Raw genomic sequence first — 72089 nt, 5'->3', positions numbered from 1 at the left:
AAAAATGGAAAATTTAGCTTGTTCCTAATTTTTTTTTCAAAAGTTAATCTGGAGTATTTAATACTTAAACATTTCCTGCTAAAGAAATAGTTTATAAAAAATCTAAAATGTCCTGATATTTTACAGCCTTCCTAGCCTCGCGCTCAACAAATATTTCTTGATTTCCTTTTATTTCTTCTTATAACAGATTGATAATAAGGTAGACTATTCTGTGCAGTTTTCAAGTGATCTAAGATTAAAATCACTGGAAAAGAGACCCACAGGTTAGAACTCAATAACATGCAATTACCCTTTAAACAAATGGAATAATCCGTTAGCCCAAGACGATTGTCTTACCAATCAACCAAGTAAATCAGAGATATAAATGAACAAAAATTATAGAATAATTAGAAAAAATATTAACAAAATGACAGAAGAATATTCATACCTATCAGTAATAATCTTGAATGTAGACTAAGATTAGCAAGCAAGATACATAGACATAGATATATCCAAATGGATAATATACAAGACCAAACTATATGCTGCCTAAAGATAAATTTACACTGAAATATTGTAGATATATTATGCCAAAGGAAATCAAAAGCAAGCAGGAGTAGCGATACTCAGATACAGCAGACTTTAAATCAAAAAGTGTAATAAAAAAGACAAGGTCATTTTTCATTCATAAAAGGATGAATTTAGCAAGAGGATATAACAATTATAGGTGTATATGTACCTAACATGGAACCAAACAGATTTATAAAGCACATGTTATTAGATCTAAAGGGACAGATAGACTCTAATATAATGATAGATGGGAACTTGAACACCCTACTTTTCTCAATGGACAGATCATCCATATATGAAATTTTAAAAAATCAGAGTTGAACCATAATATGTAGCAGAACAATCTCACAGAAATTTCTAGAACATCTGGAAAATAGCAGCAAAATATTCATTCTTCTCATCACTATGTAGAACATATTACGAGCACAATGATACTAGATCCTTTCTTCTCACTGTGTACCAAAAATCAATGCAAAATATGTCAAGTACCTAAATTTAAAATCTGAAACTATGGAATTACTACAAAAATGCAGGAGGAATGGTGTGGGGATTTTTTTAGATAGAATCTTAAAGGCAACACAAGTAAAAATAGACAAGTAGGGTTATGCCAAACTAAGAAGCTTCTTCACAGCAAAAGAAAAATCAACAGGAAATTAAGAGATAACCTACAGAATGAGAGAAAACGTTGCAAATTATTCATCTGACAAGGGATTAATATCCAGAATATTTAAGGAACTCAAAAAGTGTAACTCTGAAAAGAAATGAAATTAAAAATGGGCTGAAGAACTAAACAGACATTTCTCAAAAACATACCAATGATGAACAAGTATATGAAAAAATGCTCAGCATCACTTATCATCATGGAAGTACAAATCAAAACAATGATACAATGTCATCTCCCCCAGTCAGAATAGACATCATCATAAAGAAAATATAAAGAAAAATGCTTACAAGGATACAGATAAAGGGGAACTCAACTGTGGGTGGAAATGCAAATTAGTAAGTCATTATAAAAAAAATAGTATGGAGGTTCCTAAAAATAAATAATAGTTTAAAAATTAATTAAACTGAAAGTGGAATTACTATATGATCTAACACTACTGGGTGTATACCCAAAGGAGAATAATCACATACCAAGAAAATACTTATACCTATTTATTTATTTATTTATTTGATTTTGTAGTGCTGGGGCCTCATGCAGACTAGGCATAGCATTCTACCACTCAGCCACATCCCAAGCCAAACTCCTGTACTAATGTGGCACCATTCATAAGAGTTAAAATGTGGAATTAACCTAGAAGCCTGCCATTAGATGGATTAATTCCAGGGCAGATGTACACCATGGAATATTATTCAGCCAAGCAAATAATGATATCCTATCATTTGCAAAAACAGATGAAACTGGTGGTCATTATATTAGGCAAAATGAGCCAGATGCAGAAGTACAAGTAGTATATATTCTCTTTCATTTGTAGAGACTAAGGCAGTCTTGTGGAACAATACAATGATCACTAGAGCCTGGAAAAATGCAGGATTGGGGAAAGGAGGATGGAAAGAATTTCAGTAAGGGGTACCAACACACAGTTAAAGAAGAGGAATTAGTTCTGATTAGCAATCTATATTTTAAAATGACTGGAAGAGTACAAAACTCCCAGCACATAAAAATCATTAATGCTTAAAAAGATATAAATGCTTATAACCCTTATTTGATTAATTACCATTGTGTACATGTATCAAATTAACATAATGTGTCCCATAAATATGTACAAATATTATGTCTCAATAAAGAAATTTTAAAATAATAAATAAAATTTGACATGATTTTTTAAAAAGTAGGTAACATATTTAATTTGTTCATAGATGATCAACAATAAATTTGGTATGAAATACATGAAAAAAACTATGTTCAAAAGAGGAATTTATTTTCTCCTCAGTATTTTACCTTTTTTTCTGAGATGCTGGGAATCAAATCTAGGGCCTCACACATACTAAGCAAACACGTTACCACTGTACTATATCACTAGCTGTCAGTATTTTATTAGGAAGTGTTATTGACAGAAAAAATTGAAAGAACTTTTAGGAATACCATATACCCACCACTTAAATTTAAAAACTTATCATTAGCTTTCAGATGGCATTTGTGATAACAATGAATATAGTTGTACTTTCATCCTGTAAATTGTGGCTATATTATGTAATCATTTCTTTCTTACATTCCCCACATAACTCAGAAAAGAATATATGAAGGCTATGGGCTGAAGCATCACTGCAAAATACATTCTTTATTGAGATTTTTAAAGAGAAATTTAAATTATAAAAATAAATTGGGCAACTAAACCTCATATATGTGAGATGAGCAAGTATATAGTTGGGAAAAAATGGTTTCTTTCACTGTCCTTGGTATAGTTAAAAGAAATGTTCAGGGCTGGGGTTGTGGCTCAGCGGTAGAGCACTCGCCTCTCACGTGTGAGACCCTGGGTTTGATCCTCAGCACCACATAAAAATAAATAAAGAAAATAAAGATTTTCAAAGAGGCTTAACAAAAAAAGAAATGTCCAAATAAACAAACCTAGAGATAATAATTTTCATGTGGGGGAGAGAAGATCCTCTTTCATGAAGTTTAACTAGGCTACGCCTGTTAGCTCTGACCTTCTCCCTAAACTTAGCATTTCAGTCTTGGACTGAAATTTAGGGGTACTATGATGAAGGGAAAGAAGTGACTTACATTTCAGAACTTACCATTCCATTTAATACACATTATCTAATAATAATGACCCATGTATATAAGGCAAAGTAATGAGTTTGTGAAGTTGGGGCTGTACAATTGGGCTGAACCTCGCAGTATGCTATGCATCTCTTCCATGCTATGTATATTTGTCCTACATTATAGTATTGGAGTACAACAAACATGCATTTAACTTTAACTCATACTCTAATATATGCACTCAGGACAACTGGGAAGAATGGAGCAATGAGAAAGAAAACAATTAAGATAGTGATAATGATTCTGTTATTTACTCCATTCTGCTAACTGAATCACAAAATGAGGGCCAAATAGGAACTATAAATCTGTTCTTCCTTTAAAATACCTAATTTCTGAATTCTAATACTTATATAAGCTTTTTGTTGTTATGAAAGCAATTCCAATGTTTAATTATACATGTTTTCACACAGTATGATCTTTAAATATAAGCTAACTATTTAATCTGTTGAACTGAAGAAAGCAAACTCTTCTAAAACTTGAAGCAAAGCTGTGAGATGGGATGTCCAGAGAATACCCACCTGCACAATCTAAGAATTATCAAAAGTAATTTTTACTTCAAATGATAAACTGTACACTGACTTTAAGATCTAACTCTCATGTAAAATTGATTTCAGTCCCCTGAGATGAGAATGAAATGTCCATGTCCCAAATGAATTATGAAATCTCTAGCTTGTCATGAAGAAATAAGGTTTTCTAAATTTTTGAATGAATTAATATTTACCAAATGCTATTGCTAATACATGAATCATAGCTTTACTGTTTGCCATCTGCAAAATAATTTTCAGTGCTTATTTGCCTAATTTTCTTATCTCCCTTACTAGATAGTAAGATGCTGGATATTTTGCTCATTTTGCATCCCTCAGAATTAGCAGATCTCACAATACAATCTTGCAAATTAATAAAGTATAATAAATGTAAACAGATACTTGCATATTTGGGGATATGCATATTATGCATTTAAATTATTCCAATTTAAAATCGTCAGACAAATTATCTTACTTTAAAAATAAAAGAAGAAAAGCAGTGTGATCTGATAGCCATAGCACATAGGAAGATGTAATCTAATGACAAATAAACATTTTCTTATTTCACACACTGAGTATTTAGGGAGAAGGCTATTACTGGGGATTGAACCCAGCGCACTTTGCCACTGAGCTATATCCCCAACCCTTTTTACTTTTTGAGACAGGGTCTCGCTAATTTGCTAAAGTTGGCCTCAAACTTGTGATCCTCCTGCCTCAGCCCCACAAAATCAGTGAGGTTACAGACCTGCTCCACTGCCTGTCTGATGCATTGAATTTTAGGGATTGACTTGGAAAAATGTAGAACTAAAGTACTACATTATTCTATATTACTGACATTTATTGACTACTCAAAATATCTGATGATGCAGATGATATTCTTCTGTTTTATATATAAAAAATTTCACTATGTGAATCTCCTAATGTCACACACAGCTAGAATCAGTGCTGGAATTTGAACCCAGGGAGGGTGACTCCAGAGTATGTACATATTACAGTACTTGGTGAAGGTATATGACACTAAAAACATGTATCTACACAAACGTTTTCCCATTTTGCTCTGTTGGGAGTGAGAATTCTTGTATGCACAAATTGGATTCTGAATATCAACTATCAAGAAATGTATTCCCAAAGCAATGTAATTGAATGTGAAATAATAATAGAAAAAAGAAAAATCTTGGGAATCATTTTTGAATCTAACACTACCTGAGAAAATAATGCAGTAATCAGCAAAATATGTCCCTTGGATCAATTCTAGGTTGCAGAAGCAGCTTATAAGAAAAGGAATAATTCCCCAGTACTAAAAATTCTTCAATAAAAGTTTATGAGTAAAAAGCAAAAGCATTATTTGTAAATGTTTTCATTGAAGTCCAAATAAAGATCTAAGCATGATGATAATCTAAAATTTATCATTAATATTTTAATTATGGAATTTCTTCTTGAGTTCATATTCTAACTACAGTTTATCTTGACACATCATTATTGTGGTTTAGAATCCTTTGGACTGGCAAAGACAGAATGGATACAGGGTGTATCTTGCCAATTACTTATGAAAGGTCGGATCATTGTGTTTCCCTTACATCTGGAAATAGGTGTGTTTTTTCATTTTTCTATGTGTTTATTTGAATTCACATTTTCTAGTGCCCATTTTAATTCAAAACAGTCATGTCTATTTCCTGTTTGCTCCCTTTTTTGGACCTGTTTTTTCCTCTTCTCTGCTGTCATTCCTTTCCTATGACTAAGAACTTACAACTACTCAATAAGTATTTGTGAATAAATACAAACAAAAATCTCCAATTCCCAAACCACTTAGCCTGTAGATTTTATAGCTTTCAAACATGATACATACGTATTTTTCTAATGAATCATATTGACATAGAAAGGAAAAATTCAATACAGTGAATCTTCTGGTTTTAGTTGAGGCAATTTTAATATAACCCAGAACTTTCAGTGAGTGACACATGACCTTTATTATTTTTTTAGCTTTAAAATTAACAGACTTAGCTGGGATCTGGTTCATATTAACTCTGCCAAAACATTCTAAGTCAATTAATTAGGATATGGTTTATTTTCCATAAACTTAAGTTGAATAAAGCATATATTTTTACTTTACTCCTATACTTTCCATCCATTCAGACACCTGACATTTGGTAACTCTGATTTAAACTTTATAAAATTTAAAATTATAACACCATAATTACAATATAAACTTAAAGTTTATTAAATGCAATCTGAATATTAGGTACCATTAAAGGTATCATTTTAATAGGTTGACTGTTACTTCCACCTCTTGTTGTACAAATTTTGTGTGCCTGAAATAACCAATCACCTATTATCAGCAAAGACACACACTTTAAACAGGAGCATTCACCATTAAAATATTCAAGCTTCAAAACTTTCAGATGAATGGTTTCCAATTAGGAAAAAGAACACAAGGCTTTCATAGGTAGTAAGAAAATCGCCTAACAAAGGATTTTAGTTAATCCTATGTGGGTGGAAATCTGTCAAGAAAAAGAAAAAACACGAGAAAGATGTTAAAGAGAAATTAGGAGACTTTCTAGTGCTACAGGAAAGAGAAATACAGTAGCTTTCCAAAATACAATACAAACAAATTTGTATCACCAGATTATAGAGAAAATAGGCTATATGCTGTCATCAAAAAGCTAATTTAAAAACACTTTTTTAACACTTTCTATGTGATTTGGTTAGTAAAATTTAAGACCCAGGAACTGGAGTATAACTTTTTTTTCAGATGCAAATGGGAAAAATACTTTGCAATAACATTGAAGCCATTACTCAAAAAGTGATCTGGAACAGATATTACTAATATAGCATATTGGCTGAGATGAGAGTCTTGGGTAGGACTGTCTGGATTTGATCTTGGTTTGTTTACATTTGCCTGCATAATCATGCTACCTTTTAGTTCTCAGTGTTCATCTTTAAGTAATACCAAATTAATAGATTTCTCTATAATGAATAAATAATATTCTATGTGAAGTTCAGGGAGAGTGTATATGCTATGGCACAACTGTAATGTGAGTTTGAAATAGCAGCAATACTCTTAAGACAGAAACAGAATCCAATCTGATGCTATATTTACAAAGTCTTATAGAGTAATTCAAAGCAGGAGATAAAATACATAGATCATCAGCATTTCATTGGGGAGTCCAGCACCTGTCCCAGTACACAGATTCTCTTCCTCTGTCACTTTTCCAAGGTATGAGCACCAAGGTGCTAATGGGATTCTTTGACAAATAGAAGCCACAATTTTTCACACTGTCCTAGTCACACAGGGCAGTCTTGCATGCCAAGACAAAGTCCCATCAACACTAGCACAGATTCACATAACAAAATAGGATGACCTAACAGTTTCTGTTTATCTTTGGTGTTTCCAAGGAAACATCAGGTCTGCATCAGCCCAAGCCTGATGGTAAACATTTATTCAGTCTGTTACATACAAAATGCTCTAAAAAATTACCTGTTAATTGTTCCAATTAGCAAACGAATTGATATGTGATATAAGTTAGTGTGTACTTTCACTATAATGAAGGGTACTGACAATAAAACATGGAAGTGAAGACTACCAGAATTTAAATTGTCCATCAAATATTGAGATATAGGTCGAATGTAGTCAGTGTTGCTGTTTGCCTTATCAATATCCATTTTCCCTTTACTCTAGTAAGAATACTCCAATTTTTAATTAGAAGGTCCATTCTCTCCTCAATTTCACTTTTTTATTTTTTAGTTGTAGATGGACACAACACCTTATTTTATTTATTTATTTAGTTTTAGCTTGTTATAGTTAAAGCTTCATCCCGGGGTTTCATAAGCTGACTTCCAGACCACTCACATATAATCAAACCAAGCCTTTATTGAAACACACCGGTGGCAACTGACCAGAACATAAAGCAGTTCCCCTGATCAGCCCCGAACAAATGCAAGGGTGTTCCTTATAAGCCTAAAAACTGCAAAAGGGATGTTCGGGGGGTCTAGCCAATGCAAGCAAGCCAGGTTACAGAATCAGGAGAGTGCAGTCAAGCGATGGGAAGCCTAACCATTCACAGTTAGCCCAATCACCCCAGTTACAGAAACAGAGCCCCGTTACCCTAGTTACAGAAACAATGCCCATGTTCTTAAAGATTTCTATAGCAAAGGGAAAAGGACATCTTGCCCCAGTCATGACCCTTCTACTTGTCATGGTTGTTTTATAGAATGGAGTCACAAAACAAAATGGAGTCTCATTTGCTTTTACTATCATAGCTATTGCTGAGTATTGAACCTAGTGCCTCACATGTCTAGGCAAGTGCTCTACCACTGAGCTACAGCCCTAGCCTTAGTTTCACTTTTGATGGGAATGTAAATAGTGTAGCCAGTATGGAAAACAATATGAAGCTTCCTCCAAAAATTAGAACTAGAAATGAGATATGTATCCAGCAACCTCACTTCTGGATATTAATACAAAAAATTGAAATCAGGATCTCAAAGAGATATTAGAACTTTCATATTATTGCAGTGCTATCAACAGTAGTCAAAATATGAACAACATAAATGTTCATCAGGGGATGAAAAGATCAAAAAATATGGCACACACATACAATAGAATATTATCCAAAATATAAAGAAGGAAATCCTTCTGTATGCAACAACATGGATGATCCTCGAGGGCATTTTATTAGGTGAAATAAAATAGTCACAGAAAAGCAAATACTGCATGATTCTACTTATAGAGGTATCTATTGAAGCAGATAATAAATTCTGTTTGATTGGGAGTTTGAGAAAGGGGGCAATGGGGAATTTTTAATCAATGGATATAAAATTATATTATACAAGATAAGTTCTAGAGTTCTGCTATACAATATTGTGCCTATAGAAAAAAATATTGTTCACTTTAAAAATCTTTTAGATGCTAGAGTAGATCTCACGTTGTGTCTTATCACAATAAATTTTTATAAAAACAGTAACAGTATAATAAAAGCAGTGCTTATACTTTAAAAACTAGCAGAAAATGGGACAATTTCTCTTATTGTTAATGACAGTATTATTAGTTGGCCTTTCTTTTGTAGCATTAGCTATTCACTTGGAAAAGTACCAAAATTCAAAAAACAACATAATACATAGCAAAAAAATGCATCTTATATCATTGATTAATAGAAAAATATGAGACACAAATACTGGAGAGAAATTCAAATTTGATTTAAAGGGATGAGATATAGCTCAGTGGTAGAGTTCTTGCCCAGCATATATGAGTCTCTGAGTTCCATGATCCATGGCTATTACCACACAACCAAATATCAAAATTAAAAAAAAAAAAAAACTTGATTTAATACATGTAAACATTATAGAGTTACATGATATATTCTGGTCAGAGCTTTCTTATAATTTAGGTAATATGAAGACTTTAATATTCAAAGTGTCAATATATAAAATATCCTTAATAATGAAGAACATTAAAAGTTGAATATATTAATAATTTCCTTTCTTAAGCTATTCTTTAATAGTCTATTTGAATTTATTCACAATTTTCTGTATGTTAACAAGCTTATAGTATTTAATGAATGCTTACTATAAATATATTGAGTAGTTTCACATTTTCTGATTTATTACCAGAGTTCCCTCACACTCCAGCATCAAATAGCATCATATTAAAGGTTAAAAAATCTAGATTTCCATGTATCTTAATCCAATACACTTATAAAGGACCTCCACTTAACAGCAAAAATCAATTTCATTTAGGAATGTGTGGTGTTAACTTATGTGTTGACAGAAGTGCCTATGGTTGCTAGGTACCATCATATCCATAGGCAATGGGTATATGATTGGAAACTATTTCTAGTTAATACTATTACTCCTCCAGATATCCAGAGACATATCAGTTTCTTCTGATCATCCTCTGGGTGCCAGAATTTCCTGCTTCTATTAGGGCAGACATTTAGAATTGTTATTGAGCACTGAAAGTGAAGCATTGATACATTTATGTTGGCAGAACTGTTCAGGGTGGTGCAGTAAAGTGATGTAGTAAACACTAAAATCTGTGGGTGGGCCTACTATGGCATGGGCTTATTCACTGTTATTGGCATACTCTATAAAGTTGAAACATCTGATAAAACATTGCCTTTCCTCTTGCATTGATGGGTTCCATTTAACTGGTTGTTTTTATCTTTGTTCATGCAGATTTTCACAAAGAGATCTGAGAGCCATAAATCATCAATGAATTAGAGCACCATCAGGTTAATGCTGTTTTGGTGTACTGCCAAAGCAATGGCTCTACTTCCCTATATTTGATCCTACATTTTAACCAGAAAACATTTATGAAATATATCAGAGATGTTCTGTTTGCCTGGAGCCAAACTTAGCACTGTTTTCACCACAGAGATAATACAACACAGAAGCAATATGTCATTAGCTCTAACCTGGCCACTTCTAAAAGTCACCATATTAGAGAAGAATCTCAGCTTACCTTTTTAACTAAGCGTAAAGTTAAAGATAAAAGAAAAAGAAGGGGTCATTTGTCTTGTTAAGAAAATTAAAGCTTTAAATATTTTAAATGCCTATATTTTTTAGAAAACTGAAGCTTGCAAGGGTAACAAAATGAACATCATGGATCTAGAGTGCTTGCCCAAGGATCTTCATCTTTAATATTTATGCGCATTAAGATTTGATAAAAAGAACTATTTGACACAATTGTCATTGACCTTTGCATTATATTAGAATTATCTAGGGGAGAAGGATAAACAAACATTGTTTCCTGGATCACAGCCTCGAAGAGTCTGATGTAGTTGGTTTGGTATATGGTCTTAATGCTCCATAGGTGATTCTAATGTGCAGTTAAGACTGAGAACCACTGTGGCCAGGGTAATATTAAGTTGATTAGTGAAAGACATTTATAAAAGCATTTTAATGGCCATTTCTCTTTTTAAGTAAAAATGTGAAGAAAGTGTTTGTTGGTATAGCAAAAGCAACTGGGGAAGCTTTAAGAGAAATAATAGCAAATATGAAAACTTGAATGCAAGCCTAAGATAGAAGCTCTTCAAAATTAGGTTTGGAAAAACAGAGCATTGTGACCATGGCAGGACAAGAAAATAGGAACTTTTAGGTAAAGGTGAATGAAGAATGGGAAATTGAATTCAGTGTGAGAGTCAATTGAGAGTGACCACAGGAGTCACAAATGGTAGTGGCATGATGAAAACCCTTCTTGAAAATAAAAACATCACTAATAGCATAGCAAGGTAGTCAATTAAAGGTGTCTTTAAAAGAACTATCTCCAGGAGCTATATTTCCTTGTTTCTCTCTATCAGGAATTTTAAGCCACAATAATGAAGTAATTGTACTCACCATAAAGAAACTGCATGTGGGATCATCAAACTATCTAATATCTGACAGCACAAGTTTGCTATGTTTGTTGAGCTAGGCTAGATCACAATTTTTAGTCTATGATGAAAAGTTGGTGTAAATAAAGATTTAGATTTAAAGGTGTCTTCATTTCAGTTATTATTTGACCTGCAAACAAGCAGCACAAAGGATCAATGTGAGTGAACAAAATGGCTGGATGCCTCAGTTGTTGCTCAGAGAAGCAATGATGTCTGAAGTTGGGAGATTGCTAGAGTCAGCATAGAGTGAGCTAAGAAGCATGGGCTCACTGCATTTTAAAATATTTTATTTAGGCTTTTTCTTAGATCAGCATTCAAGGATCCCCCTCAATATAAAAGAACATTGTTGTACCACCACAGTAACATATTTCCTTGATCTATTTCATATTCTGTTTTGGGATAGCAGAAGGCCTGAAGATCACTGACTATACCTGGCAACCACCAAATTAGGGATATCCTTGCTCAGCCACTGGCTTGTTTTGGTGGCCAAATAGATTCATTAAAAGCAGGCTCCACTTAAGAACTGGTAAGTGACAGGATAGTCAGTTGAGGCCATTAAATTTAAGTGCATATGCTTCAACTCTAAATATATTAAACTAAAAGAAATCAACTTGGAATCAATGAAACAAGTGATTTGAGGGGAACCCCAAAATTAATTTCAAAATTATGTGAAAGATGTGTTAAATTGCTAAATTTAGCACTTACATAATTTCTTATAGCAAATTTCCTATAATTGTTATCAGGCCCTGTCTTGTTTTTAATATTTATTTCCCCTTTTTACAACATATGGGAGAATTTGCTTCCTGTATGATGCTTCAGATTTCAAGACCTATTATGACCTTTTGGGGTCAGAGTTCCTCAATCCATGATCCTTAACAAGCTATATTTGGAGGTTCTTCTCCAAATATGTGATATTTTAGTCTTACCGGAGACATGTTGAATCAGAATAGCTTGGGAGTAGATCCTATGAATCTACATTTGTATATAGTACACTAGAATGAAAATTTGAAAACCACTGCTTTTGTAACTTGGAAACCCGTGCTTCCCCAAAATCAGGGAGCTGTATACTTAGCAGGTATAATATCCTGGCAGCCTGAAACCAGATGGGGTACCAGCATTTGGATATTGATTTCTGAGGACTACAGGAATCACTCTTTCACTTGACACAAATAACTTCTGGTCCTAATAGCCACTTTTGTTCCCTTCCAAGTTTTAGGGTCACTTTCTCAGACTATCACATATTTTAGTTGTCAATAACTCTTTTGCCTAATCCTACAGCCAAATCTCAGTGATTCCTATGACCTCTGTTTGTACATTATAAGATGCTATCAATTCTTCCTCTGTAGTCTGGGTTAGGAAAATGATGAAATAGTTCTAGGCATTGTGATGATGGTCTCATAAACATTAATGAGACAGAGAAAATTAAGAAGGGCCACAACATCAAATAAGACATATTCATTTGGACAGGTGTGTTCAAAAGGGTGTACTCAATTAGTACCTTGCATGAGAAATCCAAACTTGGATGGATATGAGGAACCAAAATTTAGGAATAGTACTCCAAAGAGTAATGTAAAATGAAACTGTGTTTATAGTAGCATGTTAAATAAAACTGTATTTATTTCTTAATTGTGAAGTCAATGGAAGAAACAAGTCAACATTGAATAATCAGGTTTGACAGATTTACAGATAATAAAATCCTAGATAGCAGATCTCCAAGTATTGGTCTTTGGTTTAAGGGCAAAATTTCACACAATTAGAGTGAATTTAAAAGAAGATAACTTTTTATTTTTTAGGGAAATCACCAAGTCCAAAACTTAAAACTGGGGAACCTCAATTTTGCATGTGATATGGGGACTTCTCTTAGAACTACTAGAAAAAATGATGAATTATGGGCTTTAGTCTCCTAACTTCCTCTTGTTTTGTTAGATTGGATCTACAGCGGCCTATCATAATTATCCTTGGAATGTTTTTGTTTTTATTTTGTTGTTTATAAATATATATCCAAGAGCTATGCAATCAGAATCCCCAGGCTATGTTTTGGCCCAGATATCTGTGTGTTTTAAAAGTGCACACATGATTTTTATGAACTACCAGGTTAAGGGCTATTGATGTAGGAATCAGAATTAGCCTGAACCTGGAAGGGAGGTAGAACAACAGGCAGTTGCCATGAATGTAGACAAGTGGAGAAAGCAACTAGGACAATCTTAACAAACCTTTTGGCAAAGTGCTAGTAAGATAAACCCTTAAATAACATAAAAAACATTTGATATTTACCCAGTTCCTGGAATTAGAAAATATCAATCAAAAGAGTTCCACTTTGTATTACAAAATTGTAGAAGGTTTAGAACCACTGGTATCTCAGGAAGGGAGAGCCTTTACAGCATTTTTGCCTTTTTTCTGTCCCACAAAATATAGGTCACTTTGACACACAGAAAATTTTATTTATAACCTATGGACCATTAAACATTTAGCTTGAGTATTCTAAAGAATTTCATACTATGAAAAAAATCTCTGAAACATCTGAAGAAAGTAATTTTGGCACTTTTCTATCATTCAAAAATTGATAACCAATTCGCTTCTCACCTCCCAGGTATATTATTTTAGATGAGGGAATTTTGGTGACAGCAATTCTTTCACATCTTTCCAGAAAACCCATTACAAACAACCACAGGAAGGAGACCATCATCTCTCTAAAAGTGAGAGTAAACACAAGGCTTAATTTGTTCATGTGAAGTAAACAGTTTAGATTTGAAGGCAGAATCTAAAGTAAAGATTTTATTTCTCCCTGGTCATTTTGATCTCCCCGGTTGAAAGATATTACTGAGATAAGGAAGCATCAAAACCTACCACCAAGTAATCAGAGTTGAAGGAATATAACTTTGTTTGAGAATTATTGCTTAAATCTTCTTTGGCTCAAAATAGTAAAACTTGTATCTCTGTGGGCTTTCTTCTGGGGTGGCTTGAGATAAGAATCATGCCTATAGGGAATTCAGGAGCCAAATGGTGAAAAGCAAAGATTTGGTTAGTAATTAAGGCAAAGTATATTATATTTCTCCTAAGTTTCAAATGTTAGGTCACTTTATGATTATGTTTATTAGAAACCCAAGATCATTATCACCATGGAAAAAGATAACCATCTCTGAAACTACTTTGAACAGCAGGAGTACCCACCATAACTGGGACTAGAGAGGACATTACATCCCTGAGACCAGGGTGGCTTAAAGTGGGAGCTCTGACTGGCTAATTGGTTCAGTATTTACTAAGAGATGTGTGGCTGCCTGCACTGAGATTAGTTGAGTTCTTAAATGCAGTGTCTTTAGAAAAATGAAATTTGTAATTCTGTGAAGTATGATTTCAGAACAGTTAGTTGCAATGCTTTACTGGTGCCAAGGAATCCTTACTGTTTGGTGTTTACATTGAAAGTCAATTCTCTTGTTACGGTACTGTGTTTGGTTATCTCTTCAAATGACTATGGCAAACATTATTTTTCTTCACTCAGCTTACTTTCAAAACTGAAAAGACAGCCTCCCTAAACAGAAGAGTGATAATTTTCTAAAAAATATTGGCTTTAAGTTGCAATATTCTGTCTTTGAAAACACTGAAAATATATACAATGAACAAGCACTTTTATAACAAGAGAACAAACTATTCTTTCCAATCTTCAGACTGACACTCACATTTTCTCTTTATACCAGATTATTCTACACATAGGTTAATATACAAAAGAAAAAAATGTAAAAGTCCCTTACAAACTTTTTTCTGGAAGGGGAAGATGATAATTGCTGGGTCAGGCATTGACCCAACTTGGGTCAACCAGGGACTCTTTCACGGGAATTTGGAAGTCAAACTGAGAGGAGTAATGGCTTAACTTGCTAAACACAGTCATGAGCTATGAGTTATTTCCAATAAACCACCCATCACAATTTTCCTTTAGGAAAAATAGGGCAACGTATTTGATTGGAAAAACAAACAAACAAAAATAAGCAGGTAAGCATAGGATGACAAGATTTGTAAAAGGAATGTGGAGTCCCAAAGGCTGGAATATAATCTTATTAGTTTTTGTCACAATTGGTTTGAGTGCTCTGAATGGATTTTACTTGATGAAAGAGGAAAACCATCAGGAGATTCTTCCAGATTATAGGTGAAGGTATATTGGAATGAAAAAGAAGATAGACAAAATTAACCAAATTTGGAGGTAGCATATAACTTTTTTAATTTGAGGGGAAAAAAGCATGAACAATATTTTCTAGATGTAGTTACTGGAACAACTGGGTAGATAGTTATGCCTCTGGCTGAATGATAAGAAGACTGTGGCAGGTATCAGATTGGTCTTTGGGTATGTTCTACTAATCAAGAATATATTAAGAGTCATTTAGAAAGAAAAACTGTTAAAATCAGTAAATATTAGATAGGCAGTTTTATATATAAATCTTTTACTAAGGTATAAGTAAGGGCAGAATAAATGGTGTTTGATGTCTTGGGACTGATCTCCATGACTAAGAAGAAAGCATAAATAGGGATGAGAAAAGGGGTTGCACCCATGCCAAAGAACAACCAACCCTACATTTAATGGCTAGCCAGAAGAGAGTCAAAGAAGTTGCCTCATAAGTGAAAAGAAAGTGTTTCAGAAATTTAAAAGATACAATGTTTGGGTGAATTGTTGCTAAGTGAGGAAGAACAGCATGTAAATTATTGTTTACTGTGAGAATAGCAGTTTCAGTAAAGCAGAGAGGCAGAAAGTATTTGATAGACTAGATTTAGGGAAGAATAAAAAGTGGGGAAGTTGAGACAGGGACTATAGATATCTGTTTTGGTAATTTTTTTCTAAAAAGTGAAAAAATGGGATTATAATGGAGGGAGATGAGTGGTTAATAGGGTAAGGAGATTTTTAACTTGAGTAACACCAGAGCATATCTGTATGTCAACAGAATGCTCTTTTAGGAAAGGACTAAGTTATGATTCTCAGAGTAGGTGGGGCTCAAGCTAAGAAGAATGTCTTTTAGAAAATAAAATGTGAATACAATAAAGAAATCATGTGGAGGGTGTAGAATGAGGGACAATTAAATTAATGATGATTAGGGATTTATTATAATGAAGGACTCTGGAATCTAAGCTGGGTAAAAAGGAATGTGAATATATGAGGGGTGCAATTATGGGTACAAAAATAATAGAATGAACTGGAAGGATTGGCTGGGGATGGTCATGGTCATAGTACCAAGTTTTCCTCTTTGGTAAGAAATGAGTGGAATAAATAGAAGGTGTCTCAGGATACAAAATCAGACAGACATATCCAAGTTTACAATGTCAGGAAGCCTTCCTAGAAAGTGGCATTGATGTTGAAGCTGAGCTCTATATGATGTGAAAGAGATGAGTGGAGAAAATTGGACAGTAATATATTTAGAAAGAAGGCCATACCTATTAAATGGAGCATTGGAGCACAAAATTAATTTAGTTGTTCATGTAATAGACGTTTCAATGTCTTTCCAGGCATTATTTTAGAGGTGAAGAAAACATAGAAATTGCTGATGGAGTACTTGCTTACATGGAGCTTGCAATCCAGTGGGAAAGGGTAATGCTTTTGCTAAAAGAATCAAGCATAGATTTAGAAAGAAGTAAAACCAAAGATGGAGAGATTGAAGGACCCACATCTTGGCAGTCTTTGAATAAATATTTGGGCCTTTGGTTTATAGGCAAAGAGAAACAACCAACTGAAAGCATTTGGACAGTAAAGGAACATATCTGTAATAGTCAATGATGAAAACTCTACACAATTCTTGTCAAAGACATGAAAGCAAAAATGGTAAAACATAAAGTAGTTATTTCCTCATGTTCTGGCTACTTACAGAAATGTTGCTGTTGATATTTCTGTTCATTACACGAACACATGCATATTAGTTTCTTTTACAGTTGTAAACACACAATGTATTACCTTCTGTAATTTGCTTTCTTGATATATTGGAATAAATTTTCACATCAACACATATAGGTCTGTCCCATTTATTAAAAGAGTATATGTTAGCTCCTTAAAATATTGTTTATTAACATATTTAATTTGTCATCTATTATACAACACACAGATTGCTTCTAGTTACTTGCTATGTTAATTTCCTAGGGCTTCCATAACAAAGTACCACAAACTAGGTACTTAAAACATCAGCAAAGAGAATTCAGGTTGATTACAAGTCTTAACTATTGTGCATAGTGCATCAAAAAACATGGACATGCTAGTGTCTCTTTTGATATGCTGATATAATTTCTTTTGGTTACATGGCCAGAAAGAAACTAGCTGTATTATATGGTAGATATATTTTAGTTTTTTCAGGAACTTTCATATTGTTCTTCATAGTGACTCTACTAATTTTTATTCCCGCCAACATTCTCCCATCAAGGAATAAATGGGTGAAAGAAATGTGGTGTGTGCATGCATATGTATATATACATACAGATATATGTGTATGTGTATATATATTATGTATAATATATATACACACATATATTTTATATTTATATATAAACACACATATACACATGCAGATACCATGGAATATTATTCATCCATAAAAAATTATATCCTATAATTTGCAGCAAAACACATGGAACAGGAGAACATTATGTTAAGTGAAATAAGCCAGGCACAGAAAGACAAGTAACATTAACATGATCTCATTCAGATGTGCAATCTAAAATGGTAGGTCACAGCCAGGTGCAGTAGTGCATGCCTGTAATCCCAATGGATTTGGAGGCTAAGGCAGGAGGATCACAAATTCAAAGCCAGACCCTATCTCAAAATAAAATTAAAAGGGGCTGGGAATGTGGTGGATCACCTAGATGTTGAGAGTAGAATGGTAGTTACCAGAGGCTGGGGAGATTAGGTGCAGAGGAGGGAGGAAGGAAAAGGGGCACGGTTGATCAATGGGTACTAAGTTACAGTCATAGAGAAGAATTTTTTACCTGCTTATTGCACAGTAATGTGATTAGATAACAATACTGTATGCTATATATTTCAAAATTGTAAAACCATTGGCTTTTAACACAAAGAATTGTTTAATTTTTACTTTAAATCCCCAAGAAATCAGTGATTCTTTTAATCACTGTAATTAGATTTTTCATGTCTAGAATTTCATGTGAATAGAACCATACAATACATAGGTTTTTGTACTGGAGCCATTTTCATTCAGCAAACTATTTCCGGATTGTCTTAATTTGTTCACTGCTGTGACTAAAATACCTGACAAGAACAATTTTAGAGGAGGAAAATCTTATTTGGAGGCTCACAGTTTCAGATCCTAGATAGGAGGCTCCATTCCTCAGGGCTCTGGGTGAGGCTGGACATAATGGTGGAAGAGTGTGGTGGAGGGGAGTAGCTCACATGATGACCAGGAAGTAGAGAGAGACTAAGCTAAGCTCACCAAACATATACTCCAAAGGCAGACCCCCAATGCCTACCTCCTCCAGCCACACCCTGCCACCCTAAAGTTAAAACTCAGTTAATCCCTGTCAGGGGATTAATACAGTGATTGGGTTAAGGCTCTCACAACCCAATAATTTCACCTCTAAACATTCTTAATTTGTCTCACACAAGAGCTTTTGGGAAATCTCATATCTAAACCATAATAAGATATATCCATGTTATTGCATGTTATCAGTTCTTTCTTTCTGTTAAGTATTATTATATGTTATAGATACACGAGAATTTGTATATTCATTCATATCTTAAAGGTCATTTGAGTTGTTTTCAGATTTTGGCTATTAGGGCTAAAGATTCTATGAAGAACACTTAGAGTTTGAATTAAACATTTATGATCAGTTCTTCCAGTTAAATTGGAATGGAATTTCATAGTCACACAGAAAAAAATATTGAGATGTTATTTGCAATTCTTTAATTAATTTTAACTCCTCTTGTCTTATCATAATACCTTAATGCTTAGTCCTTCTGTCGTATTAGTCACTTTTTTTCCCACTATAACTTCATGGATATAGTTTCGGTTGTTGAGAGATGTTGCACTTAAATTCCAGACCTGAATTTATGACAGTTAGTATTTAAGTGCTAACATAGTATCAGCAGTATTATAATTATTTTATTTATATTATGCCTTAAATTTTAATTATAACCATAAGAATCCATATATTGTTTTCATTTTAGATAAAATGTAAACTGAAGCAAAATGGTATTAATTATTTTATCCACAAACACAAAAGTACTAAGTTGCAGAGCTAGAATTTGAACTCAGTTGGCTTCCCAAGTCTATGTTCTTAATTTTAATGAATTAAACATAGACGAAAGAGTAGCATATACCCATTGAAACAAGGTATATTGAAATTCCAAACAAGAAAAGAAAAACTCATATGTGTGCTTTCAGCATAATGAGCAGTATTCATCCAAATGAAGACTTACAAAGTCTACTGTTGTTTAATATTTACAAATTGTGAATTAAAGTCTATAAATTGAAAGACTAGAAAACAAGGTTAAGTATATTTTAAGACTATAATTAATATTCTGTATCTTCTTAAAAGCGGATAGTCCCCATACTAGGTAAGGTTATTTATTCAATAAGGTAGAACTTGAATAATCCATCTATAATATATAGATAGATAGATAGATAGATAGATAGATAGATAGATAGATATACATACACACACCTAATACTGTTCATGCTTCTATGTGTTATTGTGGCATTGATTAGAAGAGCCCTAGCAACAGTACCTAATTGACCAAAAATTTAAAATCACACATGCCTCTTTTGGTCCATTTTTAGGCTTCTATAACAAAATACCTTAGATTGAGTAATTTATAAAAAATAGAAATTAATTTCTCCCAGTTCTAGCGACAGGGAAATCTAAGCCAGTGTTCTAATGTTAGAAGGTTTGGTGTCTGATGGGGTTGTGTTCCATGTATGGCTTTTCTTGAAGAATCCTCAAATGGCAGAAAAGGGCAAAGCACCTATCTGAAGCCTATTTACTAAGGGTATTAATTCCATTTATATGGGTGAATCCCTCATAATTTCTCCAAAGGCCCCATGTTAATAGCACCACAGTGAAGATTAAATTGCAACATGAATTTTGGAGGGACACAAACATTCAGAGTGTAGCAATGCCATATTAATGGGCTTTCTTTTACTTTTTGCAGTTGTTGTGTATTTGAACTTCTGTTCAATGTGTTCCACAGTTTGCAATTATGTTTTTTTTTCCAAACAAAATAGCAACAAACAGTAGGTGAGTTAATATCCTTTCTTGCCTACATGAATCACTTATTTTTAAGGAAATTATTTTAAAACTTACTAATAAGACACCTTATAAAGGTTTTAAAATAATAACAGTTTATCTTCTCAAATATAGAAACTAAATTACAATCTTTGTAGATAAAGAAAAAATGTTAGTTGAGCGCAATGCTTTCCATTCTAAATATCACAACTCCTATTGATATAGAAGACTGCCCCTGAGATCACTAAAACAAAATGTAAATAATAATTTCCAGGGAAATTGCAAGTTTATTATATAAATCAAAAGAGTTGAAATTATTACTGAGAGACCTATCAAAAAAAGTTTCAGAGAAGATAAGTAACACTTCCCACAGGCCATTCAAAAAGGGCTGCTTATAGAAAATAGAGATGGGTGAGGAAACAATACTTTGTAAGATAGTAAAACAGGAATATGAACTACTTAATAAACAAACAAAAATCAAATCTCTGCTCACACAGTTATTCACTGAGTACTTGAAGTACAAAAATGTTACAGACATTTTTCTTATATTTGACTAAGGACAGAGCTCCCTCATACGAGCTGTCTCTGATTTTATAAACTGGAGGAGGTTAAAAAAAAGCATGACAACAATGTCTAATTTGCTAAAAATAACAACATCCTATGTTTTAGTACTGATTTTTAGTTATTACAAGCTACACAAATTCTCAAAAATATTAACAGCCTTAAAAATAAACTCTTTCTTTCAGGCCAATTATAAAAAAGATGCATTTACCACTCACAGAAACACTGATTCCAGGCTGCAAGAAACCCAGGCAAAAGCTATATGGGATGCCATTTACAGAATGTCATAAAAGTGAAATGTAGCTAATGAACCCTTCACAATGGTTTACATCATGCTCATTTCTGACTCTGTCTTTATGGCAGCTACTGTTCAGAAAAGTCCATCCATTCCATGTAAATCTATCTGCTCCCTGCTTTTGTACCAGTGTTAGAAAACTCAATTTAAATCAAACCTAATCACTTCTGTCAGCCACAGTGCACCCCCCAACAATCCTCACCCACCCATACATTCTAGCCTGGCTTTGTTTCTTGCCTTTCTCAGCCTTCCTCCAATTGAGCCACAGTCTAATTGGCTGGCTGGGGATTCCACTGTCACTCAAGCTAAACCCCAGGCTCATTGAGGGAATTGGAAGCTGAGTTTGCAGTTTGAGTTTGGTTCCCAGGGCACATATTTCCTGGCCTTTTTTTCTAAACTCCTATAAGTAGCCAGAGAGAAGGTAAAGGGAATGCATGCAACTATATCTTAAAATACAGATTATTTTTTCTGACAGATTTAATTGTTTAGTTCCAGGAAGGAAACTGAAGTTGTGTTTTCACATTTTGCCATGAAAAAAATGAGTGATGACATCATCTGGGAACCACTTTCAACAACCATTGGTTTACTACTTTTTAAAAGTAATCTCCTGTGACTTAAAGGTTATTTGGTTTCTGGAGGCAAGTTAACTAACTTTTATGTTGGCATCAATCCAGACAATTCAAAATTTAGTTTTATACTTCCAGATTAGGGTTATTAGCATTAAATTATTTATATTTTAAAAAAGTCACACAAAGTGAAATATTTCTAGATTGTTACTAATATACCTGAAGCTAGATAATACATTCAAAATTGTTTCTAAATTAGGCTTTGCAAAGAAAGAGGGAAATATTATTTAAAATTATTATTATTATTATTATTTTAATATTATTTAACATTATCTTAATTTTGTGACAGTAAAAAAAAGAACCAACAGGTTCTTTGGTTAGAAGATTACGAAAACCTGATACAAAATTCTCACTCTCAAGTACTTTCTATCTTTTGAAGGAAATATTTAATTAGAAAATACCCCATGTTCTGTAGAAAATATCACAATGTAACAGAGGCAGCCAACATTGAAAGGTTTCAGAGAAGGTGAGAGTTGACTGAGATAGCTAATGTTTACCACAACTATCTTAAACAATAAAGCACTCTATCATTTGTTTTCTCCTCTGCCTTTCTGATCAAAGGTGCGACAGAAGAAGAAGGAAAAATATCCCATAAATGCTTAGTCTCAAACTTCAAATAAAGTGGCTTTGTTCTGATTCAGCATAACATATAGTATGGCCATGATATGATGCATTTCACAATGAGTGAAATGCAAGCCTGGCTTTTCCCAGATATACCCATTTGCCAAATTGACTTAGGCAATGAAAAATCATCTTCTCAGCCCAATTTAAGTTCACCTGAACCAGAACCTGAGTAGAGTTCACTTCTAGTGAATTAAAGTATGCTTTTCTTTTTTTTTCATTTCTTTCACTGTAACATTTACTACCTAAAAGATTAGAAATTCTTTTACATGTATACATGCACCTCTTTGTTTTTTGGTGAAGTATTTTTAACCTAAACACAATCTGTGATAGCTTTCTTACTACCTTGTTTTCTTTTCCTATCACATAATCCCCTAAAGTTTAGTTTTTATTTCATTTAGTCAGTAAAATATATTAGTGAATATTTTTCAATAGTTGTCTACATTTTGCCTTTCACAATTATCTTAAAATTATCATATGCTTGGCCCATTTTTATCCTAGTCAACAAAATGTAGGCAAATCTCCTTAGTAAAAGAAATGTGTATTGAACTCAGAGAAAAACACTATTAAATGTATCAGAGACCTTGCATACAATGTTCTCATTTCTGAGGACCTGTCATTGAATTGGCTTTCATTCATTCTGAGAATTCAAATTGGTTTTCTCTTTAAAGTGAGATATCCAACCACACAGTGGATACAAAGTACCTACTCTACTTCTAGGTGCACATGAACACATAATTGGAATAAGCACTCATAAGGACAGAGTGAGTCTTATTTACTGTTACAGAAAATTACTTTGTATCCTTTCAGAATTTTTATCTTGAGAATAAAATCCTTAAATATATTTGTATGAAACAAGCCATTCTGTGAAACACATTAAGCAATTGTTGTTGTTGTTGATGATGATGATGATGATGATGATGATGATGATGATTTGAGGGGCCATCTAGTCCAAAATGATATATTAAAGCTTATTCCAGGCTACAGATTTATGTAAAATTTGCTTGATGTTTTCAGATTTCTCCCTATTATTAGAAAGCTACTTTCTTCTCTTGTACTTAGATTTTTGAAATTACTAAAGCCTTGTAGCACAGATGAAGAAAAAAATCAGTTCTTGAGAAATATACATTTAACTAACTAATAATTGTTAGCAGGTTTCATCAGTTCCCTAAACCTTGATTTACTTTGAATAATGTATTTTATATATATTCTAAAATGTTATATATTCTTATTTTACATAAATGCATATATGTATATGTGTATACATATATATATGTGTGTGTGTGTATATATGTATTTTAATGGGAAAAACTGCCATTACTTGAAAGCAAACATTTTTTCTTTCACATTTAGGCTCACGGCTTAATACAGAACCATTATTACTTCATTTCTCTAAATTCTCCCTACTGTCCATAGTATTCCCAATCAGATTGGACCACCCAGTGGTTCTATTTCCTCTGTTTTACTCCAGCATAGTTCTTTGGGTCTTTTTAGATCCCTTACATCTTTACAAATTTAGCTTCCTTTTCCTGTCAACCTCATAATTCAGTCTGATTGCCCACACTGGAGTGATGGGCTCTAGATTATGATGCATGGACTAGAGATGAACTAAAAAGTAAAATGGAAAAATTAAAAAAACAGTTTCTTTGGTAAAACTCATGATTCAATAATATAATATTAGCACACTGCTATACAAACAGCATCTTTTTTTCCATCTTGCTCTCTTACTATTGCCTTTTCTTTATTTTAATCAGGACTTAAGAAAAGCTACAGCAAAATATGCTAATATCCCATTTTAGGAAAGAGGCTAGGATAAAATGTCATGCTCTACAATATATAATCCTAAAACAGTCTCCACATTGTTCATCTTTCCAATCACATTCATAAGTATGCATGTCCCGAAGAAAGTTCTTTTAGTACTCCTGTTCTAAGTGACTAAAAGACTCCACTATAGTAGGTATTCAAGCTTTTATTATCCTAAGGATCAAGCACATTTTGAAAATGTGTCTTTATAATTTCTGTTCATAATCAAAGTGATGCTTGTTCTATGCCTTGAATATGCAGGTCCCTCTAGATAAGCTGATAAATAATTTCTAAAAAATTGTCTAATAATTGCTTGTTAATGTGTTGTCCATGTTTGCAAATATTTAGCTTTAAGAATACTTCAATGACTACTTCAATAGACCCATGTAAAAATATTAGGCTTAGCTAAAGAACTTAGCAGAAATGGGAAGAAACACTTGGACTTTAGGAAAATTTCAGAATCCTTTCATTCACTCCCCCAAGGAGTACGCTTATGAGTAAGATTTTTCTTCAAAAATGATCAATGAAGCATGCACATTAAGGATTTAGATGTAGAAGACAGAATGATTATGCATGTAGAAGTTCTTAACTGTGAATGTATGTACATATCTATTCAGACAGAATGTTCATCTGCACCCTATGACTCTAAAGCTTCCAATTTCTCCCCCTATTTTTTCTGTCCTTTGACAAGCAAAATCAATGCCAATGTAACAAGATACCATACAGCAAATTTTTCTCTTGGAGGAAGATTACTATCACAAAATCCTTATTCATTTCCCCCATCCATTTTCCATACCTCTTTCACATTGAGACTTAATTAATGATTGAAACTAGATATAACGGAGACCTTGCTTCAGTTTTCTAGCTTGGAATAAATTATTGAAACTGACATCCATAGAACTTGAAGACTTTGTAAAGAAAAAATCAGGAAATACTGAAGACAAACCATATGGGATTTATAGGAAAAGTAGCTATAGCTAGGAGAGATTCTTTGAAAATGATGACATTTATTGAATATGTAAAGTGTTATGCAAATGAACATACACAACCTTTTTCAGTGAATCAGTAACTCTGGTACTCTGAATTAGATACCATTAGCACTTGGTCTAAACAGAAATATTTTGAGTAATTCAGTAACGGTTCAGCTCCTTGAATATATTATGCAGGAAGCAGTATAGTTATAATACATCAACATCCAGAAGCTCACAATATATGTCTCAAAGTATTAAACAGTTATGATTATGTCATTTTTACAGCAATATAGAACAATCAAAATATAAATATCTGAACTGAATTTTTCTCTCCATGATTTCTTTTTGATGCAATTTAAATGATATTTTGTTGTTGTTATATCAGTTCTTTAATATTCTGCCTTCAACTTTGATGTGTATGGACAATATTATACTTCAAAGCACAAATATAACTATTGACTTTTCTTCCTCTCACCCACAACAATAAACCCTGCTTCACACTATATCAAATTTGATTTAAACAACTGTCTCAGTTTGCCTAGAACTAAGGGTTCTCCCAGGACATGTGATTTTCAGTGTTAAAACTAGGAAAGGCCCAGACATTCCTCGATGAGTAAGTCACCCTAAACCATTATCCATGTAGCTGTTCAAATCAAAACCTAGTAGTCCCCCTTGATTTCTCCTTTTCCCTAATTCATCATATCTAAAGTATCAGTAAATCTTGAAGCTTCAACTTAAAATCTCTCTTGGATTCATGCCACATTTTACCTCCCACCTGTAGCCATAGCCAGTTAAGACAACCTCACCTGTCACCTGGGATACTGCTATGATGCTTACCAAAGTGTTATCCTTCCAGCCTTACCATTTTCCAGAACTTTCTATCCCTGACTATCAGGCCACACATTATCTTGTACTCACTAACTCTCCAATTCCCTGTCCTACTACTGGTGAATGTGCCCCTATGATTCAGTCAGACTGGTATTCTTGTTCCAAAATCATATCAAGATTGATCCTGTTAGAAGATCTGTGCAGGGATGTTTCCATAACGAAAAGTGATTTTCACCTGCTTTTCTACAACTACTTACAGTACTTGCCATATATTCTAAGATTATACAGAACCACCATGAAATGAGTTTTTTGACCACTCAATCTGAAATTTCTCAGCAACTTTCAAGCACATCATCATGATTTAAATCTTTTTCATAATAATTAAATCTCTGATATATTATTTGTATTTATTTTCTATTTTAAAGCTAATATTTAGAAAAGATCCATACTTATGCACAAAATAAGAACAGAACAACTTAAGTGTATGCAAAATAAATGCAAGAAAATATGTAAAATTAATAGTAATATATGTCTTCAGGTGATAAAATCATAGGCAATTTGTATTTTCTTATTTATGCTTTCTGTACTTTCTATATTTCTATGACATAAAATACTTTTATAAATTTACAATCAGACAAAAATCAAAGTCAAATTTTTCATAAAAGAGTACTAGCTTCTAGCTATGGCCTTTGTTTGAAAACCCTTGCAGCCTCATCTACAATGATTTAGGAGGCCATACTCTCCTTTGTTTGCCTTTGTTTTCCTTATGTGCCTCTGTCATAGTACTTCTTGGATCATTTATGTTTTTTTCTTTTGTTTTTTTTTGGACTGAGGATCGAACCCAGGGGCAATTAACCACATCTTCAGCCCTTTTTTAAAAAAAAAATTTTCTTTAGAGACAGGGTCTCACTTAGGATCTTGGTAAGCTGATGAGACTGGCTTCAAACTCTTGATCCTCCTGTCTTAGCTGCCAGAGCCACTGTGATTACAGGCATGTGCCACCATGCCCAGCTCATTTATGGTTTTCACTTTATCTGTATACCTCACTCTAGATTCAAAGCTCCACTGAGAATAAAAAGAGCAAAGTCTTTGTCTACGTTTGTTTCTGATATCTACAGCATATGTAAATCAATAAACTAACTCTGTATTTAAACATTTCCTTTCATGCCTATGATATCTTTTCTGCTCTCAAATTATAGTGAGAAAACATATTTATACTTCAAGATCCTGACTGCCCACATTTGGTTGCATAGTTTTTCCTCAAAAGAAAATTTTAAATATATCAATAAATTGCCTAAGAAATTCACTTGTAACTTGTCAACCAAAGTAGGTCACTTTCTTTTAAATTATAACTATTATAAATAACAAACTTCTTAGGACAGTCTGGATTTTATCTATTTGTTGCACTGTAAATGTACCCTAACTAGATTAATTATGTGTTTCAATATCTTCTATATTTAAGATCTGAGAAAATTTTAAAGTGACTCCTGAATTTAATGTGGAATCTATTGATAAATTATCTCTGACAAATGACATGATGAAGTAAAGAATATTATGCAGGTGTCAGTCTTCAGAACACCTTTTGATGAGGCTTTAGAATGTGGTTTTGGTTAAGTGAACTATTTAAAATTATGAGGATCTTAAAGTTATACATAGCTCTACTAAGTGTTAAGGGTTAAAAAAAAGGAAGATCTTAAGGATCAATTTCAAATCATAAATTATCCAGATACAAAATAGGTAGTGACAAGTTTGTAAGCAGTGATTTTTAGGATGGGTTCTAATTTCTAGAGAAAAAATTAAAAATGGAATAAAAGATGCCAAAAATTTGACATAGAACAGAAAAAAACATAATCACATAATTTCAAGGAATCTCTATCAAAGAAGAGGACAATAATAACAAAAGCTTAATGAAAGGGTCAAAGCTCTGCTCCAAAGTTTGTTACAAGTTGATATAAATTCACACCAAGCTTGAAATCACTGATGTTATATTCTTTCCTGAGAGTAGTTTATTTTTTGAAGTACACTAGATTCTTGCTTAATACTTTAAAAAAATTAATGAGGTAGAGCAAGAGGTTGACTGAGTAAAATACTATAACAGTCCTCTCCCCACAGACACAGCAAGTTGAACACATATTCACACATCAAACTACCAAACAAGAAAAAATGGAGAGAAATCACGGGGCCTACTTTTAGTATAAGAAAATGAAAAGACATGACAAAGACAGCAAGAAGAAGAAACAGTTGCTGGCATCACCCTTATCCCAACACCAACCAGCCCAGCATAAGAGATGCCAATCAATTGGGGGAGGAAGAGAGAATTATTTCCAGGCCTTAGAATTGGAACTGAGTACTTGGCCTGCCATAGTGAAACCCTGCACTAGACAAGCCCCATGACCCCTACCACCAAGCCAATACCCATGAACTGACCCATTGGAACTGCATAACACTACTGCAGTTGGTGAACTGACTGCAACCACCACCACTCTCTTCCAACATCCTGTGGCAAAGCAGGGAGCAAGACTTGCCCATTGGGGAGCAGGACACAAACGCTAGCACAGGATTTTGTCTTAGAACTCAGTAAGAGACCTACAGCACTGAAACCAACATCCAGTAGGACATAAGAGCCCCATACACAGTTCCTAGTTCACAAAGCCTTTAGGCTAGCCCTGTTATCCAGTAGAGACCTATGAGCTGGCGGGATGAACCCAATTCTGTCTACATGGGTTCTAGACTTACAATGAGCCTAGGAAAGAACCACCCTCTGACACAAGGAAGTCCCCTGAGTCTGTAAAACACAGGTGTGACCCAACTTAGTCTCAATCTTGATGGTCAATGGACTGTTTCCATCACCCATCCCACAACCTCAAGCTTAGCTTTCACCAGGCTGTACAGGAGAGTGGGGAGTTGAAACTCCAAACTCTGGTTCTTGTGTCACAATGAAAGAAAATTTAAAGTCAGGCATGAAACGCCAAGCAAGAGAATTTTATTATGAGTGAAATAAAAGTAAGGCTCAAGCAAAGAACATTCTCAAGAAAGAGAAAGTGGATAGTCTCTGAGAAGAGAATGACAAAGGAAACAATGCTGCTTCCAAATTTATTGCTATTTTATTTTAACCTTGAAAACTGGCTTCCACTTTCTATAGACTTCACCTATCAGATGTGTAACTCCTCCTTTATGTTAGGCAGGAGAGTTGCCATGGTGACCATCCAATTCAGAGGGCAGGGAATCAGAGAGAGATCACTAGCACCCCTGCATCCTGAATTAGGATGCTTCTCTCCCCTCTCTTTCTCCCTCTCCCTCTCCCTCTCCCTCTCAGAAATAATTATGGCCATAAATCCTAACTTAAAAATGACCTCACTAGACCCTGTAGGAGTTATCCCCATTGATCTTTCTTTACTGACATATTTTTTAATTGGCTACCTTTGTTTCTCAGTGGTTATTCTCAGGATTATTATACCTGTTATTTTTCTATAAATTACTAAATTATACATTAGCCTTAAAACAACTTAAGAAAGCCTGTGACCTTACCATGTTGTTGGATTGCATTCCATTGCACATTACTGACTACTGCCTAACAGGGCCAGTGATCATATGGGGCTCTGAAACCATTCTTGCATTAGTAGAGACCTATACTCAAATGGGGCAAACTCATGTTTTGGCATGCATCACCATCATCTGCAGTGTAGGGCCCAGAGCAACCCTAGAGTGCAGGTCCTCATGGCCATGAGACTGGACATGGGCCAATTTGGCATCAATCTAGATGGCCATGGGTCTGCCTTGCCCAATACTACCCCAATCTAGGGCAGCATGGTGTATTGCAAGGACTCCATTCACTGGGATTAGGACAGGCTAGTCAACATAAGATACTGTTCTAGTACTTACTGCTGTACTGGTAAAACCTAACAGTGAGTAGATATTAAAGACCTGCATACCCAGGTCTTCCTGAAAATACAGCCTCTAAAATAGCTCCAGCATCAGGAAAAGACATGCAGTCCTGGTATATGGGCTTCAATTCCATCTTGCATCACCTGTAGCTAGTTATAGCAGTATTAGACCATGAATTTGCCTCAGTGATGTATATCCCGTAGCAATGTGCGCCTTGTTCCTACCCCAGTGTTGTGATGGTCCTGGCAGGCTATGGGCTCAGGATGTGACATATCTTGGCAGTCTCAAGTATGACACAGGATCCTAGGGGTAGCACATCTACAATGATTCTGCCCAGAGACTGGCAGAATCTTTCAGTGTCTGACCACAGACACTGAATATATAGATGACATAATCTGAGATATTATGAGATAATGTAGATGAGATATCTGAGCCTACTCTACCTTAGGGAGAGGTTTTTAAATACAAGTTACTTTTCCTAGGTTTTTTGTTTTTCTTTCTAAACCATACATGAAGAGTATAATTGGGATAAACCTGAGATTAAATTGCCTTTTAGTACTGGCCCTAGGCAACATCCAGTGATGAAATAGTGGAAGTGACAAAAGGCTCAGAGAAAATAAGCAGCTTGCTTGAATTTCTGAAATTACAGGCACAAACATCCATATAGAAAGGCTGGAATAAATATTTTATCATTCAGTGCCCAGATAATGGTGCATGCCAACAAGCATCAAGAGTTTTGAGGAAACCAAGACTTCACCTGGTATTCAAGATTAGGTGCCTGAAACTGACCAGACAGTAACCAATATGGAGAATTCTCAGGTACGGAACTTGTTTTAGGGAATATTAATGTACTTGAAGAAAACAGAAATATTTCATTATTCTAACAGAGAAACTTCAAGAGATGGATGCAATTTTAAAAAAATCAAAAAAATTCTTGAGGTAAAAGATATATATTCAGCACAATTAAAACATGATAGAAGACATTGATAAATCTAACAGAAGAATGAATTAGTTTAAGTACAGGCTATTGAAAATATACAGTTGGAAGGAAAGAAATTTAAAAAAATTACAAGCAATGAGGAAATGTATGGGAATGTTGGAATAGTAATAAAAGAATAAATGTTCAGGCTATTGGGGATTAAAAAAGACTTGGGAATGCCAAAGGGTAGAAAGTTATCCAAAGAAATACTAACAGAAAACTTCTCAAACCTAGGGGAGGATATAAATATCTAGATACAGGAAGGCAAATATCACCAGTCAAATTTAACCCAAACAAGTCTGCCCCAAGATATCTTAAAATCAAGTTCTAATAGATGAAAGATAAAGAAAATATTCTCAATGCCAAAAGTAAAAAAATTAAAAAATGGGAATGTTCAAATTTGCCTAACAGACACCTACAGATCAGAAGAGAGTGGCATGAATTTTTTATAGTCCTGAGGGATGAAACTATCAACCAACCGAGAATACTGTACCCAGAAAAATTATCCTTAGAAATGAAAGGGGTACAAAAGCTATCCCAGATAAATAAAAATTATGAAATATATCTCTACCAGACCTGTTCTATAAGAAATATTAAAGGAATTTCTTTGAACTGAAAGAAACATGAATGAATAAAAAGAAAACATATGAAGGCATAAAACTTACTGGTAAGAGTAATTTTATACAGAAACATTCAAAATTCTCTAATCTTGTGTGGGGCATAAATAATATCTGTACTATAAAAACTAAAAAATAATATCTTATTAATTTGTTAATGAGAGTCAATATAGAAAAGGGACAAATGGAAAACAAATCGACACTTTTTTTTTTTTAGATGTTGATGAACCTTTATTTTATTCATTTATTTATATGTAGTGCTGAGGATTGGACCCAAATGCCAGGCAAGTGCTCTTCCACTGAGCCACAACCCCAGCCCTGGAGAAGTTTCTTTTTAGTATATTTTTTCTTGTCCTTTTCTTTCTTTAAAATTGTTAAGTTATTATCAATCCAATACAGTTTGTTATAGTCAAAATATTGTTTCTGTAAGGTATATAACCAGAAACCAAAAATTTGTAATAGACAAATCAAGAAAAAGGTCCAAAAATACAAAAATATTTAACTTTACAACAAAAGAATAAAGAAAGGAACTGCAGTAAAACTAGAAACACAAGTTACATAATGGCTATAACAAGACCTTACCTATCATATATCAATATAAGAAAGCCATTTATAATAATCAAACAGAAAACCTGAAAGCTTTCTAGGCTCTGGAAAAAGAGAAAGATGCTCACTTTGACCAATTTTACTCAACATGGCTCAGGAAGGCTTAGCCAGAACAATCATGCAAGAGAAAGAGCACACTAGAATTAGAAAATAAATCAAGTTGATACTCTTTGCAGATGACATGATCTTATATTTATAAAACACTCCAAATACCCCCAAACAATACCAGAATAAATGAATTCAGCAATTTGTAGGATATGAAATCAATTTACAATCAGGAGTGTTGCTATAAGCCAATAGTAAATTATCTGAAACAGAAATCAAATAAACAATCCCACTTATATAACATCTACAAAATACATAGGAATATATTTAAGCAAAGAGATGACAGATCTCTACAATGAAAATTAGACAAAAATTGAAAAGTATACAAAAAGTTGAAGATATCTCATATTCATGTATGGGAAGAATCAATATTGTTAAAATTAACAAACTACCCATAGTACTTACAGATTCAATGTAATCCCTATAAAAATACCAATAATATTCTTCACAAAACTAGAAAAAATAATTCTAAAATTTATATGGAACCATAGAAAAACCTGAATAGCAAAGTCATCTTCGGCAAAAAGAACAAAGCATGAGGCATTGCTCTACCTGACTTCAAAACACACTATAAAGCTGTAGTAATCAGAGTGGTATGGTTTTCACATAAAAAAGACTTATAGAACAATTAAATGGAATACAGAACTTAGAAGTAAACCTATGTACCTCAAAATCAAGTGATTATTTTTTTTGACAAAGGCTGTAAGAATACAATGGAGAAAGCATAGATTTCTTGTTTTCTTTTGGTTCACTAAACTTATTTTTAAAATCATAAAATGTTTCTTACAAAATAGTATTACATTCTGCACACTTCTCTGAACAGATGCCAGGGATAGTGGACTGCTGTTACTTTCCTCCCTGTCCCATCCCACGAAATGTTTACAGTGAACACAAATCCAGGTGGGGGATATTAATAATTACATGGGGGGATATTTTTAAACCACCAACAATGAACTAAAAATAAAAATCACTCATTCCGCTGATATTTCAAAATGTCAACATTAGTTTTTGCATGCCCTTTTCCCCCCAAGCCTGTTTGTAAGGAGCTAAAACATTATATCTGGTGAATAGCAAAGATCTCACTGCACCTCAAATGTAGAACACCTATGAAGCAGAGGAATGTTGGCTTTTTCAACAGAAGCATATTTTTAAAAAAATATTTAGGACTCCTTCAATTCTTTACTATTTTTAAAATATTTTTATAGTTGTAGATTGACAGAATGCCTTTATTTGTTTGGCTTTTTAGGCGGTGGTAAGGATCGAACATATGCTAGGCAAGCACTCTGCTACTGAGCTATAACTCTAGCCCAATTCTTCACTAGTTTTAGAAAAACTTTCCATGATACTGCTTCACATTGTTTTGCAGCAAATACTGTGCATTCTGTATCTGGTCCTGTTTTCATGTGATGGTGATTATCTGATCTTTGGATCCTTCTAAAGGCTCATCAATTTTGATCAAGATTCCCAACTCATGATGGATTTGCTTTATCAGCTGACACCCTCTGCCAATAATAGACTCAGCCAAATATTTGGTAATAGTTAGTTGTGTTGTAATAATAGGTCCACCAAGATCACCATATGAGCCACAATTCCCTGCATAGGAATAATAATATCCAGAGCCACTCTGTGATTCATAAACCATCTGCCATTCTAATGGAGTCTATGTATCACAGAGTCCCAAGTTTCGTAAGCACCAAAACCAACGATGCCATCATAGAGGTCTCCAGGTCTTCCTCTTCTGTCATAGAACATTAGTTCTCCTCCTCTAGATGGTGGAGGAAGAAGATTCTGAGCTCTACTACCACCCTAGCCACCTCAACCAGGAGGAGGAGGTGGTGGTTTGTGACAAGGGCTTATATCATCATAATCTCTTCTAAAGGCATGGGAAGCCCTTCCATCATAAAAATTGGTATCATAAAGCTATGCACAGCCTTTGATGGGAGACTCAGATATAAGATCAAGCATGATCTTTATCCACTCTACCACCCTATCAGGCTTTCCTCCAAAGAACAACTCTGTCAGTGGAATGAGGGCAGCATTCCTAAAAATGCTGGATTATTGTCTGAGTGGTCTCTCAAAGTTCTTTGATTTTAGCAGCTTTGACCCCAGTGATTCCATCCTGCCAGACTCTGATGAACAACAGTCTCAACTCACAGTCAAAGTAGCTTCCTTTATAGTATTGGTACTCTTCCAAGGTAGGTATAATTTTCTTCAGGAGTTCTCCAATTGTTTCCATATAAGCACTGATACTCAATATGCACTCAGGGCCACTGCTGTATGGGACTAAAACACCAACATTGTAGTCAGACCAGAGAGCCTTAATATTCATACCTCCTTTCCCAGTCACTGCCCCAGCAGTCTTTCTCTGAAGCAGAATTTGTAATTCAACCATCTCATTACTGGTTTTACATCTTTTAAATGCTTACTCCTCTTTCATATCTTCTGCAGAGCACTTACCAAATTCACCATTGGTGTTGGTGTTAGGGAAGGTTTCCTCTGGATGTTCAGTTTCCATTTTTTTTTTTTGTATTAAATGGATACACCAATCCAGATCGGACAGGAAATGGCAGTCCATCTAATGATGACTATATGCTACCCAGGATAGTTTTCAATAAATGTCACTGGGATAATTAGACATCCACATAACAAAAGTACAAAGCTATACTCCTATAGTTCATCAGTTACAAAACTCAAATCAAAATGGTTTGAGGACTTAAATATAAGGCCTAAAACTTTGAAACTATTTGAAGGAAACACAGTGGAAACACTTCAGGATATTGGAAGGAGCTCTTGGGGGAATAAAACCCCAAAATACAGTGAACAAAAGCAAAATAGAATACACTCAGTGCCATGAATTTTCCTCTAAGGACTGCCTTCATAGTGTTGCAGAGATTTTTATAGGTTGTGTTATTACTCTCATTTAACTCTAAGTATTTTTTTTAATTTCATCTCTGATTTCTTCTGCTATCCATTGGCTATTCAATAATATATTATTTAATCCCCAGGTTTAGAACACCTTCTATTTTTTATTTTATCATTGATTTGTAATTTTATTATGATCTGAGAAAATGCAAGGATTATCTCTGTTTTTTTTGTATTTGTGAACAGTTATTTGTGGCCTAGGCTATAGTCTATTTTAGAGAAGGATCTGTGTGCCACTGAGAAGAAAGTATATTCAGTTATGGATGGATGAAATATTCTTTATATTTCTGTTAAGTCAAAATTATTAATTGTCCTTTTTTGTTCTGTAGTTTCTTTATTTAGTTTTTGTTTGGAAGATCTATTGAGTGGTGAGAGGGGTATGTTAAAGTCACCCAGTGTTATTGTGTTGTGGTCTATTTGATTCTTGAAATTGTGAAGGGTTTGTTTGATATATGCAGGTGCTCCATTATTTGAGGCATAAATATTTAAGATTGTTATGTCTTATTGATGTATTGTTCCCTTAACCAGTATGAAATGGTCTTCTTGATCCCTCCTGATTGATCTTTTGCTTGAAGTCCACTTCAAGAAAACACAAGTGAGGATAGGGACCCATCCTTTTGAAAGTTCTCACCATAAAAATATAATAAATGTTTGAGGAGATAAATATCTCTAACTGGATTTAAACATTATGCAATGTATATATCTATGGAAATATACCCCATTAATATGTGCACTCTTTGTTTATGTGCCACTTAAAAATAGATTATAAAAATTTATTTAAAAATATAAGTGAACATGGGTTTGGGGTTGTGGCTCAGTGTGGAGTGCTTGCCTAGCATGTGTGAGGCACTGGGTTCGATCTTCAATATCACATATAAACAAGTAAATGAATGAAGGTCCATCAATAACTAACAAAATTTTTTAAAAATGCAAGTGAACATCTTGAAGTGTAAAAGTGATCAAAATATATGCATGCATTAATATGCCACAATGATTCCCAATATTCTGTATAATTTATATGTAACAAGAAATAATTATTTAAAAAATAGAAGTCAATTTCCAAACATCTATTGAGGATAAACCATGTAAAATTCAATGATAATAAGAATAACAAAACATAAATCCTACCTTCCAGGAAGTCATAATTTAGTTGTGGACTTAGCCAAATATATGAGAATTTCTGTAAATCCTCTACTTTATAAAAATGAAAGGTAATAAGATTGTTATAAAGCTATATTTAAACAAGTACCAAGTGTGTGATATATTTTCAAAAGTATAGGTTCAGCTTGATACAGAGGCATATGCCTCAAATCCCAGAGTCTTGAGAGGTTGAGTCAAGATAGCATGTTCAAGGGGCCACTTCGGCAACTTAGTGAGACCATGTGTCAAAATAAAAATAAAGGTCTGAGGGTGTAGCTCAGTTGTAAAGTGCCTTTGGATTCAATCCTCAAAACAAAGTACAACACACCCTAGAGATTCAGAGGAATGGGAAAACACTGGTTCTGGTGTTGCCTGAGGTGGTATCATGAAATAGTGAGGAATGACACAATGGCATGGGGAAAATTTCTATATGGGGAAGAAAATAAAAATCTAAGGAACTTGGATGAGTTTCTTCTTAGAAAATCTTAGATTTTTTCTTTACATACATGGCATAAATCCTGCATAAACATTGAAACATTAGTGTGATTATTAATTTTGGATGATTATATTCCTTTTCATATGTATTAACCAGCTTATCTGTTGTGACATAGCAATACATTTTTAAATTTTTAATTATGTTGTCGACATAAAAAAATCAGAAAGCATAGAGAGCAGATGTGTATTCCACAGGATCTAAAGATTAATCTATCCTCCATTGCACCCACTTAGTTTCAGGCAGGAAGAAACACTTGCTAATGAGTCAGATGATTACCAGCTTTGAGTTTATTTAGAGGAATTCCATGTGTGAGGGTGGACTTGGAGTGAGTACACTCAAAGATGGAAATGTGAATGTCACCCTTTCAACATCATTAAAATAAAGACGTGCTGACAGCACTTCGCAAGACTGAGGTTCATCAATTGTTACTGTTTTAAAGTGCAGCTTCAATCTAGATGCTCTCCTAACAGGGACTAATCTTATAGGTGTTGTTCAGCTGCCCACACAGCAGAGGTATATACTATAAAAAGCCAAAATTGAAATAATGCCATGTATTGGAAAGTCTATGACAGGAATTCTACTGCCATCAAGAGCATATTTTCTTCATAGCAGGTTAAATGTATCTCTAATTCAATTTATGAAATGCTAAATCTTTGTTGAAGAAATAGCCATACCAGCTCCCCAAAGCACTATGAAGTACTCTCTCTGCACCAAATTGCAATTTATTTCACAATAACTATTTGATTTTAGACATAAAATGAGCAATTCACTATAACAATTGATGCTATTAATCATTAATTTGCTGAGTATTAGGAGGATACACACGTAGTAGTCATCTGCCACAAAAATAAAGAAAATCTTTCTTCATTTGATTTCAGATTGTAACATTTGCTTGGTTATTTTGTTTTAGTAAACAAAATACTTTACAATAACTGCAAGTTAATGAGTGTGTTTACAAATATGTTTTAAAGTATTTTTCAACTCTTATGTTAAAATGCTATTTTCTGTCTTTTCTCCAAATTGTCATCTTATATCCATTTAGAAAATCTGATGACTTCAATAATGTTAAGAATACTTGATAATCTAAAAGGTATTTAAATCTCCATTTCACTCAGCATGTAATTATAGCCAATCTTAGGTAATACTCTTATGCATCCACAGTGGGAAAAAATAATTAACCTTCCCAAGAATGAATCTAACATGTCCTCAGATAACAGCTTTACTTGGGTCCTATATCCTTAAAGATAACATCACAGTTTATAGTTCAGTTCTCCATGCTTCTTACTTTTAGGTGATTCTAAGCAATATTTACAGATGTTAACATTTGTTTGAGGATGTTAAGATTTTTTTGAGGTTAGTGACTATGCCTCTCTTATAATAGTACAAATTATCAAATCTATTAATGAAAAAAGAACTGCTTAATATTATTGTTATTGTCAAAACCTTTAAGTAGAAATATGCTCCAGGGCTGGGGTTGTGGCTCAGAGGTAGAGTGCTCACCTGGTATGTGTGAAGCCCTGGGTTTGATCCTTAACACCACATAAAAATAAATAAATAAAATGAAGGTATTATGTCCAATTATATATATATATATATATATATATATATATATATATATATATATATATATATTATATTTTATAAGAATATACTATAGTAGAAAGATTGGGTACTGAAATTCAGATACCTGAATTCTAATCCTATTTGTCTTCAGAAAATAACTTTTAACTAACTTCTTTGGGTCTGTTCTTTCATTCCTAAAACAGTGACTTTAACTTCAATTTCATGGTTATTGAAAGAATTAAATATTTGCCTATTACATATTTGGTACATTAAAACTAATTAACTGCTAGTATTTGCCCTGACCCCACCAAAATTATGTCAATCACATGTCCCTAAGAAACAATGAAAGCAATATTCAGTATTAGATAATACTGAGTATGTGGGAAAATAGTTATTTTTACAGGCATGGATTCAGTGTTATATGCCATCCATCCCCCCACTCTTGAAATTTGCACATGAACTTCTACACCACTAGAAGGCATGATGCTCCAATTATAGACAATACTATCATAGTCCAATTATAGGTAAGACTAATAATAATTAAAAGTACGATTTGGATCGGAAGAAGACAGATATTGAAGCCAAGATCTAAAACTGGATAGCATGAGAGTAAAAAAATAACAAGAGAAAGAAGGACATTAGTGCAATGCCTAAACCAGGATTTTAAGTATGGGGTTTAGCAATTTGAAGAACATCTGGAAAAAGCATAGCCAATAGACAGTGGATATAAGTATCTGCAACTCAGAAATAAATCCTAGATTTTATGTATACATTAGAAATTTAACAGCATTTAGGAACTAGTTGAAGTCAGGTGTATGGGTATGATTATTCTGAAAGTATACATAGGGTGAGAAGAGGCAATGTCTCAAGATGGAATCTTACCTCAGGGACACTTGTATATAAGGGGAGAGGGGGGGGAGGGAGGGAGGGAGGGAGAGAGAGAAGAAGAAGGAGGAGGAGGAGGAGGAGGGGAGGGGGAGGGGGGAGGGGAGGGAGAGGGGAGGGGAGGGGAGGGGAGGGGAGGGAGAGGGGAGGGGAGGGGAGGGGAGGGGAGGGGGAGACCGACCCACATTGGGAATTAAAATAATTGGCATATATTTAAAAAAAAAAACATGAGTAGTCTCACAGAAATTTGGGAGAGAAGTTTAAGGGGAAACTAGTACAGAAAAGTGATTTGGATTTAATGATTTATTGGTTATTTTGTAAGAAAAGTGAGAATAATAGCTACATTTCTCTTGGTGAGGAATGAATTAGTAATTGAGAAATTCTAAAGACAGTATTTTATTACAAAGCTTGATTGAGAAGGAAAAGAATTATTAAATTTTGCTCGTGTTTATCCTTTTTTTAAATAAAAATATTCAGTCAAAGTCTCTATAGTTAACATATTCTCACCCACCATTACTAACCTGATTATCAAGATGTTCTCTCCTGGGCTGGGGAATATAGCTCAGTTGGTACAGTGCTTCTCTCACATATACAAGACCCTGGGTTCGATCCCCAGCACCAGACACACACATACACAAATGCTGTCCACTGCCAACCTTCTTAAGACCAAATGCAGTCAGGTGTGGTGGTGCATGCCTTTAATTTCAGTGGTTTGGGAGACTGAGGCAGGAGAAACACATGTTTTCAGTTAGCTGAAGCAACTCAACCAGACTCTGTCTCAAAATTTAAAAGAAATAAATAAAAAGGGCTGGGGATGTAGCTCCATTTATTATATACCAGCCCTAGGTTTAATCTCCAGAACCAAAATAATAATAATAATAATAATAACAACAACAGCAGTAACAATAATAATGAATGCAATGTGGTATTTTTATTCATATGTGAATAAACTCATTCCAATATATTGTTTTGGGCAGTTTAAAGAAAAACACTAGTGCATTCCAGTGACAACATTCCAACAGATGAACTAGTAGATATTTTAACAGCTTACACAGTAACTTAAGGAACAATGTTCATTGTAGAGAACTCAATCATATGGAGTTAGAGAAGATGATGCTAAGTGAAGTTAGCCAATCCCCCCCCCCAAAAAAAAACAAATGCCAAATGTTTTCTTTGATATAAGGAGGCTGAATCATAGTGGGAAAGGGAGAGGGAGCATGGGAGGAATAGACAAACTCTAAATAGGGCAGAGGAGAGGGAGTGGAAGGGATGGGGTATGGAGTTAGAAATGATGGTGGAATGTGATGGACATTAGTATTCAAAGTGCATGTATAAAGACACAAATTGGTGTGAATATATTTTGTATACAACCAGAGATATGAAAAATTGTGCTCTTCTTGTATAATAAGAATTGTAATGCATTCTGCTGTCATATATAAATAAAAAATAATTTAAAATTTTTAAAAGAGAACTCAATCATTACTTTATAGAACATACATAAACCAGGTTTAGGGTACCAACAAAGGATGCATGTTAAAAATTGACTTAAGTCGGGCACAGTGGCACACGCCTGTAATCCCAGTGGCTCAGAGGCTGAGGCAGCAGGATTGCAAGTGCAAAGCCAGCCTCAGCAATTCAGTGAGGCCCTAAACAACATGGCAAGAACTTGTCTCTAAATTAAAAAATAAATAAATAAAAGAATAGACTGGAGATGTGGATCAGTGATTAAGTCTCCTTGGGTTCAATCTCTGGTAGAAAGAAAGAAAGTGGGTGGGGCAGGGGAGGAAGGGAACTGACTTAAACATGGATAAATGGTATCTGGATTTGCATTAGGGATCCATACCATTGAGTCAGATTCTGCCTTCAGGTTAATAATATGTAAAATGGGAAGAACTTGCATGATTGTGATAATACCAGAAATGATTTTGGTAGAATATAAAAATGCATGGTACATAAATGGGCAATAAGTGATGACGAATTTTATAGTAACATTTATTTTTCTGTTCTTTAAATATTTTTTGTTTTAGTTGTAGATGGACACAATAACTTTATTTTATTTATATATTTTTATGTGGTGCTGAGGATTGAACCCAGTGCCTTGCACGTGCTAGGCGAGCACTCTATCACTGAGCTACAGCCCCAGCCCAGTATTTCTGTTTCTTAATAAGAATATTTCTTGACCCAGATTTTGCACAGACAAATTGTTTCAATGATAATTGAAAATATTTAATATTTTTAGAAAAATGTATAAATTTCAAGCCTACTAATATCATTTTGTTGTAAATTACTGATATTTATCAATTATTTCAAGAACGCTCCTGTTCTGTCTTCAACACAACCCATTTTTTCACAGGTAACTCTGGTTCAACTTGCAGGGAATTTTTCACCTAATCAAGTATTGACATAGAAAATGTATTCCTGTCCTAACCCTAGCAATAAACAGCCGACACAAAGAGGTTCAATATTTGTGCACCAAGTGTTATATAGATGATTTGTGATGACACAAAAGTGTAGTTTTCATCTTTCTGAAAGCATTTCCTTGGCTTTCTGCTGAAAGAAGGGAAAAATCTGCCATCACTCCTTTCTATTTAGACACCTGAATTTCATTGAGAAGGAGATTTGGTGACAGAGTGACATGATTACCTGCTACCTAGTGTATTTGCTGAGCAGGGAAGCTATCAAGGCAGGTTTAGGGACAGGCAAGTATATAAGAAATGAGAAGTGATTTCATGCCTTTGCTATTGGTTTATTCTCTTTATCAAAATTATATTATAAAAAAGACATACTGCTTTTATATGCATCTTTTACATAGCCATATTTTAACCCCCAATTAGCTGAAGTCTCCCTATTTTTCCCTAATACCAAACCAGCTGGCTTTTGAACATAAGGCAGGCTTGATGCCAAATCCTGGAGTATCTGGCACCTACAGGTATAATGACCTGCCTGTGGCCGCAGGTCACCTACATCTACCAGGCAGGAGTGACAATTTGATTTTTATATCTCTTGTCATTACAGTGAAGCACACTCTCAGTACTCATGGCATCCATTTCCTGTCACTGGGAGAGGAAATCAGTGACGTTTTTTTCTTTAAACTGTGTCAGTTTACTTGCCAATGAACACAGGTTTTTCTGAAGCAGTTAATAACCTCCAAGTACATGGATAGGACAAATTCCTTCAAAACAGGAACATAATTTTCTGCCAAAGTTGTTGAATTAGTGCTGCCTTAGACCAGAAGAAACTTTGAATGCAGGCCAATTGAGAAAGGAAGACTTAGAGCATAAGTACAGAGAGCTCATTATATAAAACAGATTACATGTATTAGATGCACAAAACAGCTAGTTCTACCAGGTTCATGCAGATCTCTCTACCAACAAATATGTACATTCTTCAGTTTTCTCTAAGAAATAGATTAAAGTGGATTACCCATCCCAGTGAAATGTTCTCAGCAGCCCAGATTATGGGGGGGGGGGGGACGGACATCAAAAGGCAACCATTCATCAATGACAGCCACCACTGTGCTACTTTAGCATCTTTGGAAGCCAGCAGCTAAAATGGCAGTCCACACAGAACTCACATATCCATAACCAGCTCCCACCTACACAGTAAAACCAGGACACATTTTCTTCTTGGCTCATCATTTTCTACTGCTAAAATAATTTCGTTGAAAGAGGAACATTTTTCATCAATGTTCCTGATCTCCTACAACTTAAAACAGAGATACTGAATAAATCAAACACCAAAGTAGCATTTTTAACTTGAATTATTTTACTCTTTGAAAAATGGAAACATTGTTTCATATGAAACAGATCTAAACTGGTAAGCACTAAATAAGTTATCTATCTGTATATTTGCTATTTAGGGGAACATATTTCAATTATTTCTTCATTAACAAATCTTAGAGCAAAAATCTTAAGACATATGTATTTTTCCTTTGAATGACTACATAATTGCTATGCTTAGTAATGGAGGATATTAATATAATAACATAATCTACAAAGTTATTCTGCTTCTTCCAAATATAATTGCTCCTAGAACACAGTTAAAAGGGCACCAGTCTCAGCATAAGAAAGACATTCCATGTTTAACACACAGACAGTCGGTTATGAAGGAAGACAAATGTCTATCTAATCTCTCAATTTTGACTGATGAGGTATATGCAGTTTGTGTATCTTTTTCTGTTTCTGTATGTGTTCACTACTTTATATATTGTGTAACTTAGCTCCCTGAAGATAACTTAAACAGATACAACTCAGGCCCTGTAGAGTGACCTAATGCCTTGGGAATAGGCATCAGGCCAGGCTGACAGATGGATATCAGTTTGACATGAAATCTGCTAGGTTATGCATCATGTTAGAGCATCAACAGCCAAATTCTATGCTGAAACCACTCACAGAGAAGCCTGTGAATGCTTGCATGTGTTTATACATGGAGAGATTTTCCAAATAGGCTATCACAGCATTATATTAGTTGATTTATAATTACATGTAGTTGTTCTTGTTTGTTGATTTATTTGTCAGATTTTTAATTGATGCATTCACCCATACCCAGGAGGAAATGAGTTTTACACTCCTGAAACTCAGGGAAGAGAATCAGAAACTGCATCCAAAAGACTTCTGTCCTCCTGTTTAAGCCTCTTGCCAAAGCAGGAAAACAGTTGCTCAAGAAGGTTTCTTGAAGATGCTGAAACTTGCTAAGGAATTACTAAATACATTTTACCCCCATCTTATACTTGATTAAATCTGCTCTACAAACTAAATGAAAATAAAATATCACCTTCTTTGATTATCACTAAATAGTTCACAAATTAACACTAAACTGCAAATGAGGGGATAATGTGTCTTTGAGAAAAACAGATGCTTTTTGTTCTAAAGTTTATGTGACAACAGGGTGGAACAGTTAATGTACAACGCATGCCATCTGCTGACTAATGCAGAGTATTTGCAAGGGCAAATACCTCCAACAACTGCATTTGACAAATGATGATCTGACTTAATACAACTACTTTTGAGCTACAAATTGGATCTTACCAATTTTTAAAAACTATTAGCCATGATTTGTCATGTGATCTATTAGAAAAAATAACGAAAAGTAAAAGTTCTGAGGTCATATTCCATGGGAAATTTTCATATGCCTCTCAGAGATACAACAAATAAATAAAGAACAAATTTGCTTCTCCTTTCATCCATATCAGTTGAAGGAACAAATATATTTCTTAAAATCCCATAGTAATGATAAGCAGAGTAAGAACCCCATAGTAACCATCAATTTCCAAACTGTACTTATGAATTTGAATTAAATATAAGTCATGTATTTGAAGAAATGTTATTTATGTCTCTGTTCAGTCACAGCAGGCAACTAAGATGATTTTTTAAAGATTGTGTACAATTTATATTCAGTAGAAACAGTTCAAAGAAATGATAAAAATTACCAATCTATTTTAATAATTTAATAGTTAAATCAGTACCACTGAATGTAAATCCATTTAACCATGCAAAGCATAATTACAGGTAGTAATTTTATGGACATAATAATTTCTATCATTAAAAATAAATAGAAGGGCTGGGGTGGTAGCTCAGTGGTAGAGTGCTTGCCTAGCATGTGTGGGGCACTGGGTTCAATTCTCAGCACCACATAAAAATAAATAAAAATAAACGTCCATTGACAACTAAAAAAATATTAAAATAAATAAATAAATAGTATAACAGAATATAAATTTTATTTTTTCTAACCTAAAATTTGACCTATAATGATAGCTTCCAAGTTACTTTCACAGACATTTCACACTTTGAATTTTCATATTCAAATATAATTTTTTAATGTTGTGGAAACTATTACCAACCTTATTTGATAAGTACATATGTTAATAGACTCTAATCTCACCGTCTCTGTATAAGTATTTTTTTCATTGAGGTTGTGAATTCCCTTTTTGAGGCTCATGAGGAAAGCATAAAGCAGGCAGAAACATAAAATAATATGTCCTGAAATAAAATAATCTCACTTCATGAGCAATTAAACACCCTTTAGCCTTAGGGCACTTCTCAGTTCTCACAGTGCAGAATAGTTAGACCTCAAGAAAGTCTCACTATTACTCACTTGAGGAGTAAGAATGAGAAAAACACTTTTAGCCTTCTTGAGTGGCTGAAAATTGAGGAAAGAATTCCCAGAAAACAGAGTCAAAGAGTGGGAAACTCAAAAATATGCAGATAGAATGCATTAAAATATTTGCCTGACCTCCAGACTGTGCATGTACATACAAGAAGGACTCCAGGAATGCCAAAACAAAGGCTAAAATGATTGAACATATATTTCAGCTGCTGCCTCTTTCAGGGAAGATAGTTTGAGTCTAGCCAGGTAACTAACTGCCTGCTATAACAAAATCAGTATCATTCAGGTGATGAAAGCAGAATGGAGAATTTCTTCAACATATAACTCAAAATGTCAATTAAATAAACAAAAATTGCTAGACATTAAACAGCCAAATATGATCCATACTTAAGAGTAGAAATCACCCTGAAATGATCAAGACAATGAAATTACCTAACAAAGATTTGAGATCAGCTTTTAGAAATATATTTAAAGACTTAAAAAAAAACTATTACCATAATGAATGTCCCAAAGGAGAATGTCAGGAGAAAGATGGAAGTTATTTTTTAAAGAACCAAATAGAAAGCCTACAAATATAAATAAAGTCCAATGTCTGAAAGAAAAAATTCAGTGGTTGGGCTTAATAGGAGACTGGGAAAGGACAAAAAGGCTTCAGTGAACTTGGAGATACATCAATAGCAATTATCTAATCAGATAAGCAGGGAGAAAATATTGAAAATCCAAAATAGAGGCTAGTGACCTATGGAATAATATTAAGTGGTCTAATATACATGTAATTAGAGTCTTGGAGACTTGAAAAATAAAATGAAGCAGGAAAAAATCTGAAAAATTATGGCCATGATTTTACAAATTTGGTGAACAAATATTAAATATTCAAGAGGCTCAGAAACCCTAAAGCAAGATAATATAAAGGAAAACATGCATAGATACATCATAGTCAAACTTCTAAAAGTTAAACATAAATAAAGTTAAATCAGATGGGGGGAAAGCCAACACATTACATACATGAGAACAATTAATATGAGTGATGACTAATTTCTCATCACAGGAGGCCAGATGTCATACTAAGTTGCTAAAAGAAAAAGCGTCTTTTAACTTAGAATTCCATATGCACTGGAAATGCCTTCAAAAATGCAACCATAATAATCATTCGCAAAAAATATACCTACATTAGAAAAAAATGCTGAAAAATATTTCATCAACTTGAAAGGAAATTGCACCATAAATACCCACATATGAAGAAAGCGATGAAAACGCCAGAGGAAGTCAATGCCTGGGCAAATGCATATAAAATCTTCTCAATGTCATATGTTTTATCTTTTAAAATTTTCTTTAATAAACCCACAATGATTTAAATCAAAAGTATGAAAAAGCCATTTTGAGTTTCATTACAATGTTATAGTAAAATATGACAACAAAGACAAAAATAGCACTAGGTATAAATGGAGTTATAAAGGCTTCACTTTCCATGAAAGTAAAATATTTAAATTTTGACTAATAATGTAAGATGTACTTTATAATTTCTACTAATAAAATAGCACAAATAGGTATGGATAAATGTCAATATAGAATGCAAAATGAAATTTTACAAAATGGATAACCTACCCTAAAAATTAGGAGATTGGTAGGTAGGGACATAACTATTAGAAAATGATATGCCATGAACAAAACCTGATATTATAAGATAATATATACTTCAAGACAAAGCACATTGCTAGAGATAAAGATGAATATTTCATAATGATAAAAGGATCAAATCATCAAGAAAACATAGTAATCTTATATGGACATGCATCTAGTAAAGGGGTTTCAAAATATATGAAAGCAAAAACTGACAGAACTGAAAGTCAAAAGCAGACAAATCCAGAAACGTAAGATTTTAATATTGGGTTTTTTTGTTTTTTATTTATTTTTAATTTTTTTATTAGTTGCTCAAAACATTACAATGATCTTCACATATCATATATTTGATTCAAATGGGGTATCTAATCTTATTTTTCCACGTGTGCAGATTGTAGGATCACATTGGTTATACAGCCACGTTTATACATAGGGCCATACTAGTGTCTATTGTAATGTGCTGCCCTTCCTATCCCCCCTCCCCACCCCTCCCCTCTTTCTACCCAATCTACTGTGACGCATTTCTCTCTCTCATTTTTCCCCCCTCACACCATTTTATATGTAATTTTGCATAACAATGAGGGTCTTCTACCATCTTCCATGCAATTCCCCTTCTCTCTCCCATTCCCACGCACCTCTCGTCCCTATTTAATGGTAATCTTCTTCTCATGCTCTTCCTCACTGCTCTGTTTTGAGTCGCCGCCCCCCTTATATCAAAGAAGACATTCTGCATTTGTTTTTTAGGGATTGGCTAGCTTCACTTGGCATAATCTGCTCTAATGCCATCCATTTCCCTGCAAATGCCATGATTTTGTTATTTTTTAGTGCTGAGTAATATTCCATTGTGTATAAATGCCACATTTTTTAATCCATTCATCTATTGAAGGGCATCTGGGTTTGTTCCACAGTATAGCTATTGTGAATTGTGCTGCTATCAACACTGATGTAGCTGTGTCCCTGTTGTATGCTCTTTTTAGGTCTTCAGGGAATAGTCCGAGAAGGACAAGAGCTGGGTCAAATGGTGGTTCCAATCCCAGCTTTCCCAGGAATCTCCATACTGCTTTCCAAATTGGCCGCACCAATTTTCAGTCCCACCAGCAATGTACAAGTGTACCCTTTTCCCCACATCCTCTCCAGCACTTGTTGTTTGACTTCATAATGGCTGCCATTCTTACTGGAGTGAGATGGTATCTTAGAGTGGTTTTAATTTGCATTTCTCTGACTGCTAGAGATGGTGAGCATTTTTTCATGTACTTGTTGATTAATTGTATGTCCTCCTCTGAGAAGTGTCTGTTCAGGTCCTTGGCCCATTTGTTGATTGGATTATTTGTTTTCTTGTTGTTTAATTTTTTGAGTTCTTTGTATTCTCTGGAGATTAGAACTCTATCTGAAGTGTGAGGGGTAAATATTTGTTCCTAGGATGTAGGCTCCCTATTTACCTCTCTTATTGTTTCTCTTGCTGAGAAAAAACTTTTTAGTTTGAGTATGTCCCATTTGTTGATTCTTGATTTTAACTCTTGTGCTATAGGTGTCCTATTAAGGAATTTGGAGCCCAACCCCACGAGATGGAGATTAGGGCCAACTTTTTCTTCTATTAGAAGCAAAGTTTCTGGTTTGATTCCTAGCTCCTTGATCCACTTTGAGTTAACATTTGTGCATGGTGAGAGAAAGGGATTCAATTTCATTTTGTTGAATATGGATTTCCAGTTTTCCCAGCACCATTTGTTGAAGATGCTATCCTTTCTCCATTGCATGCTTTTGGCACCTTTGTCTAATATAAGGTAGTTGTAATTTTAATATTCATTGTTTAATAACTGAAGGAACAAATATACTAAAATAATTGAAAAATGCATGTAATTATTATAGAACAAAATCAAGTTGGCTTAATTGGAATATACAGAATACCACAACCACAAACTGTAGATTGCATTTTCATTCAAGAGCATATGGAATAGAAGATTGACTGAGATCAGAATTTCAAAGGACTGAAATCTCAGCAAGCATGAGCTCCAACTACAATGGAAAAAAATTATATATTAATAAAATAATGAATCTAGAAAAATCTCACGTATCTGGAAATTATTGAATACTAAATACTTATGGGTCAAAGAATTCAATGTAATTTTTCTTCAGGAAAATTCAAACAAAAACTGAATTGTGATACTATTATACAAATACTAGAAAGTCTAAAAACAACAACACAAACCTGATAATCAAATATTGAAGATAATGTGGATCAACTAGAATTTTCATACATTTCTAGTGTGAGTATAAAATGTTACAACTACTTTAAAAATGAATTTAGCAGTTTCTTACAAAATTAAGCATGTACCCATTCTATGACCTAGCATAACCACCAGTGTTTATCCAAAAGAAGATTAAGTATATGTTGACCAAAATAATTGTAATAGGAATGTTGATAGCACTTAACCCATAATAGGAAAAACCCAGGATCCAAATGTTCATCCAGAAGATAGTTATATTTGTACAATGAAGCTGTATTCTTATACACTTAGAAAAATAATGAACTAATGATGTACACAATAATATTATGAATCTGAAGAACAATATGTTGTGTGAAGAAGCCAAACACAATAAATATATTTTGAATATATTTATTCATTTTATGAAGTTTAAGAAACAAGTAAATTAATGTATTGTAGTAGGATGTAAAAAGAGTTTGCCAGTGAGGGAGTGTGGTTAACTGTAAATATGCATGAGAAAATTTTATGGGATTATGAAAAAGATCTATTTATTGATTCACATAATCATTACTAAGCTACATATATTCATCAAAATTTATCAAATTGAGCCAGACATGGGAGTATACTTCTGAAATCCCAGGGAATTGGGAAGACTGAGGCAGGAGGATGGCAAGTTAGAGGCCAGCCTGAGCAGTTTAGCTGGAACATGTCTCAAAGTAAAAAGTAAAAAAAAAAAAAAAAAAAGTGAGGGAGCCTGGGGATTTAGCTCAGTGGTAAAATCAGCCTTGGGTTCAATCCCTAGTTCAAAGAAGAAAAAAGAGAATCTATTAAACTGTACACTTCATAATTGAGCATTTCACTCTATGTACATTTTGTCTCAAAAATGAATTGCCAACAAATATTGAACTCTAATTTGAAGGTTGGCTTTTTATAGTGGTTTGGGTTAGTTAGTAATTCTGAAACTAATTTTATATTCTAGGTGTGAACAAATAAGTAAAGATACTAAAGATATTGGTGGAAGTTTTCTCAAGTGTATAAGTTACAAAGACCGAAAGAGAAAACTGGAATAAACTTTCTAGTGTGGAATTTGCAGTTTTCAGGTAAATACAGTGTGTGTGTGTGTGTGTGTGTGTGTGTGTGTGTGTGTACACACATGCATCCCTGTGGGTATTTCAAAGTTCAGTCCACTGTGAATGACAATAGTTCCCCAACAGCATGACCTACTGAGCACCTGTATCTTGGTTTCTAAATCCCATTCTCTGTTAAAAGGAAATATGTCTCCTTAGAAAAGTATCTGACCTGAGTGTTGACACTATGCCAGAAGATATTGAATAAAAAAATCATGAAAATACATCAAAGCATGCTATACTAGCTAAAAGGGACTAAATAGGCCAAATCCTGGAAAAATTGAATATCAAAATAAACAGTAAGAATAAAGGGATTCTAACCCATTGTATAAAATAAGATTCAGTGATTCTGTGTTTGTACATTAATATAAATAAATGAGTAAAAATATATATGAAAGAGAAGGAAAACTCTTCTTCACGGTAAAATGCCAACCTACAGATGTAAAAGGCATGATGAAATTAGAGTATCATCAATGGTAGATAAATGTAGTATTTAAAACTTTGATGATAAAGGATATTTCTGTATCACCAAGACATCACTGTACAACATATAAATTACAATGAAAATATAGTTACTTTAAATGCATGAATTGTGGCACAGAACATTGTAACCAATTTCAGAAATGTATGCATACATACATGCATATCTAAATACAGAGAGGGGGAAATGATAAATTTAAAGGAGCAAATAAGTATGTAAATGCTTGGTGACCTTAGTAAAGGATTTATGGGAATTCTGTGTATTATTTTTGTATCTTTTAATTTTAGTGTAAATTCAATATAAAAGTAAAAATGGAATGCTAAAGTGAGGTTTCAAAATACCTAGACATTTTAAGTAATCAATATTATACAATTTAACATGGGTAGCTAGTATATTTTTATTTTTATGCATTATTAGGTGTTAGTGAAGAAGACTATCCAAGAGTTTTCAAAAAGTTTTAATTGTTGATGATCTTTAGATTATTAAGAAACATCTCGACTTCTCTATTAATCCAAATCAACTTGTATCACTGAGAACAGTAGGACTATTACCTTTTAAAAATTGATTTTTACATAACTCAGAGCCACTTTTGTCCTTTAAATTTTTATAAACTTAGGATAGGCTTTCAAGAAATAATAATCAGTCATGACTTGTTTCAAATTCATTTTTCTTCACTCCTTTCTGAACCATCTCCAAAATCCTCTGAGATTCAATACCTGTAGGTTTGCATTTGAAAACCACAGTAGCCCAAGCCTCAGCCTCTACAACTTTTATTTCTTCACATCTCTCATTTATTCTGCTTTCCCTAGTGTATTTTTCAGAGACTGGTTCTTCATGTCTTTAAAATGCAACTAGATTTTTTAAACCTAGCTCAGTCCTCCAGAGCTTTCCTCAACAAAGACTCATAGAGCCACCTGGGGATCAGTAGAGAAGACATTCTTTTAAAACAGAACAGACTCAAGACTTTTCACTGGGGTTGCATCTAAAGCAAGCATGAAATTTCTTATTGGAGACATCATTGTGAAGAAAATAGAGTTAGTGTTCTGTGAAAAATTTGAGAGTAGATTTAGCTTCCAAGTCAAGGAAATAAAAAATATTTTAAAAGATAACACATGTAAATTAGATTTGAACAAAATAAATAGATCTGAACATAAAGAAAAGGTGGACAAAGGGATTTTTAAAGTACTAATACTAAAAAAATAAAAGTAATAATATTGAAATAACAATTGAAAGCTTAACATTTATTAATAACATTTACTAGACCTATCTGAAAGAACATACATATGCTGTTTATGTATTTACTGTAAGAAGTATAATACAGGGGCTGGGGATGTGGCTCAAGCGGTAGCGCGCTCGCTTGGCATGCGTGCAGCCCGGGTTCGATCCTCAGCACCACATATGAACAAAGATGTTGTGCCCGCCAATAACTAAAAAAGAAATATTAAAATTCTCTCTCTCTCTCTCTCTCTCTCTCTCTCTCTCTCCCTCTCTCACTCTCTCTTTAAAAAAAAAAAAAAGAAGTATAATACAGGGCTGGGGTTGTGGCTAAGCTGTAGAGCGCTCACCTAGCATGTGCGAGGTACTAGGTTTGATCCTCAGCACCACATAAAAATAAATAAATAAAATAAAGGTATTGTGTCCGACTTCAAGTAAGAAAAAAAATTACAGAAGTATAATATATAATGTTTCCTGTAAGGCATCCAATCAATTAATTTATGTCTGTGTAATATACATAATAATATTAATTACTGATATTTCAAATATTCTCATATTTGTTCTTGACACATAATAAATTAGTGCTTTTATCCATAAATAATACCAAATTAAAACCATCTCATAATTATAGAACTTTATATAACCTAATTAAAAGATCAGCCTATGAAGTCAGCTAGATTTCAATTAATCCCTAAATTAGTCCTCAAATTGGAAAGTGACAAATTGTATTACAGTAATTTTTTTTAAAATTTATTTGTTCATATATATATATATATATATATATATATATATATATGACAGTAGAGTGAATTTTAACATATCACACATACATGGTGTATTACTTATTCTAATTAGGATCTATTATGCTGATTTTAAGTCCTTTAGGTATAGACTGAGGAGTAGGATAACTAGCTCAAATGGTGGTTGCATTCCAAGTTTTCTCCATACTGCTTTCCAGAGTGATTTCCAGAATCTCCATACTGCTTTCCAGAGTGATTTCACCAATTTGCAGTCCCAATAGCAATGTATAAGAGTACCTTATTTCCCACATCCTTGCCAACATTTATTGTTACTTGTATTCTTTTTTAAATTTTAGTTGTAGATGGACAGCATACCTTTATTTTATCTGTTTATTTTTATGTGGTGCTAAGGATTGAACCCAGAGCCTCATGCATGCTAGGTAAGCAGACTGCCACTGAGCTACAGCCCCAGCCTGTTACTTGTATTCTTGATAATTGCCATTCTGACTGGAGTGAGATGAAATTACAGTGTAGTTTCTTTCAATTTGCATTCCTCTAATTGCTAGAGATGTTGAACATTTTTCATACATTTGTAGACCATTTGTGTTTCTTCTTCTGCAAAGGGCCTGTTCAGATCTTTTGCCCATTTATGGATTTGGTTATTTGTTTGTTAGTTTGTTTGTTTTGGTGTGAAATTTGTTGAGTTATTTATATATCCTTGAGATTAATGCACTATCTGATGTTCAGGTGGCAAAGATTTTCTCCCATTCTGTAGTGCCGCAGTCTGGCTGGGCACAATTCAGGAGCCACTTGTCAAAAGAAACTAACTTTATTTTTAGAACCACACAAGATAAACAAAACAGCTCCTCAGGAAAAAACCCTCAGAGCCCAACTGCCACCACCGGCTTCCCACAAGCCACACACCCCAACAACCAACCTCCCACAATCCTCCTGCTCTTGAGGACGATTGGCTGGGTCGCATGGGCGGAGCCAAAAAAGTCCCCCAATGAGCAGCTCCGTGGTCTGAAAGGGCAGGGAAACAGCCCAATGAGCATCACCGCAGAGGAGCCAATCAGCTAGTTGTTGCTGGGGCCGCTGTGAGCCAATCATCAGCTGGTAGTCTGAAAGGGCAGGGAAACAGCTCAATGAGCATCTCCACAGAGGAGCCAATCAGCTAGGTGTTGCTGGGGCCGCTGTGAGCCAATCATCAGCTGGCAGTCTGAAAGTTTGCTGGAGCCCCTTCGGCTGTGGCTCTCAACATCTCCCCCTCTCTGTTTAAACAAGAAGCATGTGGCTTAGGGACCGTGTCTGCCTTAGGTTGTCCAATAGTACATATGGTCCTTACCCGTTATTGGATGAGCTGACCTCAAGGCGTCAGCCTCCTGTCTTAGGTTGGTACCATAGTAATTGGATCTTACCCGTCATTGACTACCAGTCCAGTATACAGCCACACCTGTGTAGAGGTCTTCGTACCAGCGGGGGGGTGAGGTTCTTTGCCTCACCTCTGTTGGCCCCCAAATTTTAGCTGAACGATCATGATCATGATAAACAGAAGGGAGGAAGATACACCAAGCCAGCTGACGGCTCCTTTTGGAAAAATTGTACCACCGATGACACCATCAGCATAAATACCCCAACTCTACCAGAAGTTGTTGCACCAAGAGATAGTTCACAATGCATACAAGTGAGTTCACAATGCATATAAGTGATACATAGTCCAGGCAAGTTCTGCAAGCAGTTCAGTGATGGCTATTGCAGAAGCTGTAGATTGGTTTTATCTTTGTCTTCATGCACTGAACCACACATTCATTCCTATGAAGATAGGAATTCTGACAATAATGGCTAAAGAAAACGCCAAGGTCGCGGGTTCGTTCCCCGTACGGGCCACTGTAGGCTCTCTCTTCGCATTTTTTATTGTTTCCTTTGCTGTAAGGAAGCTTTTTAGTTTGATTCCACCCCATTTATTGATTCTTTATTGTGCTTCTTGTGCATTAGGAGTTTTGTTGAGGAAGTTGATTCCTAAGGTGACACAATGGAGAGTTGGACCTACATTTTCTTCCAGTAGATGCAGGGTCTTTGATCTAATGCCTGGTTCTTGATCCACTTTGGGTTGAGTTTTGTTGTATTGCAGTAATTAATATTTATTTTAACATAAACTTTATTTTTTATAAAATTTTAACAGGTATAAATTTTGATTTCAAAGCTTAATTCAGAAAATGATGCTTATTTTAAGAGATAATCTGAAATACATAAAATATCTCTCTCCATCCTAATATAACAACAACCATCTATTTGCTAAATAAATATTTTCCTGAATGACATAAATTATTCAATCACTATAAGAGATATTCTCTTTGTGATAAAAAATCAAGCTACCAATCTGTTAGGGCAATGAATCACCATAATGATAAACAAATTACTGTCCTTGGTAAATTCAATAAACACCATTTAAAAGGAGGACTAAAGCCAAATAGAAATTACTAATAAAGATAAATCATGCTGTTAGCAATGTCCTTTGAAACTAAATATGTGCACTTTAATAGACATTTTCAGCCTTTTGCATTTTTAAGAAAGATATATAAGGCAACACTCAATACTCCAAGGAAAGACTATTAAGGAGTTTTATAAAGTATTATTTGACTCACCTAGCTTTACTGCAAATATTTGTCCTGGAGTATGTTATCATGCTTTACAATGATCACTACAATAAAACACATTGATCCATCAACATGTTTGTTCAGCAACTAAAATGTGTTGGTACTGCCAAACTTAATGTTGTTCTAGATCTCAAGCCTGAAATGTGCTCTTTTGTTCCAAACAAGATATTCTTTGTAATGGTTTAGGACATACAAGCTCCTAGGTAGTTAATAAAGAGACTTTACTCTTCTTAAAATTTATCATTGAGGTGTTATATATAAAAGAACGTATTTCAAAAGTTTACATCTTGGTAAATCTTCACCAAATATATAATGGTAGAATCAACAGCCAGATTAAGAAATAGAGCTTTACAAGCTTCCCAAAAACCTCCCATTTCCTTTTCCTAGTCATTCTGTCTTCATTGGTAAATATTATCCTGCTTCTAATTGCATAAAGTTCCATCTGATGTCATGATTTATGTAATGGAACCACATACTATATATTCTTTTGTGATGTATTTTTTCCTAATATTATGTTTATGGTATTCATACACATTGCTTTGTGTAGTTGTAGTTCAATTTCATTGCTATTAGTATTCCATTGTGGGAATATATCTCCAATGTGCTAATCTATTTCTCTTTTCTGGAATTGGAATGGTTTAAGTATGGGCCAAGTAGGGATTCTAGGAACATTATAATGCATGCATTTTGGTAAACATATGTGTATATAACTAGAAATGGAATTGCTGGGTCACATATACTTATTAATTCGCAAGTAGATTTTCAAAATTGAAAAATCAAACAGTGGTACCATAAGACTGGGAAGCAATTGATATCTTCACCAGCAATTAACCAATAGCTCAAGAAAGGTGCTTATTGACATTTTATGTGCTTTCAGTGATCTTGTAATTTGGCACTCAGTTGTGATCTTTGATGGTTTTGGCAAATTTTACAGTTTTTCAAATCTTCATTACCCAAGCATTGGAATAAAACCACTTCTGATCCACATTCTAATAGGCACACATTACCAGAAAAAAATAAGCTCAATTTCATCTTGAATTCTGTTTGCATACCATTTCTAAAGCTATTTTTAAATATTTAATTCCAAGTCTTTGTAATTTTTCCTTTAAAGAAATATTTCATTTTAACAATGATAGTTTTTAAAAAACACCTTTTCTTCTGAGAGATATTGCAATATTTTAAATACTCTTACTCCTTTAAATGTGTAAAGACCACATCATTTTCACTCTGGTTTCTTACTTATAGAAAAAGAAATTATTTCCCACTATTTAAATCTGGAGTAAATAAGAACTGTATTGGAACTTCACTTAGCTGCTCTTTATTGACTCTATTTGAAGATAATATTTTTCTTTTGATTTTAGGTTGAACTGATATATTTTGAACCATCCTGCTTCCAGATAAATTATTTTATTATACAAGTAATCAATTCCTCTAAAGTAGTCTTCAAAATATCTTAGTGGCAATGGTAAGATCCCCTGTCTCCTTAAGCTATCTGTATATGCAAATCTTATTTTTAAATAAAATTAACATCTCAGGCTTTTGAAAACAATTCTTACTGAAACTTAATAATATTTTTGAAAGCATACTTTCTCTTTATACCTAACTAAAGTGCTTAATGTGTTTAATCTGGCTTAGCCTTCAACCCAAAAAGAAAGGAAAGCTATAAGATAAATAATTTAACATTGTGGTACTTATTTAATAAAAGGGTAAAAAGGCATAATGAGGGTAAGTAACTTTCATAAGATCATTAGCTATCAAATGATCTCAGGTAGTGTAACAATGAAGTCCACCTACTTAACTCCCATGCCATGTCTCCAAGTCTCATGGCTTTGTCTATATATTCAATAGACTTGTAATTTATCCACTGATCCCACATAGAACTCTCAACAACATTTTGAGCATTTTGAGACTATGTACTTGCAGATGGGTTCAAAATGAAAATCAAACAATTTAGATATCCATAATCCAAGAAAAAAGATCTGCAATTATGTAATGCATAGTGTTTGAAGGACAGAAAAAAGTTTCCAAGATTCAGGGATTCAGGGAGAGCAGGTATAAGAATGAGAGGAATTGGATCAAAAGGACCAATTAAAATAAGGTTCAAATCATAAGTAATTACAACTCAGAAAGAATGTTTGCTAACCAAATACAAAACACCTATGTTTCCTACCCAATCCCTAAGAATTAATGCTGAGTAAATCTGTTGTAACATTGGTGGGAAATAATCACACACTGGTGGTATGTGTGGGCAAGAAGTCGATCCTACTTAGGAAAACATTTTCCTAATGTCAGGCTAGCATAGTACCCCTGCAAAAATAAGTATAAAAAAAATCAAACACTAAATATCTTGAAATGGAAAAAAGGTGCAATTTCAGAGGTCAGATCCATTCCTGGTAAAATTCCCTTACTAAGCAGTTTTACATTTGGCAATATAAAATATTATTGGGAATCAAAATATTACAGTGATTTCATAAAGTTTTTGGGTACCTATCTTTAAATAACCTAATTATTCTCCCTACTGCCTTTTCCTACTCTCCTCTTTCTCAGTCATAAATCAGTAGGGAAGGAGAAGAAAAATATTACGAAGATCAGAGACTGAACTTCTGGAGACGTCTATAATACTGTTAACCAAAATGCAGAATGGAAGAAGTCTAGGGTATGGATATTAGATGTATCCACTGAAAAAACAAGAGTCTGTTCAGACAAGCTGAGAACTATGTCCAAGCTGTATAATGTTCTAAAGAAAATTGAATCATAATTCAGTGCTTCACAATTTCTTGTTTGGATAAAAAGGTATAACAACAACTTCTTCCCAAGATGATAAGAGATTTAAATAAGACATATGACAGTACCTGGTGTACTTTAGGCAAAGATGTTGACTAACTCAATCTCCTTTCTTTGAATAATTATACAGATTTTCATGTCTCTCTTAAAGCATAATTTACTTTCTATTCTGCATTATAGTTGCTTCTTTATGCATTTAATCTCATGTGCTAGAGTTCAAGTCCATTTTGAACAGAACATATGATATATGCCTTATTTACAAGTATCTTAGTTGATATTTAGTAAATTTATATTTTAATGGCTAAGTTTAATAATAAGTTTATTGAAATATAATGGAGCACACAATAATCAGGTAGATGTCAGTAATGGAGATATTCAAGGTAGAAAATATATGGCAGTTCAAACCAGTGGAGAAAGAGCCAGAAAGCCACCATAACTGGTAGAATGACCCAACAAGTGGATTGTGTTTATAGGAACAAAGCAAGACTCTAAGTTAAGGCTCTAGGCTGGGTTTAGGACTCCAAGTATAGGTGAAGGAGTAAAATCAAATTATTGGGAGAGAATGGGAGGAAATATGTGAACATATACATAGTTTTTCATACTAATAAATTTTCTTTAGAGATAATGACTTTGGCTCTGGAATCAGCAAATTCTAGGTTTGAATCTTCAGTTTGTAGAGGTTTAATTGTAAGCAAATTATCTATTCCTTACATGGAGAATAATAATGCCCACTTATGGCTATAATGGAGAATTAAAGAAAGTAATTCATGCTAAAACACTTAGTACAGTGGCAGGAATATAATAAGTGCCCAACAAATATCAGTATTTATAATAATAATACTTACCATAATTATTTTCATTTTATAAATGAAATTATAGAATTTTTAGGATTCTAAATATTTTCCAAAGTGACATTAGCTAATAAGTGCTGGAACCAGGTATCAAGCCCAAGCTTAACAGCCAGCAAAGCCTACACTGTTTCTAACATTCTGTGTTAGACTTAGTAAAAGCAAAGGATTTGGATAAACAAACAAAACAGAATAGTAATTCTTAGGACAGACCAGGCACATTACTAAACCTAGGAATGTTGTGTGTCCTCTTGAACTTCCTTGGCTTGACATAAGGATCAGTTTCATAGTTAGAGCCCCAACCATGAGGACTGAAAATTGATGTATTCATAGAGAGTCATTCTAGTCATTTCAGCTCTCCTTAAATGTTAGCAATGGTTCCTGGAATATATTATTCCATTGGTCAGGAAAATATTAATTATTATAATTATTTATTGTTAGGAAGTATAACAGTATATCAATAAGAGCGTGGCCCTTGCGTTAATATATACAAGGTTTTAAATTCTTATTTTTCCACTCACTAACTCAAACTTTGGGATTCAAATTGTTCATCTGTAAAAAGGCAACATTGAAAATAGATACCTAATAAGATAGCTTTGAAAGCTAAACATAATAATGTATACAAGATACTTTCAGTAAATGTTAGCTATTGGGGGAATATTATTAGTGTGTACCCATAACTGGTTCTCTTCTCCTTTGACCCAGAGGAGACTGATTTCCTATGAGTTGGGCATGGCCATGTAAGTAGCTCTAACCAAGGTAATGTAGATATAAGAATTTAGATTTATTATAAGCATTTAGATTTATCATCATATTGTTTCTTAGTATTGACTTGGTATCTATAACTGTCCTGAGTATGTTTTGTGTTATGTATTTTGCTCTATTTATCTATTACAACATATTAAATGTAAATTAAACTAAGTGTAGCTTTGATAAACAATGAGTATTTTTAAAAGTATTTCATCACCTTTATTCACTAAATTATGGGACATTAAAATTCCATACTCTGGACAATTCAAGAGGTGAGAATTAAATAAGGTATGATTGTCTTCTAAAAGTATATAAAATGTACAATATGGCAAATTCATAAATGGAGGAAATTTATTTGAAAATGTTGACTATACATAAGCCCAAGAATCTACTCTCAAGACACAGAATAAAATTAAATTATTTTTAAAGAAGCTATTGAAAGAAGCTATTGAAAACTTACAATGAGTGATAGATTATACAATGAAGAGTACAGAAAAGGCCCAAATGAACAAGCTTTACACTATTCTTTGTAAAACAGTGGTAAAAAGAAACAATGCAAATGTGACTAAATTAGATTTTTAATTCCATCTAATATTATCAAATGTCAGCATTATACTAGATACTGATATAGAGTATCTGCATTGGTTAAAGAATACCATCAGCTTCAAGAAATAACTCTGAAAATCTCAGTTGCTTACCCAAAGTGTGTTTGTCTCTCATTCAGAGTTCAATATAATATTCAATATAAATGAACAGTATAAATGGTCAGGAGGTTCTCCTCCAAGTGGTAACTCATAATCATGTCTCCAACCACGTAGTGGCTGAGAATTAGGCTAGCTAATGAACAAGAAAAAGAGAATATGGCAAATGAAAAGGAAAACTTATGCATTCAGGCCTGGAAATATACTCAAATATATTGCCCAGAACTACTCAAATGGCTTCACCCAAATATAAGGATGTAGAAATGAAAATATGTAGTAATATACAATTGATATGTGTGTACAAGACATTTTATGCTATTAAATATTGGACTTAAACTGTGAAACATAAGATTGAAAGTGTTCTAGAAATACAGAACAATGTGATAATATAGAAAGAAGTGTGGGAAAATGTTAAGTGGAGTGAAGAATGAATATATAATGCCAATATATAAGACTTCAAAAAAGGCAAATTAAAATAGGAATGACAGGCAAGAAGCAATGAGAAACAAAACCAAAATCAGGAACTCATTTTTAAATATATGTATTTAGTATGAAATATTATGCCTATATGAACCTGGAACTAAAGCCCCAAATAATAGAATTCAAATTTTAAGTGAGAAGAAGACTGTACAATAATGAAAGCATGCTAAGGTTTTTGTCTCATTTGCTGAAGTTATAATTACAGATTTATTAAGAAATTATAGGGGACTGCGGATATAGCTCAGTTTGTATAGTCTGGAATATACAAGGACTGGCATGTACAAGGCCCTGGGTTCAATCCCTAACACCAAAAAAAAATTATATGAAGTTAAATATTTGTTTTGGATATCTAACAATAACTTGCAGAATAATAAAAATAGAATATCAGAAAATTACAATAGAATAGACATTTGGAATTTTGAAAACAGGTGAAGAATATAAAACTTCAGTAATCCAACAAAAAACCAAAAAAGTAGAAAGAAGAAAAATAGCGTACCACACAGAAAAAAAATAATAGTAGTTGACATGATTAATTTCAATTCCTTGTATATGTCAAAGTTTCAAAATCTCCCCTTGAAAGACCATAATACTGGATTTAAAACAAATGGTGTTTGGGTGTGGTGGCACATGCTTGTAATTCCAGTGGTTTGGGAGCCTTCCAGGATCCCAAGTTCAAATTCAGCCTCAGGAACTTAGCAAGGCCCAAAGCAAGTTAATGACACATTCTCAAAATAAATAAAACAAGGTGGGGATGTGGCTGAGTTTTTAAGCACCCCTAGCTTCAATCCCTGGTACCAAAGCAAAAACAATAACAAATAAATGGTGGCCTTTTAAAAAAAATAGTGTATATATAAGTGAGATCATGCAATCATTTTCTTTTTGTGTCTGGCTTATCTCACTTAGGTTGATGCCCTCCAGTTCCATTCATGCTGTGACAAATGGCAGAATCTCCATTTTTAAAAAATGCTGAAGAATATCTTTTATATATAATATAATATATATGTAATATATGTAATATTCCTATATATAAAATCATATATATACACACACATATTTATGTATATTTATGTGTGTCTGTGTGTGTGTAGATATATATATATATATATAATTAATCCATTAACCATCCATGGATACTTAAGTTGTTTCCACAGATTTACTATTGCTACACAGAAAAAGATAAATCTTATGATTTACATGTGGTATTCTGCAAAAGCTCAAGTTCATAAGTTCATGTATGAGACAGTACAAGGAGGTTTGGAGGAGAAATTATGTGGACATAGAGTTAACCTAATCAGTGAATTATCCCTGATGGGATTAACCAAGCTGTAACTAGAAGCAGGTGCGGTGTGGGCAGGGGAAAGTGGCTTATTGGAGGTGTGGCTACAGTATATATATTTTGTATCTGGAGAGTGGAGTCCTCTCTGCTTTCTGATCACCATGTGAACTGCTTCCCTTTGCCACACTCTTCTGCCATAATATCCTGCCACACCTCGAACTCCAAGGAATGGAAATTTCTGTCTGTGGATTGAGACCTTTGAAACTAGGATCCCCAAGTAAACTTTTCCTCCTCTACAATTGTTCTGGTCAGATCCTTTAGTCATAGCAGCAGAAAAAAAACCTGACAAAAACAGTGAGTGAGATGCTATCTATGCTAATTTGCTTCACTATAGTAAACATTTTACTATTTATATTTATCCTGTAACATGGTTTTTAAGGACCCAACTCTGGACTTTGTGCATGCTAGGCAAGCACTCTTCCACTGAGCTAAATCCACAACCTTTATAGCATGTTGTATACTTTAAACATACATGACAAAGTTAGTTTAAAAAAAAATAGGGTGGAAACAACTTTGGAAATCTTAAAATAATGGAATATAAAAAATATATAGCAAACTAAAAAGTTTCTTCTCAGCAAAATAAACAATCTGTGAGGTGAACAGAGAGCCTACATCCTGGGAGCAAATTTTTACCCCTCACACATCAGATAGAGCACAAATCTCTAGGTATATAAAGAACTCAAAAAGCTAAGCACAAAAGAAATAAATAACCCAATCAACAAATGGGCCAAGGACCTGAACAGATACTTCTCCGAAGAGGATATACAACCAAACAACAAATATATGAAATGATGTTCATCATCTCTAGCAATTAGAAAAATGCAAATCAAAACTACTATAATATATCATCTCACTCCAGTCAGAATGGAAGCTATTATGAAGACAAACAACAATAAGTGTTGGCGAGGATGTGGGGGAAAAGGTACACTCATACATTGTTGGTGGGACTGCAAATTGGTGCAGCCAATATGGAAAGCAGTATGGAGATTCCTTGGAAAACTGGGAATGGTCCATCATTTGACCCAGCTATCCCTTTCCTTGGTCTATACCCAGACTTAAAAATAGAAGCCACATCAATGTTTATAGCAGCACAATTCACAATAGCTAAACTGAGGAGCCAACCTAGATGGCCTTCAGTGGATGAGTGGATTTAAAAAATGTGGCATATATACACAATGGAATTTTACTCAGCAATAAAAGAGAATAAAATCATGGCATTTTCTGGTAAATGGTTGGCGTTGGAGAAAATAATGCAAAGTGAAGTTAGCCAATCCCCAAAATACAAATGCTGAATGTTTTCTCTGATATAAGGAGGCTGACTCATAGTGTGGTAGGGAGCAGGAGCATGGGAGGAATAGATGAATTCTGGATAGGGCAGAGGAGTGGGAGAGAAAGGGAAGGGACAGGGGATTAGCAAGGATGGTGGCATGTGATAGACATCATTATCCAAAGTACATGAATTAAGACACAAATTGGGGTCAACATACTTTATATACAACCAGAGATATGAATAATTGTGCTGTATATGTGTAATAAGAATTGTAATGCATTCTGCTGTCATTTATTTTTTAAAAAATCAATAAATATATATATCAAAATAATAAAATTTAAAAGTGATTTATTATTAAGCAAAAGAGAAAAAGAATCAAGATAACAGGATGTATCATTTTATATTAACAAAAGAGCAGTTTACCTAGAAAATAAAATAACCATATATTGTTATTCACTAAGAAAAATCATTTTTAAATGTGTAAAGCATAATCTTATAAAACTGAATGGACAACTTAGTAAATTCAGAATATTTATGGAAGATATCAATATTACTATCAGATATTGTTAGGTCAGTGGCACAAAAAAAAAAAGCTTAAGAACTTGAATTGTGACATCGATAAGCTCGACTATTCCCATGATCACAGAATTCTACTGCAAATCAAATCCCATTTACTCTTCCTAAATATATATGTATATTAATTTAAAAGGGGGTTAAATAGACTATAAAAGAACTCAGCAGTCTAGAGAAATAACTATCACATGGTAAAAATAAATAATCACAATGGTGGCCCAAAGCAATATGTCTAGAAATATAATAACACATTTCTAAATTATGAAAATTGAGTATGGAAATTAAAAAAGGATTTAGAATTAAGTGACTATCAAAACATGGTATATCCAAAACATTCAGATGTAGCAAGTGATGCTCAGAACTTCATATCCTTAAATATGAATATTAGAAAAAAATTGTAAAGAGAGTGAAGATTATTTGAGCTATTAATTCTAAAACTCAGAAAAATATCCAAAAAATAAATAAAACATGAGAATAAATTAATAAAGAGAAAAAGCAGATATTAACAGAAAGTTTTTTCAAAAGATTACCCAAAAAACTAAATCTGAATATTCAGAAAGATTAATAAATATATCAGGCACTTAAAGCCACTTTTCACAAATTCTAGTCCCCATTTTAACTCTAGATATCACTATAAAACTCAGCTTTATTCAGGTATCAATTATATTACAAACTTTGCTTCTTGCTTTCTACATAGGGTATTTTTAATTCCTTGGCATAGGGAATCTACAGTAATGAATTCTGCTCTTATTATAGCCAGCCTGTATGCACAAGTTTGACAACATGTCAATGGGTTGGAGTTAGACCAATGGGGGATTAGAGATAGTGGACACATGTTCCCCTCTTCCTTGCCTTGGATACACAATTCAGAAACACATTTCACATTATACTACAGAGGGTCATGGAAGGTCAAACCTAGTCACACACAGTTGTGATTTACCCCCAGAAGACTCTCTTTGATTTGTTTTACATAAACCTTGTTTTACTTTTCATAGTCTCCCCTGTTATTATTTCCTAGTATCATTTTCCAAAATAAAACTATACATATATTTTCTCTACTTTCTGAGGTTAGGATTGGGGAGGGCTTAGAATAAGACAGTAAATATCACAAAAAAAAAGAGAAAGAAGCTAAGTTGAATGATAAACTTTAAATGGTAAAATATTTAATATAAAGGCTGGAGATGTGTCACACTGGTTAAGTGCCACCGGGTTCGATCCCCAGTACCAAAAATATGTATATCGGTCATATATATTTTTTCGATTGTACATGGAAAAAGTAGGATTATAATTAGGGTAGGCTGCTGGGCTATATATAAAGAGCCAGGGATCAGGGGACAGAGGACTCCCTATCTCTATATCAAGAACTAAGGAACTAGGGTTAGATTAATATTACAGCTGGCAGGAATGCTGAGACTGATATGAAGAGCAAAAGAAAAAGGGACTATGCTGTCAAAACAAATAGGAGTACCTGGCTGAAAATGTAGATATGTAGATTGGGAAGTAGGATTCTTCATGTTAAGAAACCAGAAATTCTGGGTTCTTTATGTATAGATGATGGGAAAGAGGTTGGAACAGGGTTAGGGTTAGGGAAATACACACACACACACACACACACACATATATACACACATATACACACACATGCATACATATTTGTGTGTGTATATATACAATATATAATATATATGCATATATGTATTTAGGCATATAGATACATATATAGGTACTGGGGATTGAACTCAGTGGCATACACACACACACACACACACACACACTTATATACATATGTATATACATATACACACACACACACACACTCCATAAATAGGAGTTGAAGCAAGATGTTTCACATTGGTTTCAGAACTGTATTACACAATGTCTTTGTTGTTTGTTTGTTTTGGTACCAGGGATTGAACCCAGGGGCACTTACCACTGAACCAGATTCCCAGCCCTTTTGTTTTTTACTTTAAGACAGGGTCTCACTAAGTTCCTTAGGGTCTTGCTAAATTGCTGAGGCTGGCTTTGAACTTGGAGTCCTCCTGCCTCACCTTCCTAAGCCCCTGAGATTGCAAGCATGCACCACTGGTCTGGCTTGGAGTTTTAAAATATAAAGAAAATAAGCTGCAATGCCCCTGTGCCTAGGAAAGTGAAATGAGCTTCAAACTATTTTAAAAATTATTTGGTAACTGGCTTTCCTAAGCCATGAATGAGGATTACCAAAGGGAAATAAAACGACTAACCCTGACTTATACATAGTTTTAGTGGGATTCAATTTGAATAATCAGGTTATACCTCAGAAATGGCCCCATGAGGCCTTCCACATCCTAAGGAAAACAACTCCCAAAGATAACATTACATATCAAACAAGGAAATAAACCACCATAATAGAGAGTCAGCCAAAATCACAAAAGGAATTAGCTGCAAGAGGTTTTTAAATACATGTTAGAAACAAAATTTATTCATTAAAAAAGAAAGATTAATGGTTGTAACAATAAGTCAATTTTATTTTGTGCCTCAGTAATCCTTTAAATATATTCCAAGGGGTAACTTTTTCTTTTGCCCTTGAGTAAAAACTCAGGCAGAGCAGGAAATCGATTCCAAAGTTCCTTTCAATCTCACACACCAACATATAACATATACACAAATGTCTCGATTCTGAAAACAGAATATTACACCTTTGAAATAATCAAAACTGAATTATATTTAAAGTTAAATTTTCTCCTCTTCTCAAACTGGATTTTGTCAGTATGAAGTGAGGAAGAGTAAGTAAAGACAGAAAAACAAATAAGTGATGTAATTGCTTTTACTGTCATAGGATGCCCTGCACTCTCTGGGCCTAGAAAATACTTTGTCAATTCTTTCTCTTTTAGGTATTTTTAATATATTCTTCCAAAGTTTCCATTAAGAATATTCACTTGTACTTCTCATGACATAGGGAACTCCCTTAGAGGCAGCCCATTCTGTACAGACTCTATTTTTGTCCTATGGCCCTTCAAGTTGTCCTTTGGACAAGATATAAAAGTATATCAGTCAAATCTGTCTCGTCAGCTGACTCACAAATATCTCAATTATATCTTTTGAAAGTACCCACCAAATTCCATGCAGCCACCTCTTTTCCAAACCCCAACACCAAGCCTCTCAGATACAGATTTCTCAGCTATGTGTCAGATGGATGCCCACTCTGTCTCTACAAAGTGGGGGACTTTTTTGTTTTGTTTTGTTTCTGTCAAATGTCAAATGTCTTCTCACCTGTGGTGAAATAAGACAGAACCCCTCATGTTTTCTCCTCAGTGGCATGAGTTCACAATATGCTAGCAATTCTCTCCCAAGTAATCTGAAATACCAACCTTTTCTCAATCACTATTTAAGACAAGATCAAAATTAAGCCATAAATTGTTGGAGGCCAGAAATAAAGCCTTTAATTTTTACTTCATATTGACTGTAAATTATTAAAATAGACTTTTTTATGTTATATACAACATATAGAATTTGGTTGTAACAGTACCCTATTTGTTAGAACAAAAGAATGAATCTAGTCCAGTTTTTTTTCAGCTAAATGACTTCAACAAAACAATTATTATGTCATAAGAAATCTACTCAGTTTTGACTTTAGCTGACTATCTTTTAAAGGGAATCACACTGTAATAACTATGTGAGGATTTTATCCTTATATTCAACATACCCTGTGAATTCTTTCTTATTCAAGTCAGTTCATTTCTGAAGAGCTTTTGCAGTTGCTTTAAGTTGTGATTTCAGTTTATCTTTGTAATTTTTGACAACCAGGGAAATATCAACAGGAAAGACCAATGTTAAAGGCAAAGAAGGATTTGATGGGTGGGGAGCAGCCTAATATGTATCTTTTTTGAGTACTTGCAAATGTTTTGCTGTTGCACCTTTTCATTAAAAAAAAAAAAAAGATCAAAGAACACTTCATGATGAACACTCATATGACCAAGGCTCGCTATACTCATTGTGGGAACATTTATATGTTTGTAAAGATATAGAATAGCATCTGGAAGGACACCAACCAATCACACATCTATAGACACTAATGGGATCAATTCTGGGTCAGTTTTGATTAATCTGTCTCTTTATTTATGGATCTTATTTTCTTCATTCTTTGCACACCTGATAAATTTTGATTGGATTTCTGATGTGAAATTTACATCATTTGGTGTATGGCCTGGCTCCTGGCTGACCTGATTTGCCCACTGCCTGCATAAGAAGTAGGCAAAAGGTGGAAGAAGGAAAAATGTGAAATTTATGTAGTTTGATTAAACTAGGAAGCAGCTAGACTGTTTCTCCACAAGGGTCCCCTAGAAACAGTTACAATTTATAGAAACAAAAGCCAGGTGTGAGATATATATATATATATATATAAACATGGATTTAGTTGGCCTGAAGAGGAGGCAAAATTGGGGGAAAAAGACAGGAATTGCACACAAGTAGTGCTAGACAGGTGGGTCGGAAGGAGGCAGTCTCCATTTACAGCCTTCTTGGCTTCCATCAGACCTTGGGGTGGCAGCCTCTCAGCTTCCACTCACAGCATGAGGAAGTTGTTTTAATTTTAGAATGGCCCCAAATTCAGTCTGTTTCAGCTGTTAGATATTTTTTGTATCCCTAAAATATTATTGAGCTTTATTCTAAAATGCCATTAAGTTATTGGAAGTAGTTTGATCTTTTTGAATCATTCTTTTAAAATTCACTAGAAACCAACATAGCAGTGGTCTACGGTTTAGTATTCCTTGCTACCAAGGCAAGACTTTTCTGTGTACTCTACTTAATGTCTCATCAATCATAAAGCTTTCCAATCTGATTGGTGGAAATAGGCACTATTCATACTTGTATGTATTCTGGGTAGTTTTACCTTTGCTTTTTTCAAGTTTTTCTTTCCCCTGCCTTGGGTGGTATCCTCACATGCATGTGCTAATCAGAACTCAGCTGAATATTTGAATAGAATTCTTTGCATACTTTTTGGAGTAAACTGAATTTTTTCCTCTTTGGTGCTCTGTCCTGCAATCTGTAGTCACTTTAGTCTCTCAGGATTCTCAGCTTTCTCCTCAAATTTGTGAGTCCAATGGACTCTGTCTCTTTATCTGCTCCCATATGCCCACTCTAGCACTATTGAATGGAAACCCTAAGAAGGAAGTAAGCTGGGTCTACCAAATGGTCTCTTATCTCTCAGAGATCTCTGTTCTTCATCACCTGATGTTCAGAGTTTATTTATATTTTTTCTAATTATTGTTCTTCTTTCAAGCAGGAAGATAAATCCTGTCACTGACATTCCTTCTTACCTAGAAATGAAGTTACTCTATATTTTTAACCCCTTACGTCCCAAGTTTTCAATTCCGTAAAAGATGATGGTACCTAATGAATTAAGAGAGAAGGAAAACACACACACACACACACACACACACACACACACACACACACACACACACACACTTGACTGGGGGGATATAGATGTCTGTGTTCTGTGTGTGTGTATGTGATAAATCCGGGTTTTATGTTTTTCTTTATCTCAGAGACTGTCAGACCTTTTCCAATGCAGCTACTAAAGCTGCTTAAATTGACTGCTAATGATTCTACTGTAGCTGCTACCAACTTTTGTGCCCATTTTTTCTCTCTGTGAAATTGGTAACTGTTTTATGAAGCTCCCAAGAGAATCTGGAACACTCTAAGAGTTTGAAACAAGCTTCTCTGGGATGTACTAGAGGAGAATCCCAAGGCACCACTAAGCATTACACAAAAATGCCCTGACTTTTATCCCTCCAGAGACTATAGGTGACTCTCCTACATGTGTGGAAACTTTTCTCCTACACTATGCTCAAGACTTCCCAGAGTCCTTGAATTCTAGCATTGATATCAAATAATTGGCCTAGAGATTGCATTGTCACAGTAAACATTTTACTACCCCCTTTCCACATTTCTTCAGGTAGGTTTCTTACTGTGTTTAATTAATTTGTATATTTTAAATACCCTTTGTTCATTTTATACTGCAGGTTATTTCCAAAAATCTGAGATCTTTTCTTGATGAATGATATAAAATAAGATTTTCCCATTTGAAAGGGAGATTATAACACTAGTGAAAATTTGAAGGCCTATTATGATCAAAATACTTGCTCTCTAAGAATAAAGGAACAAACTTAAAGCTTCCCATATGACATTTATCAACTTACATTTTGATATGGTTTTAATGTGAGGTGTTCCCCAAAAGCTCATGTGTGAGACAATGCAAGAAGGTTCAGAGGAGGGGCTGGGGTTGTGGCTCAGTGATAGAGTACTTGTCTAGCATGTGTGAGACCCTGGGTTCAATCTTTAGCACCATATAAAAATAAATAAAAATAAATAAATAAAGGTAATATGTCCATCTAGAACTAAAAAATAATATTAAAAAAAGAAGGTTCAGAGGAGAAATGATTGGGTTGTGAGAGTCTCAACACAATCAGTGAATTAATTCCTGTTGGGATTAACTGGGTGGTGATGGGTGGCAGGTGAGGTGCAGCTGGAGTTAATGGTTAATTGGGGGTGTGGCTATAGGGTATATATTTTGTATCTGGAGTGTGAAGTCTCTCTCTCTCTCTGCTTTTTGATCACCATGATGTGAGCTGCTTCCCTCTGCTACCCTCTCCTGCCATGATGTTCAGCCTCACCTTAAGCCCTGAGGAACGGAGCTGGCCTTCTATGGACTAAGACCTCTGAAACTGTGAGCCCTCAAACTATTCCTCATTACAGTTGTTCTGGTCAGATCCTTTAGTCACAGCAGCAAAAAAAGCTAAGACACCTTTAATAATGAACATTAATAATTAGAGGCTTTTTATCTGCTCTTGTTTGTTCCTTCTCAGCTTTGATTCCTTTTGATCTTTGAGTCCTTTTAACTTTCTTTTGCACTTCAGAAAGGTTTACTTCACTTGTATCATCATGACCCCTTTAGCCTTGAAGTTTATTTACCCACCTCTGGAGTATCTTTGAATCTACTTAGTATCTTTATAGAAAAGTGATAGTAACGGTTGAAGATTTATATTATTTGGCTTTACATTTTTCTAATTCATTAATAATTGCCTAGTGGGCCCATAAAACTGAAAGCTGAGAAACTGAACAGTACATTCTTATTTGTTTTGTCCATAGAGAAACAAGTGTACTTTAAGATTTAATCCTAGAATCCTTTAAGAAACTGGTCCACATGTCATTGACTTCCAACTGACAAGTCAGTCTTTCAATTTAGGAGGATAATGCACCATCTTTCATAAGAAAAATCTTTTTCACTTTTGGGTTAAGAATATTATCATTGAGTATTAACTTAAAGTGCACTTAATATCAGATGCTACAGATGAGACAAGAAGTCATTCATCACAGATTTACATTATATAAGCATTTAGATGGTATAAGTCACTGTATGTGTGGTCTTGGGGAACTGAGGGGTGAGAGAGAAAGAAACTAGTTACATGGAGAATATAATGATTATAAGATGAAGGCTTTCTGTTTTAAAGACTAGATGGATCAATGGATAGATGGCATTGGAAAAGAGCATAAATTATCTCAGTACAGAGGCAGTACAAAGAAAAGTTTGTATAGATTTACATTAAGCCAGAAATGGAGCAGTTTTTACTGCAATCTTTATTATTGATTGAAGTGGTAGTGTCTCACTTTTGTGAGGCTGAAATAAAGGATGTAAGTGGCCAGGAACCAGAACTAAGAACCAGTGAATTTATTAACAGTTATGAATGATTACAAAACATGTAAATATATTAAATATACAACTGGCTGTAAATATATTGAAGACTTCTTTAAAATCTGACAAGGTGTCAAAATATGTTTGAAATTGGGGAAAAGAGGAATCAAAGAAGAGTCTAAAATCATATATTTGAATCCAGTAAAGGAAAGAATGATAAG

The 72089-nt window shown here is 34.0% G+C and overlaps 1 pseudogene; it reads right to left on the bottom strand.

Moving 5' to 3' along the window:
- Positions 1 to 33623: 33623 nt before the first annotated feature.
- LOC143639235 (heterogeneous nuclear ribonucleoprotein K pseudogene) lies at positions 33624 to 34814 on the bottom strand (annotated as a pseudogene).
- Positions 34815 to 72089: the final 37275 nt, after the last annotated feature.

The sequence above is a fragment of the Callospermophilus lateralis genome, chromosome X, assembly GCF_048772815.1.
Source record: "Callospermophilus lateralis isolate mCalLat2 chromosome X, mCalLat2.hap1, whole genome shotgun sequence".
Lineage (NCBI taxonomy): Eukaryota > Metazoa > Chordata > Mammalia > Rodentia > Sciuridae > Callospermophilus > Callospermophilus lateralis.
The sequence above is the reverse complement of the archived record's forward strand: the minus strand, read 5'-3'. Positions and strand labels throughout refer to the sequence as shown.